The sequence below is a fragment of the Brassica napus genome, chromosome C8 (assembly GCF_020379485.1).
Source record: "Brassica napus cultivar Da-Ae chromosome C8, Da-Ae, whole genome shotgun sequence".
Classification (NCBI taxonomy): domain Eukaryota; kingdom Viridiplantae; phylum Streptophyta; class Magnoliopsida; order Brassicales; family Brassicaceae; genus Brassica; species Brassica napus.
The window spans coordinates 11,049,625-11,105,127 of NC_063451.1; the positions used below are offsets into that span (position 1 = coordinate 11,049,625).

The following is a 55,503-nucleotide window of genomic DNA, read 5'->3' on the forward strand; positions in this document are numbered from 1 at the left end:
CAAGCTCCAAAACAATGGCATGAAAAATTTGACAATGTTACGATGTCAAATGGTTTCAGCATTAATGAATGTGACAAGTGCATATACTTCAAAAGTACACCATATGGGTACATTACGCTTGGCTTGTATGTAGATGACATGCTCATTATTGGTAGCAATAAAGACATGATCAGTCAAACAAAGAACATGCTAAGTAGCAAGTTCGAAATGAAAGATATGGGACTTGCTGATGTTATCCTAGGGATTAAGATCTTTCGCAATTCCGGAGGAATCATCTTGTCTCAAACTCATTATACTGAAAAGATACTTGAGAGGTTTAAATCCTACTCAAAAGGAAAGGCAAACACTACAAGAAAAATGAGTTTTCTTAGCGGACGGAAAACGCTATCTAACGATACGATAGCGGCTTATGAAGCGCTGTATCATCGCCCGTCATAGTAGGTCAGACACATTAGATAGCGGTTTTTTGCACTACTATCGTATTGTTAGATATTATATCGTTTTTTTGTATGCGACTAAATGTTCTTTAATAGCGTATATTTTTTGTTATTATTTACAGTATTAAAAATTAAAAAAAATACAAATACAAATAAAAATATTTAAAAATTTTAATATATCGATATTACATATTTAAGGATTGGTATATTAAACTAAACTAAACTAAACCAAGCTAAACCAAATTTTGAAAAAAATAGAAACTAAACCTAAATTTCTAAACCCCATCTTCAATCATCTAGCCGCCACCTCTATCTTCTTCGTGCTTGGCTCCACCTCCACACCACGACACTAACTTCTGCCATATCCACACCACAGATTCTTCAGATCTGAAGATTCATTGTCTCCGCTGGATCCATCACCGCAAGCTCGTCCCATTCACCTCGCCGCATCTCTTCTTCCTCTTTTATCTCTGCACCACCTCCGTCACATCTTCTTCCTCCTCTTCATGACGTTGTCTCATTCTGTTATTAAGAACAATAATAAAATCAAAATCAAACAATGAGAGAGACAGAAGATGTCGATTAGAATCTCAAGCACATAAAAGATCCAAATAAATCAAAGATCAAAGAGAATAAGAAATAGATTCCGACGGTGATATGGCAGTAGCACGCGACGTTGGTGGCGCGAGATGTCGGGGATGGTGAGATAGGTCGGTGAGAATTGGTGGATGAATCAAATAAAACAAAGAGAGAGTGAAAGTGAAGATCTGTGTAAACCGTAAGGAGAAGAAAATGAGATGAACAAGAAAAATAAGAAAGACGAGGCAACCTTTAGCCAATGAAATTTCATCACCTAGTTAAGGTTTACCAACGGTTGAGATTAAGTTTTGCTTATCCCCACCAATTTTTATTAGCCAATAAGAGTTTTTCATTTTTGGTTTATCTTTTCTTTGCTATATTGTATTTTCTTGTCAATAAAGTTATAAGAAACTTAGTTTGTATTTTTATTTAATTTATGTATAGAAATTGATTTTCATATTTTATTTTATTGTTTATAATACAGTTTTATGAGTAAAAATATAAAATGAAGGTTTTAAGTGTTTTTTGTAAAAAAATATTAGAATATAGGATTAAAAGGTTTATGTATAAGAATTGAAATTAAAGTTTGAAACATAAATTTGGATTTTATGCTTAGGAAAAGATTTAATATTAGAATTTAGATTAAAAATTGTAAGAGATTCAATTTTAAGAAGTTTAAGTTTAATGTTTGGGTCTTTTAATGTTTGTGATATATAGGGTTTGAAGTGTTGAAGTGTTAGATTTTATGTTTAGAGATAAAATTTTGGATTCGAAGTTAAATAATAAAAACGATTAGAGTTTTTAAGATTTTTAGTTATAGTTTACAATATATAATTAATCTCGGTGTGTTAAAAAAAGAAGATTAATTTAGGGTATGATATATATATATATATATAAGTCAAAAGTTTAGGGTTTGAAGTTTAGATGATATTTTGAAAATAAATTTTTAATAATATTCAAATTTGAATTTAAACTTTGATTTGTGATTAAAAAAAAAATACTTGAGCTTTAGGGTTTATGTTTAAAGTTTATGGTTTAGGGTATAAAGTTTTTAAGAGTTGATAAATGAAATTTATAGAGAGAGAAAGTAAAATAAGGATGAGAAGGAAAATCAACTATTTTTCCGCTTTAATTATGCATAGCGTTTCAAGTTTGAGAGTGCTATATATACCACGTTTCTAAAAAGTGTTTTCAGAATTTAATTTGGATCAACCAAACATAGCATTTGCATTTTTACAAACGCTATTTAAAACTAAGGGGTATGTCAATTATAGCAGAAAGAAAAAAAACGCTATCCTGTATTGCTATCAAAACTCATTTTTCTTGTAGTGAAAAACTCCTGTAGACCCTAGTTTTCACTTGATGAAAAATTCGGGTGAAGCAGTGTTACAGTCAAAGTATGCTTGTGTCATCGGAAGCTTGATGTACTTGACAAATTGTACTAGACCTGATTTAGCACATGCAGTCAATGTACCGAGTCGCTACACGAGTAATCCAGGGCATAACCACTGGAATGCCATAACAAGAGTATTAGACTATGTACGTCATACTAAAATTTATGGGCTGAACAATGGTAAAGAACCAGCAGTTTTGGAAGGATACAGTGATGCCAACTGGATTTCTGACTCCAAAAACTCTAAATCCACGAGTGGATATGTCTTTACACTTGGTGGTGCCGCAGTTTCTTGGAAGTCTTCCAAACAAATTCTCTTGGCCAGATCGACCATGGAATATGAGTTCATAGCTTTAGATAAAGCTGCAGAAGAAGCAGAGTGGGTTCGAATTTTTTTGGAAGATATTCCTATGTGGGATAAACCAGTGTTGGCATTACGTATACATTGTGATAGCCAAGCAGCAATAGGCCGGGCACTGAGCAGTTGGTAAATCTCGTCATATAAGAAGACGTCATAAAACCATTAGAAACTTGATATCAACTGGTGTAATTACGATTGATTACATCAGAACAAATGAAAACCTTGCGGATCCATTTACTAAAGGTTTGTCACGAGATCAAGTTGTAAAATCATCAAGAGGAATGGGTTTAAAGCCTATGAAATAAGATGCGGTTTGGCAGTAACTCTACCTAACTGACTGGAGATCCCAAGAAATAGGTTCAAGGAGACATCTAAGTCAAACTAAATCTGCCCAAAGCACTGTAAGACTTCGGTCTATACCCAGTTCCCAGGATGATTAAACAGCTACATGTAAGGAATGCAGGATAAGCATTTGCTTTTAATGATTTGTGTCCATTGTTTTGAGATATAAATGGAGTAGTACATGATACTTCTATAAACAAAACTAATGGCAAATCACCTTATGAGTTTGAAATGGGGCCGTTTCTAGGAGAATGAAGGAAAGACTATATTCTCCAAGTTCACTCATGATTACCAGGAATGTTCACGGCCAAAATGAACACAATAGAGAAATTAGTTTTGTGAGAGAATGAAGCTGTGTTATAGCTATTGTCTAGGTTTACACCAAAGCCCGAGAGGTTCAAGACATCATGGCCACCTCCTGGCCGAGTAAATCCGATAGCTATTAACAATGACTGGTTCAAGGCTGAAAAATTGCTACCAACTCATCATGCAGTGGATTTTTCGCTCATACTCTCAAAAGTCTTTTTTTTTCTTGAGTCATGTGTATAGAGTCATTTCTATTCATGTGGGGGATTGTTGGAACTATTTTTTGACAAAATGGTGTGGACCATTATTCCGATGGGTTTTTCGACGGATACGTCTGTCGGAAGGACCGGAATTTGGGCACAATGTAATCGTCAACGTGAACACTATGAATTAGTGTATTTGTTGGTAAAAATCGAAGTTGTTTTGAATGAGAAATGGAGATCCAAAGTGAATGACATGAAAAGCTTATAAAACTATTATTTGGTTAAATATAAAGTTTAACAAATATTTCACTTTGAATATTTGGGTTTGAATTTTGATTTAATAAATTGATTAGACTTAAGGTCAATTAATTTGTTCCAAATATTTAATTAAATATAAAATATAAACTCAATTAAAGTATATAGTTGGTTTTGATTTGGTCAATACAACATTATGACTTGATACACTAACGTATTTGAATCATAGTCATGGGAATCAATTTCCTTTATTGCTATTAATGATTATGTGTACGTTAGTACTCCATAATGGTTAATGTGTTTCATCTCTCTATAAAAAGTGGAAATGAAACATTCGAGCATCTCCTTCTTTCGAGGCAGAGAAAACAAATCAGTCCCTCATATTTTTTTTTTCTTCTTTGATTTTTTGAGTACGAGAGTACACAAAACTAGTTTCGTCAGGCTTCTGATAGAGTGACGTAAATCAGAAGATTTTTTTGCAGTTGTATCCTGGGACTCATTACGTTATCGAACCGTCGCACTACGGAACATATTTTGAGTTAAGGAAATAGATAATATCCTGACTCTGCAGTTGTATCATTCTTTTCTTAATTTTTGGTATAATCTTATCAATTTTATTCTTTACAATATTCAGTTTTCCGTAGTTTATATAATACGGTCTTATCAATCTTAGCAACCTAACCATCCAGCCCACTGCTTAGCTGATTTTGCCTGACAAACCCCTCTACTGACCTCATTTCTGAATATAAATGTGTAGGCTAAATCCTCGGAGTGTCGATCAAAGAACACATGGACTCTTACTCTAGAAGGTATCTGAGTAAACAAGTAGTCTTCTGGTTTCTTTTCTCCCAATATCTCTCTTCTCTGAATAATTTTATCTCAAATCCAATGAACAATGATGTTGTCCAATGAACAATGATGTTGTTGCAGTTCATCTTATTCATCTTCTTTTCGATTTCTTTTCGTTCTTGTTTTTTTCCTTCTTTTTAGCAAAGTGTAGGCGAATAGTGGGATCATCGGTATGTACCTACCCCTCGCTTCCAACAATGTGTGTTCATTCCTTTGAATTGGAATAGTGGGGTCTTTGGTAATAGTGGGATCATTGGTATGTACCCTTTGCATCTAAGGAAATCATCTCAGTCTTTTCTTTTCCTTTATTTCTGAATGCCGAAGAGAGGAGAGAAACAAACCAAAATCACCCAGATTTTTAACTTTTAGACCTGAAAGAGGAATCCGATCCAATGTATACCAAGCCCCAGGACAAGCAAGTTGAATTGATTAAGGTTGGAAGTCAGCTTCGGTTCCTTTAGACGTTCTCAGCTAGCATAGATATTATTGGCAGGTGATCCACTTTGGCATTTCCAATCAGTACACCCTGCAGTCAATAACTTCAAAGAATGGTGCTAGAGAGTGGTTAGATAATAAGTAAAATTGAAAAAGTTCATCATCTCCTTCTTGACTCAATAAAATTCATAAAAACTTATAAAATAAATCTTCAAAACAAAACACAACATTAGTAATACCTCCCCCATACATAAACAACATTGTCTCGTTCGACACCGGAGGAACAGTGTCGTTTGACATGGGATGAACAGTGTCATTCAACACCGGTTGAACATTGTCGTTAGACACTTGGATTTCAACGCTGCTTGGAGGGTGTCGACTGCCCGCTTAGACTTATGAATCATGCGTTCTAAACTCAGTGGCTTTACGAGTAAGAGCTTTATCCTCTCGTTGCTTCGGGTACTTATATTCATGTACCTGAAACACAAGAAATTGTTTTACGCAAATAAACTATAAATAAAAACCTAAGAAAATCCTACATCTAGTCTAATGGTGATCAGAGTCCCCGGCAACGGCACCAAAATTGATATGCTCAAATTAATCTTCAAGCTACTCTCTCAAATAAGATGTTCGATGTATTACTTGAGGACCGTATCCACAGAGATTCGATATCTCACACAATAGACTTTAGCTTTAGACTATGCTAGGTAAAATAAAATATAAAATAGTAAATAATAAAGCAGTAAATCAGGAGTTTATTTGTGATGAAATGATGGTTGCTAGACTTAGGGTTTCATTCAGGTTATCAGAACTCTAATCACTCTAATCTATAGATGCTAAGGATTGATTATAGAACTTGAATTCAATAAGCAAGTAATCCAGCTCTCGCATGCAATTACAAATCAGATGCATAAGTCTTTGTTTCAGCTCTCGCATGCGAACAAGGAATGAGCATCGATCGATACTATTGACTAGGTATAGATCGACGCTTTCTCAGACAAGCATTAACGCCCTATTCGATATTGTCCAACTAAATTCCTAGACCAACCCTTGTATGCGGCTAGGTATCTAATCCAGCAGGATTTGGGTTCCGTTAATTGATTGCACTCTCGTGCCTCTCAATTGTTCTATGATTCTCGGTTCAAATAATTAGTCACACTCTTGTACTGTTCCAACTACTCTAGATCCTAGTATTGTTAGGGAATTTTTTTGTGTAGGATCTTTGTGAGTAACACGGAACGATGGACAAGATTTGTATTTGGTAAGGGTTTATGAGTAAAGAGACTGAAAGAGACGTTTTATTAGATCAAAGAGCAGGAACTATAATAGATTGGTGTATAAACCCTAGTTCTAGCAGCCTAGCTCTAGTCTCATAGCCTCGAAGTGTCAATCCCCTGTTCTAGGATTTGGGCACCCCTTATATAGTCGTCTTTAGGTCGGTCTTAGTTGGCCAATAGGGTTAAATTCTTCCATATTCGGAAATATGGAAGGATCTCCGTATCGGAAGATTTCCATTTCTCCTGGAGTAAGGAATGGTCACGAGGGTCGGACCCGGAGCGTCTCCTAGCAGGGAACCGGAGGCCGGTGTCCTACCCGGGGTCTTGGGGAATTCAACACCTTAGTATTTTTCCCCAACAGTTTGCCCATTATTTCTCGATTTCGTCATCAAACTCGGGGAATAACCTGTGCACTCAAGTCAACCGGGGTTGCTCATTCTCAGCAGGCTTCCCTTGGGCAGGACATCGCTCCAATAATCCTGCTATCCCGGGCTCCTCTCAGGCCGGAGCCGTATTCTGAACCCGGAGGAGGACCGGTTCCCATGTGGAAGGCCGGGGCCTAGCAATATCTTCTTGAGTCTCTTGGAGACGATGAAGCGCCTTGGTGATCTCTGAAGAAAAGGCCTGAGCATTTGAACGTGATGTAAGTCTGAAGCTAGCGCGAGATTTTGTTGAAGAACTTTTGGGTGCTCTGAGAGGAATTTGACAATTTGCTTGCTTATGGTTCCTAGATTAGGGACGAGAGAGTCGAGCACTGATAGCAGAAGCATGGCTTCAGTATCTGGTACCCGGGATAATTTCTATCGATTCTTTCCCGATTTCGGAGATTTTCTCCTTTAATATAGGAGATACGCCGATATTGCTTCGCTCGCCAAAAGTAAGTGATTTGAATTTTGAATCATTCTCGAGACCCGAAAATTATGAAGCATGCGGCTTCTTTGGGAAGGCGCCCAACGGCTTTTTCTTTATATGCTTTTCTTTTCTTCCTTCTTTTTCATTTTACGCTCCTCCTTTGAAGATATTTCCAATTTAGGTACCGTTTCTTCCCCCTTTACTTTCCTTGTTCTTCAAGATTTCTAGGTAGATCGAGCCTTTTAGCTTGTTAGGTTCGTGGGTCAGCTTTCTTACTATCACCGCGATCTGTTGGATAGGAGTTATCTGAACCATGTCTAAGCTCTCCGCTTCTTATGTCCCTGCGGTGGCTGATAGGGCCAGGTTGAAAAGAAAGATAAATTCTCCGGATCCGATTGCGATCTGATGGCTCTTGTACCGCTGTCTTATGTTCACACGGCTCCTCCACTAGTGTGTCCCGCTTTGTCGGTTGGTGAGGACGACCTGGTAGAATGGCTGAGGAAGTATTCCCTTCCTCCCTTCGTCTCTCTCCAGGTACCAACTTCGAAGGAATGTGCCTCTAGCTATATCTCAGGAGAGATCGTCATCTACGAGGCTTTCTTTGATGCCGGCCTCAGGGGCTGATCCATGCGCTGATCATTGGTCTGTGCGGCCTTTTTGAGATCTCGCCTTCCAAGCTGAATCCCCCGGATTAGAGAATCCTTATAGCTATCCAAAACCTAGGCGATTTGGAATATTTATCTTTTGGTATCAACGAGGTTCTGTCTGCTTATCATCTGGCTCCTCTTAATGGAGGAGAGGAGCGATTTCATCTTCGTCCTCATAGTGGTTTGCCAATTGTAAAGGAACTTCTGAAAAGCGATCGAAAAGGACCGGTTTTTAAAAAAAGATGGCAGGAGAGATATGTTTTTATGATGCTCCCCGGATCCTCTTATCGGTGGAATTTTATATGTAGGCGTAGGATGCAATCGAATCTTTTGCTAGTTGGTTATTTTTCTCAACCTTGCATCTTTTTTGCAGCTGGGACTCATCATGCCACTTCAGAAGGAGAAAGCACCGTTCTTTGGGCACGACAGCTTCCTTTTGATCGGCGCCAGGTGAACTTCTTGGTCAGTGAGACTGTACTGCGACGCCGTAGCCTTTGGAGTAAGTACCTATTAGCGTATCTGCTTTACTTTCTCTCGGATGCCTGATGATTATTTTTATGCAGGAAACATGTCAGGAAACGTCGCCGATGATCCCTTTGCAGCCTACCAGGAAGCGGCGAAGGTGATGTCTGTGAAGAACGGCTCCGGCAGTCAAACCGTATCTTGGGATGACGTGGTGGTCACCGGTAGCCATCGTGCGACAGTGGTGAAGATGGAACCGTCTTCATCACTTCAAGGAAAGAAGCCTAAAAGCGGTGGTGTGACAACTCGGTCAGTGCAACAGTCAGCCGAAATTTCTCGCTCTGCAGGGAGTTTGGCTACGGCTTTGTCTAATTTGAACCTGAAGGTTATCCCCCAGGATGGTACTGTTCTTACTATAGGGGATCCTTCAGGGGTGGTTCAAGTTCTTCAAGGAGGACTCCTTCGGGTAAGTTATCGCACGCTTGCTTTCTATTTTTCTCATGTATTTTGATGGGGATCCATATTCCGCGCAGACCGTTTCCGAACATTATCACCTTGGGGAGCGACTATCCAACGAAGGTTTGGCGGCCCTTCGAGAGGAACTCGAGGATTTGAAGCGCCAGGTGTCGGACGAGAAAAATCAACGCATGTGTTGGGGAAAAATACTCAGGTATTGAATTCCTCCAGACCCCAGGCAAGACACCGACCTTTGGGTCCCCGCTAGGAGACGCCCCGGGTCCCTGCTAGGAAGTACCTCGGGGCCGGTCGGGACCACCCCCTTCCTCTGGGAAAAGGAACATTTCCGATAAGGGGAACCTTCCATATTTCCGAATAGGGAAGAGTTTAACCTACTCCAAACAGACTAAGACCGACCTAAAACAACTATATAAGGGGAGCCTAAACCCTAAAGCAGGGGATCGACACTTCAAGACTTAGAGATTATAGCTAGGCGGCTAGAACTAAGGTTTATACACCAAATACTGTAGTTCCGGCACTATCTATTAAAACATATCTTCAAGTCTATTTTGCTCAAATACTCACGAAATCTAAGCCTTATCCATCGTTTCGTAGTACTCACAAAGATCTTACACAAAAATCCCCTAACAGCATGGCTCGGGAACTGGAGATCCGCGATTATAAGGACAAGGTGAAGGATCTGGAGAAGGTGTCTGAGGCGTCAGCTGATGTGCTGGCTACAAGTCGGAAGAGTCAAGAGCTGGAAGAAGGGATTGATATCCTCAAAGCGGCGGCAGAGACCTTCAAACTTGAGATGGTGATGGCTGTGAAAGGAGCGAGGGTCATTGCCCGCTGGGAATCGATGAGGGAGTGGCTGAAGAAACAAAATGATCAGTGGGACTTAGACAAGGCACTGGAGCAATACAAGGCTGTGATCCGAGAAGAGGCCATGAACAAAAGTGTTCCCCCTCCTACTTTCGAGGATAAGCCCGTCATTCCGCCGGTTTCCAACATGGACGTGGATTCGTCTGCCAAGCCATGAGGGTCTTCGGCTTAAATTCATGTCTCTGTGTCTTCTGGTTTTCCCGTTTTCTGAATAATGGCTCCTTGTGGCTTTTTGTTTGAACATCGGTCCTTTGTGGCCAATATTTTTTAACAATGGCCCTTCTGTGGCCTATTCTCTTTATGGGAGAATAATTTCGGGTTTACTCTGGTGTCGTATTCGCTATTCCTTCTAACATACTACACTTCTTAGCTGTTTGCTAAGCTGAGCCTATGCACCGGGATTCCTTTTTGCGAGGGTGTCTTCCGCTGCGTTGTCCATCCTTCTGTAGGTAGGTTCCTCATGATTCTTTTTAAGAGACAACAAATATTATCTTCTAAACCCATAGGTTAGGCATCGGGATCCTGAGAGGGTCGAACAAGAGTGTTGCCTTAGAGCTAGGAAATGTTGTTAGGACCCGAAGGTTGCTCTTGGGTTTTCTTGGGGGCCCCGGACCCGGAGGTTATAGCTGGAACCTGCAAGATTAACTTTGAATCTGGAGTTTTAAGCTTTCGAAATTTACAGTCTTAGAACCCGGAGGTCAGTCCCGTAACCCAGAGGTCACGTAAGGACCCGAAGGTTGTTTGGGAACCTGAAGGTTATTCTATAGATCATGAGATCGTATTAGGACCCGGAGGTCATGCGGGAACCCGAAGGTTCTTCTTTAGATCCTGAGATCTTATTTGAAGCCCGGAGATCTTATGGGAACCCGGAGGTCTTCCTTTAGATCTTGAGATCGTATTTGGAACCCGGAGGTTATATGGGAACCCGAAGGTTTTCATTTAGATCCTGAGATCGTATTTGGGCCCGAAGTTCTTGTGGGAACCCGAAATTTTTGCTTTTGCAGCGACCGTACTCCGCCTTCCTAGGCATGACTACTACCGGTACCTGTTCGGATCTCGCATTCTGCCCCTCAGAAGCAGGCCCCTATTGAGTTCCTATGTTGCATGTTGCTTCTGCAGGAAGCCACTATCAGACTTTGGGGGTGCTGGTGTGGATCTACCTGGTGTAGTGCCCAAGCGCTAAACTTTACTGCTTTCCACGTCTGGATAAGCAGGGATTTTAATGTGCTCCCTAACTTTTGTACTTTTGCTCCCTGTATTTCATAGTACTTTTGCAATTATACCATGTGTTCCCTGTATTGTGTAGCACGTAGCGTTTTTATACAGATATTTTTCACATGTGGTACTCTAGGGACCCCGATACGCTTTAGGCTATATCGGGGCTTTAGGTAGTTTTGATAGCATACTCAGGTTTGCGCAGACCCATTCCTGATTTATTTCTCATACCCATTTGTTTTTCTATGGACGTGCCACTTTTTGATAAGGGTTGGCCAGGATCAGAGGTCTCTTGGGACCTGATCCAGCTCGTATGCCCCTTTAAATATAGTGGTTTTCCTACTACTCTTATAGTCGGAAATATTTTTAATATATAAGTTTTGTCCGTAGACGCTTAGCATACATAGGAGTAGGAAACCATAGTGCTTAAATAGTATATAGTAAAGCAATAGAAATCATGATCCAAAGATTGTTTTAGAAATGATAAGCTTTGAGGTGCAGGGCGTTCCAGCAATTGGGTTGTATTTTACCTTTTCTATCTTGCAGCTTGTAGGCTCCTGCTCCCCGCACCTCGATTATCTTATAGGGTCCTTCCCACCTGGAAGGTCTTGGTTCTGACTTTCTTGTTGTAGTTCTTTGCGACATCTTGCTGGTAGGACCAGTTTCTTAGTCGAACATCTTCTCTCTTTTCGTCGAGCAGGTCGAGGCTCAATGACATCAGTTCGTCGTTCTTCTCTAGAGAGGTAGACCCTGACACAGTTGTTCTCACGTGCACCTCTGTGGGTATTATGACCTCAGTGCCGTAGACTAACGTGTAGGGAGTTTCCTGCGTCGCCGTCTTGGGAGTGGTCCGGTAGGCCCAGAGGACTCCGTGTAGTTCTTCTGCGCATTTCCCGTGAGAACCCTCCAAGCGCTTCTTCAGCATGTTAACCACGGTCTTGCTCGTGGCTTCGGCTTGTCCATTGGACTGAGGGTGTCGAGGTGTGGTGAAGGTGAGCTTTATGCCCCAGTCTTTGCAAAACTCCTTGAAGTTGTGGCTTGTGAACTGTGGTCCGTTGTCGGTGACAATCTCTCGTGGAACCCCAAAGAGGGTGATCATATTCGCCCACAGGAACTTTCAGATCTGAAGGTCAGTGATTCGGCTGAGTGCTTCTGCTTCAACCCATTTCGAGATGTAGTCGATTACTACCAGGAGGAAGACCTTCTGCTCCGGCGCTGTAAGAAATTTCCCCACTATATCCATGCCCCACTTTCTGAAGGGCCATGGTGAGCTTATGGATTTGAGGTTTTCCGAAGGGAGTTTGGAAACTTGAGCATACCTTTAACACTGATCGCAGTGTTTAGCTCTCTTGTTGGCGTCTTCGGCCATCATGGGCCACTTGTAGCCTGCCCTTCTTGCCCTTAGCACCAGACTTCTGCCGCTGGAGTGGGATCCACAGTCTCCCTCATGTAGTTCTACGAGGATCCTAGCAGCTTCTCGGGGCGTGACGCATCTCAGATACGGGCCGAAGATGGATCTTCGATATAGTTTCTCCTGGAGATGCAACACCTTGCGGCTTGCTTCTTGATCTTTCTGCTATCGTAGCGGTCTTCTAGGAGAATATCATTCTCTACGTATCGGATTAAGGGAGTCATCCAGGTTTCACCCTCTTCGATAGCGGAGATTCCTTCAGGATGCGATTCCTCCAAGGTGGCTGGCCATTGGAGCACAAGCAAGGGGATACTCATCTGGCTACTCGTTTTGAGGGCGGACCCTAGATTAGCCTGAGCATCGGCTTTTGAGTTCTGCTCCCTAGGAATCTGTGTGAGCTTGCAGCTCTTGAATTTCTAGGTGAGGAGCTGGGCGACTGCCAGGTACTGGATCTCGCTGTCGTCCTTTTCTTGATACTCTCCTTGCACCTGGTTGATTATCAGCTGGGAATCGCTGAAGACCTGGAGGTTCTCTGCACCCATCTGGTGGGTGAGTGTCAGCCCTGCAATTATGGCCTCGTACTCGCTCTCGTTGTTGGTTGTCTTGAAGTTGCACCTTACGGTTCTTCAGGCCGTGTTTCCTGTCGGCAAGGTAAGCACTATTCCTACTCCAGCTCCTCTAACATTTCTGGACCCGTCTACGTGTAGGACCCATTCTCCCTCTTCTCCTGTCTCACTCCGGAAGCATACTTCTTGCTCCAGAGACGGGAGCAGGGCAGGAGAGAATTCAGCCACAAAGTCAGCCAGGACCTGTGATTTTATAGCCGTAGCTGGTCGAAAAATTACGTTGTATTCCCCTAGTTCCACAGCCCATTTTGCTAGGCGTCCAGAGACCTCAGGCTTGTGGAGGACCAATTTTATGGGGAAGGAAGTGACGACCACGATTGGGTGAGCCTAGAAATAGGGCCGTAGCTTGCGGGCAGCGACTATCAAGGCTAAGGCCAGCTTTTCAAGATGGCTATAACGGTTTTCCGTGTCCAAGAGAGCTTTACTCACATAGTAGATTGGTAGCTGCTAGCTCCCTTCCTCACGCACTAGGACGGCGCTTACTGCATGTTCCGAGACTGCTAGGTATAGAAGTAATACTTCGCCAAGAAATGGCTTGGATAGGAGAGGAGGAGTGGTGACGTAAGCCTTGAGTTCATGAAGAGCGGATTCACATTTTTCCGCTCACTGGAAATCCTTTGGGTTCTTGAGGGTTCCGAAAAAGGTGCGAGACTTGTCGGAAAGCTTGGAGATGAACCTGCTCAAGGCTGCCATTGTTCATGTTAGCTTTTGAACCTCTTTGACATTCCTCGGGGAAGGAATCGAGTGAATGGCCCGGATTTGCTCTGGATTGGCTTCGATGCCCCGGCGGGTCACGATATATCCAAGGAATTCCCCGGAATTGACACCGAATGAGCATTTAGCTGGGTTGAGCTTCATGTTGTACTTTCAGAGAGTGGAGAAGGCTTGCTGCAGGTGTGATATGTTTTCTTCGGCCTCTAGAGGCTTGACCATCATGTCGTCGATATAGACCTCCATGGTCCGCCCAATCTGATCTGCGAACCTCATATTTACCAGCCTTTGCTAGGTCGACCCGACATTCTTTAAGCCAAAAGGCATGACTTTGTAACAATAGATCCCTCTAGACGTCATGAAGGATGTCCTTTCTTGGTCTTCTGGATGCATGAGTATCTGGTTATAGCCAGAGAACGCGTCCATGAAGCTCATTAGCTGGTGCCCGGCCGTGGCGACGACCATTTTGTCGATATGAGGCCGAGGAAAAAGGGTCCTTTGGGCAGGACTTGTTGAGATCTGTGAAGTCTATGCAGACTCGCCACTTCCCATTCTTTTTCTTGACTACGGCCATGTTGGCTGGCCACTCCGGATACTGCACCCCGCGAATGAATCATGCGTCAAGCAGACTTTTGACTTCGTCGTTGATGATTGCGTCCCTTTCAGGAGGTCTGACTGGTGGAGGGGGTCTACTTGCGGCTTGTGCATGATGATCTCTGGATCAATCCCATGCATGTATGCGTGAGACCACGCGAAGCAATCGGAGATAGACTTGACGAAGCCTATTAATATTCTTCTTAATCCCTCGGTTAGCTTGTGATAGACTATGGATTTGACCCATTTTCATCCATAGTTTATAGGTGTTTTTACTAATATTTATATTATTATAGAGTCTATTTATTATATTTATAAGATCAGGAATGTTTTGGAGATAAGTGATGATTTTGGAGCATTTTGGAGATATTTGGAGCAAGCACCTGAGATGACCATCGAGATCGATAATCGGTCGATATTGGAGAGCTAGAATCGATCGATACACAAGTCATGGTGTCGATCGATAGCAAAGCGTGCAGAAAGCCCGTTTGGTCACAGCCGACTTGAAGCCCAAGATTTCACTATTTTACAAGTTGCCCCTGACGTGTTTTACCCTAATTATATAAGCTTTGCCGCCATGTTAGAGGCAGCGTGTGCTTTCTTTGTGTTTCACTGTTTTATTGATTGATAGGAGAGAAGATCCAAAGATATAATTTGTGATTGGAACTCCATTGATATCTATTTTATCTATTCTATGAAGTTTTTATACCTAACTGTTGTTATGAATTGCTTAGCCATGTCTGAGTAGTTCTCTTGTTAGATTTTAAGGTTTAAATAGGTTAGGAGGGATTATCCCCAACTATAGATTGCTGAGTTGTGATAATCATCATTAATGCATGTTTCTAGATTAGCTATCTAGAACCTGCCCTTGGATAGATTGATAAAAGCCATAGCTTTATTCTCATCCTGAAAACATTCTAATAGAGCTATGTTTCTTGCTATGAGCAAGGCGAGAGCTGATCTAGTGAGCTTAGTAAGCATTCATTCAACCTGCGAATAAAGCTTGACTAGAGCGCGTCGATCGATATCATACTTGAATAATCGATCGACGGTGCAAAAGGTGTATCGATCGATACGCCCATTGGAATATCGATAGACACTTTTTATAGATCAATATAATGAGAGTTGAGATCATAGATCTAGTTAATAGTCAACAAGTCAATGCTCGCAAAGGCCGAAAGACTTGTTGATCAAATAGTTGAGCTTTACATTACCATGCATGCAACTCACTAGACATCTATAGGATTATAATTCCAACTTTCCTGAATAAAAACCCTAAGTCTAGTTATTTCCTTTTTAAGCACCAAAACCCCTAAACTTGCTATTGAACAAATACTTGTTCAATATAAAACTGCAATTTACTTTTAAAACTCTTAAAACATCCTTGCTTAACAAATCATATTAGAATCCCTAGGTTCCCTAGCTCCATGTGAATTTGATCCCTAAGTACTACAACTCGACCTCTTATTTGAGAGAGTATAAATCACTTCTTAGGGTAATTTGAGTGGTATCAGGTTGGAGCCGACCTTGAGGTGGCGGCTCCGGTCCCCTTCGACCAACGGCACACGTCGTCCATCTCTTCGACCTCTGGTTCTTTTGTGTGTCGAGCCGGTGGTTTGTTATGTAATTGCTATAAGACCTTGGTCTTTCCCTTCAGAGTTGTCTTGTAGCAGGAGCGGGAGTTCTCTTGATCTCCTCTGATTGCTCTTATGCCCCAGGGTGTAAGGAATTTCACCATTGGTAAAGAGTCGAAGGGACGGCTCCCATGTCGTGAATCCAGGGCCGTCCCAGGATTATTTTGTAAGATGATTGGCAGTCAAGGACGAGGAACTTGGTTGACATATTGATCCCTTCAGCATACACTGGGAGAACGACTTCTCCAGCGGTCTGTTAGACTTCTCCGTTGAATCCTATGAGTGGGGTTATTCTCCGTGTCAGGGCGCTTTCTTCCAACCCTATATCCTGATATGCGGTTTGGAAGATGATATTGCTGGAGCTCCCATTGTCCACCAATATCCATTTTACCAGGGAATTTGCTACAGTGAGCGATATGACCAGGGCGTCGTGCTGTGGGGCTAGGAACTTCTCTTGCTCCTTGGCTGTGAAGCTTACTTAGTCTGTACCCAGGAGCAAGTGTTTTGGTTTGGCTGCCTCTAGGTAGTGATCTTCTTCGCGGCCGCGTGGCTTACGCCACTAATTTTCGAGCCTCCAGATATGACATGGATTACTCGGTCATGTCGAGGTGGCGAGGCAGGAACAACTTTAACGGGCTTTCCGGGTGTCTCTTTGTTTAGGTGGCCTTTGGCCTTCTCGGAAAGGAACTCCCGGAGGTATCCTTTCTTAAGTAGTTCGGTGACCTCAATCCTTAGTGCGACGCAGTCCTCCGTTTTATGACCGTGGTCGCGGTGAAAGTCGCACCAAAGGCCAGGATTCCGGAAGGAATCTGGTGCTTTCATCTTCTGAGGCCACTTGACCTGTTGGTCCATCTGCCTTAGAACATTGACCAGCTCCGGCTTTGAGATAGAGAGGTGAGAGATGTCTGGCCACGTGGACACTGCCATCCCTTCTGCCTTCTCGAGTGGTTGGTTCTGGTACCTGCCCTGGTTCCTGTTCCTGGGATCCTTTATCGATCTTGGAGAGGGTCTCTCGTCTCGATCGTTTCGGTCTGGCCTGACCACCTTTTGGTCCTGCTTCAGCTGCGCCTTAGCGCGACTTGCAATGTCTTCTTCTTATTTAACTTGTGCCCAGGCCCGAGACAGCACGTCTTCCATGGTCTTGCACTGGTATTTGGTAAGTTCCTTGTAGAGGTCCCCGTCGGGGAATATGCCTCTCTTGAAGGCAGAGATCGCAGTACGGACATTACACTCGGGAATCGCAACCTTTTTTTACTGAAGCGGGCTATATAGCCTCGCAAGGGTTCAGCCCGATGCTTAAGGATCTCATACAGGCCATCTGAAGTTTTATCCATATTTCTTCTGCAAGCGAACTGCTCCAGGAACTTGTCGCTAAGGATCGCAAAAGAGGATATGGACCTGGAAGGTAGGTTGATGTACCATTGCAGGACGGGTCCAATAAGGGTTGAACAAAATCCCTTGCACATAGTAGCTTCGCGTGACTCCTTTATGAGTGCTACAGCGAGCATCCTCTGCTTGTACTGAGCGATATGGTCATCTGGATTGTCGCTACCGTCATACCTCATTATGTTGAGAAAGGAGAATTTCCTCGGCATCTCAATTATTTCCTCGGCATCTCAATTAGAATGATCTCGTTCGTGAAAGGAGTACCGGCGTATGAGTCGGGGTCGCTTTTCCGGATTGGGGGAGCTACCCTTGGGAGCCTTTCCACCATAAATTGCATGGCGTCGAACCTCTTGGAGAACATCTGCTCCAGGTAGGCGTTTACAGAAGACCTCGTCGCCATTCCTCCCTTGGTACTTCCTTATCGGGTTCCGGCTCGGACTCGCTGTCTTCTACGTCGTAGGTCTGCGTACCTTTAGCCTTGTTGCTTGTCATATTGAAGGCTTGATTTTTGTCTAGGAGGACAAGATTCTCCGATTCTAGCTGGTGGAGTTTCTCGGCGCTTTGCTCCAGCTGCTTGGAATGTTCGTATAGATTCACTTTCAAGCTTCGGACTTCTGAGGAGAGCTCGGGGTTCTTCATAATTTCTTCTCGAGCCCTGTGCAGCTCGGTTACTTGACTTTGTAGACCGTCGAGTTGCCTTTGGAGTTCGGCTTCTCTTTGGGTAGCTTCGGGTAGCTCGTTTTGCTCATCCACCGCCATCGTCAAGTAGTGTAGATTACTCCCCTCCTTCTAGCGCCAAACTGTTAGGGGACTTTTTTGTGTAGAATCTTTGTGAGTACCACAGAACGATGGACAAGCTTTGTATTTGGAATGGGTTTATGAGTAAAGAGACTGAAAGAGACATTTTATTAGATCAAAGAGCAGGAACTACAATAGATTGGTGTACAAACCTTAGTTCTAGCCGCCTAGCTCTAGTCTCTTAGTCTCGAAGGGTCAATCCCTTGTTCTAGGGTTTGAGCTTTCCTTATATAGTCATCTTTAGGTCGTTCTTAGTCGGCCAATAGGGTTAAACTCTTCTATATTTGGAAATATGGAAGGATCCCCGTATCGGAAGATTTTCATTTCTCCCGGAGGAAGTAATGGTGGCGAGGATCGGACCCGGAGCGTCTCCTAGCGGGGATCCGGAGGCCGGTGTCCTGCCCGGGGTCTGGGGGAATTCAACACCTGAGTATTTTTCCCCAACAAGTATTACAAGCTACCATGGTGTATAGATCTATAGATAACTTAACAATCCTATAATTAAGAAGTTCATTCAAAACCCTAGAAAATCTCTAAAACTAGCACGTGAATCTACTCAGACATGATAGTTGTCACAGAAATCAAAAGCTGAATAGATATAATGAAAATCAATAAAGAACCAAAGCCAATGGAGTTCCAAGAAAACTCTGAAGGAGTTTCTCTCTTCTCTCATAACTTAAAACTAAGAAAAATAAATAATATAACGTGTAGCCGTCAACAATGGCTTAGAGAACCCGTAAATAGGATTTTGAGTCGTCTAGGGGTATTCTGGTAACTTGTGGTAACTTCTGGGTTTAAGTCAGTCATGAAATAGGAACGGCCCGTCTTCTGGGATCACCGTCAATCGACAGCAACGCTTTGTCGTCGATCGACAGAAAGGCTGTGTCGTCGATCGACATTCTTTCGTCTCTCCGACAGCTTCTTATCGCGAGGCAGACTGACAATTCTTCAGTAACACGGGTATAACGTCTGCTACAGAAAGCTGACTGACCTCAAACCGGTGGCTTTGGAAAGCTAACTCAAAGCTCTAACTTGTGTCAGAATATGCGCTCAATCGAAGTGTGTGAGTGCCTCCATCCATAGATAAACATCTTATGCATCTGTGCAGTTTTGCACCTCATAAAGCTCCAAAATCACCAAAGTTTTCAAAAACGTACCTGAACCAGAAAACATGTTGGGGTCAAAATCGGTTACGACGGAATCAATGTCTAAAAGTTGCGTTTCCGTACAAAATCTTTTTCTCGACACACTCTCGACAAAAGTTCCTGAGCAAAACACTCTCACGGAACCAAACAAGCAGTCCAACTCGTTTGTTGGGACCTTCTGAGGTGCATAACATCACATACGCGTCAGATTTTTAGCTATGGATGAACACCTTCCCATGGTTTGATTGCGCCCATCTTTTGACACAAGATAGAGCTTTGAGTTAGCTTTCCAATGCCACCCATCTGAGGTCAATCAGCATCATGTAGCAGAAGTTGCGCCCGTTTTATTAAAGAGTGACCAATCACACTGTCCAACTCGCCGATTTGGCGAGTTGAACCGACCGAAGACGTCCAACTCGCCAAATGGGCGAGTTGGACCGACCGAAGACATTGAACTCGCCCATTTGCCCAGTTGAACCGAACATACTCCCTTCATCCCATTCTCGTAACTCCCTCTTATGTCATCGGATCGAACTGGCTCTTGTATCGTCTCGATCGGAGTCACCATCGGAACTATACAACTGGGAAACCGCAAAGAACTCGTTCTCTCAAAGGAAATTTGGATTTCTCGTATAAAATGGTAACGGTAAACTAAACACCTCGAACTGCCTACGCTATACGAGAAGTTCGGATGTTCTTCGGAAACGACGTCGTTCCGAAAAGGTTCTTTCCATAAAACCCACTGTGATCTTATGCGAAATCGAGCCCAAATCGTTATGACGGTTTACTCTTTTTTTGCAGGAGAAGATAAATTTCAAGTTCGGAGGATAAATTTGAAGTTTCCGAAGATAAACATGAAGATCGAGGAAAAATTGAATATTTCCGCGAAGCGATAAACTCGGGCGATGGCAGAAATGGAAAAAGTAAACCGCCTCTTGGAGAATATATAAGGATGACGAAGTTGGAGGCACAAGGAGACAATTCTTTTTACTCTTAGAACTCTCTGCAGTGAGAAACTTTAAGCATTATTCTCGACATGTTTTGTTTCTATGACTGGCACCCGATTACCAGACGTACTCACGCAGGCAGTTCGATCTCTTGGTTCAATCTTTCAATCGAACTACGTTTGGCTTGATCCTCGAAAGGGGTACGTAGGCAGCCTTGCATAAGGTTCAGTCCGAAATCAAATCAAAACCTTTTTTGTGTCTTTTTCGTCTTTTGTTATCGAGCTGCGACTCAACTAGCTTTAAGGTTTTAGGTTGCTAGAACTATGTAACTCGCTGACAGCTCTTGCGGCCAAAGCTTTTATCATCTTTTGTAATGATCGCAACGCTCTTACGCGGATTCGAAATAAGATCGATTTTTTCTAAACTAGTTTATTGTCTTTACATATTTTCTGCATGTATTTGGTTTCTTGCCGTTGGCTCTCGAAGAGAATCCGGGACCTCTAGGAAAGTTTGGGTTTCTTGACTTTCCTAATTTAAATGGAAATCAACGGTGTGAATTTTGGTTCCCACAGTTTGGCGCTAGAAGGAGGGGTACGAATTACTCTAACTCATAGCCGCAAAACGCTTGATCCAAACGATGTCTGGAAATACGAAGGACAAAATCTTAGTTCGCAACAACGCTGGTAAAACAACTCCAGCAGCGACTGCTCCTATGGCCAACGCTTACGCAAACGCCGTAGTGCTCGAAAAAATTGAAAACCTAGTCTCTACTTGTCGTCACGGGAAGAGAACCAAAACAAGTTCACGATTTCTCCATCTAAACAGAAAGGGCAACGATAAAATCTATCAAACCCCGCAAAACTTATCTTATTACTGAGTTGGAGAAATCTCAACGCATAAGAGTTTGAGCAAAAGACGTTTTCCGAGAACTTTTCGGAAAAATACAATTTTGTTCTCTTCAAGACCTCGGGAAAACCTTAGGTTACTCGCGGAAAAAGGAAGCACAGCAAATCAGGTTCATAACTCACCGCTGAACGTTTTCCAAAATAACTTCCGTAAAAGCCTTCTGAGATCGCTTCGACTTCCCGAAGTTGCCGAGAAAATCTAGGTTACTCGCGGAAATAAAAGAACGGAAAATCGAGTTGCTGATTTCCCACTGTTGTGTTTCATTCGAAAATTTTTCGAAGAAACGAAGTTTATCCCTACTGAATCACTCGAAACCAAAACGGCTGACGAAGACTAAACTATGCAAAACAAGAGATCATATTCCTCACTGCTAAACGTCTTATGAAACCTAATGTTTTGTAAAAAATCAAGCTTTGATTTTATAGTAACATATTCAACGAATTCTCGATACTTGCCTACCAAGCTTATTTCGGAAAAACTACTCAATACTCTCTCGGATCGATCCTAGGGAAATGAGGATGTTTCCAATGAAGTTTGACCGCAATAATAACTCATCACAGCAAAAGTTTCTGATACTTGAACCCAGAAACTAAAGTTTCTGATACTTGAACCCAGAAACGAAACTTTCGGAAGAGCTGCAAAACATGACTCTTCTACAGCTGAACTCGAAAACATGTTTATGAAACAGCTTTCTTAAAACTAACTCATGACATTTTGCAGAATAACTTTCATAAAAAGCTCGACAACATTTTTCGAAACAGCTTTCGTAAAATCAAACTCGACAATGTTTTATGGAACATCATTCGCAAAAGTGAAACAAGTCAATATGTTATGATACGACTTTCGTAAAATAAAATTGACAGCATTTACGAAACGACCGGATCAACGTACCAACAAAACTCAAGTTGGACCGACCAAGCCGTCCAACTCGCCAAATGGGCGAGTTGGACAGACCTCAAGGGCTCCTCCTTTCCGTTCTCTTTTGAATTCCGATCATAACCCTTTTCGTTTCGTCTCAACCAGAGTTTCCGTTGAGATTTTACGATAAAAACAAGTTGGAGGACTTGCTAGTTGATCCAACTCTCCGAACAGTCGTCTTACTCACCCATTTGGCGAGTTGGCCAGTTGGACCAGCCCCGAAAGGCTCCTTCTTTGCGTTCTTTTTCGAATCCCAATCGAAACGCTTTTCGTTTCGTCTCAATCGGAGTTTCCGGTTAGAATTTACGATAAAAATAAGTTTGAGGACTTGCTAGTTGATCCAAATCTCCAAACGAGTTGTCTAACTCGCCCATTTGGCGAGTTGGACAGTTGGACCAGCCCCGAAAGGCTCCTTCTTGCGTTTTTTTTCGAATCCCGATCGAAGCGTTTTTCGTTTCGTCTCAATCAGAGTTTCCGTTGAGATTTTACGACGAAAACAAGTAAGACTCGTCTAAACTCCTTGGCTTGCTCCTGCTCGCCTCTTGGGCATCCTACTCACCCTTATCTCCATCTTTGTGTTCTCCTTCGAATCTCAATCAAAATGTATTTTGTTTCGTCTTGATTGGAGTTACCATTGGAACTTTACGATAAAAACCGCAAAGATTTGTTTTCTCGTATGAATTCAAATTGATCGTATAAAACAACAACGGTTAACTTAACACCTTAGCTGTCTCAACTATATGAGTAATTTGAACCTTTTTTACAAAAATTGACGATAAAAGTCGAGTTCAAAAGATTATTGTCAACTTTCAAAGGATAAACACCAATATCGAAAAGGGCGTACATACACGAGAAGAGGAAGGGAAAATGAGCAAGCAAAACGGAGAAGAGGTAAACCCAAATCTTCGAGAGAACTAAGGTATGTCTGACATGGTATCTTTTGAAATCAGACTTGGAATTTTTGTAGGAAAGTACTAAGAAATAAAAACGCTTTTGAGACTGCCATAGAATTTTAGGGAACTTTAAACCTACGTGGATAGTCTAGCGAACTAAGCCTTAGGCGATTTTTCCTGTCTCGGTATATTGTTCCATGACTGTTCAGGCAGATCTTGCAAACCGATCTAAACTCTCTAAAAATCGAGAAACGATCACCACACATATTCAGATCACTTCCTAGAAAAAGAAAGAACTAGAAACACGAACAATCGTCTTAAAACTGATTCCTTTGTAGCGATTTTCCTAAAACCGACATATTCCAAGTCTTCAACCTGAAAACAACCAAATCACAGTCCCAGCGTCGTATTTAAATCGACCAAGATTGTCGATCATTCCAATCCTCGGAAGAAAAAACGTACACAACCCTTCAAAATATCGGTTCAACCGTTTTCTTTCGCAAAAAAAGAGGGAGCAGGTACGTATACTATACTCGTATACTCCCATACTTCAAAAACTTTTTGCCTCGGCATCGAGAAAGCGCTTTTGACAAAGCAAACTCTCGCAGCAACAGGCATAAAAACACTTAGGCAAAGCGATGCCTCATTTAAAATCATCCCAAAAAGGCAAACGACAATCCAAGATTCGTCTAAACACTAGTAACGTATCCAAACCATCACGAACATAATATCTCCGCTTGTTGACTAGATCTACCGCCGGTTGACCAATTCGTTATGATCGAGAGACGAATATGTCATGAGAATTCTCTCAAAAGCCTACAAAAACGTTCTGCGACTAGAACGTAGCAAAATAAACTTCAGCAACACTCCTTGAATAAATCTAAGTAAATTTCACCAAAGATCGAAATCAAAGCAGAAACGTTTTTCGTAAAATCTACAGAAACAACACTACTTTGACATGTGTATACATATCTCTGATTTACAACCTTCGTCACCCATTACTTACACAAAAAATCACTCGTACAATCAGATCAAGAGTCATACGAGGAAACTTTCAAAAGTAAACATAACAGGTTTTACGAAGAAGTATTTTTCGTATAGCAAATACAAAGCTCCCTGCGGCTCGCTGGCTTCTGCCTTTCGTTCTCCTCGGATACATCCGAGCAGGCAATCATGCCGCAACTGACTCCGTACTGGTAATGTATCAAACCTCTTAGGCTTCGTCTTCCTCAGACAAAAAACGAATCAATTTTCATAAGACTATAGGTAACATTATACGAAACATTCATCGTATAACTGACAACAACAGTCTTGGCTGTGAACATCCACAGACAAACTAAAAATGTTTCTCCGACGAAGGGTTAAGACTAAACCCTTGCAATATCGTGAAACATCTTCAAGCCCGCGAACATTTCAAGCACGAAACGCGGCATACGAAAGAAAAATCAATCTTCATCATTGCGAGACGTTGCAGACGCCTGAAGAACCATTTTTCGACAAAATAATCTTCCTCGATAAAGGCACCTTCTTGGAAGACCAAACAGTCATACATACTAACATCTTCTCAAACACGTATTCTTCGCGAAGACTCAAAAATGGTAATATCCGCCGATAAGTTTGTTGCTGATCACAACAAACTCTTGACTTCCTAAACAGACTAAGCCATCTCATAGAGATAGCTCTCGTACACCCAACACAAGGGTAATAGCACTATATAAAATAATCCAAAATTTTGGTCAGCACTTTCGAAGACTTAAAAATTGTCCTCGAAGAGATGCTCGATTTCTACCATACAAGTCACGTAAGCCGAGAACATATCGCGGACTTTAAAGCGGGACAGAATCAGGTCGAAAACGATACAGGAAACGTAAGTCGAAGTAATCATCGCACCCCCTAAAGCCGTGATTAGACCTAGGTCTTACCCTAAAACCAGCAAACTGGTCTTCAACATCTCAAGGCATGATATCAAAGATACGAGATCCTAAAACATGTCTCTTCGTCGATATTTGCGCGTTTATGAGACTTCTCGAACACAAGTCTTCAGACGTTCTCATCTTATGCAACGACAAGTATCACGATCCACATCGTCAAAGAAAATGTTTGATTTAGTACTTGAGCTGAAGCTCTCTCATCGTCGAAGGCCTCTCTGTTTTAAGTAAGATGCAAATATTTGTAATTTTTGACCTTGCATCCAGCTTCCTTGAAGTCAAGAAATTATTGACCAGATCTAGAAGGTCCCTCTTTATTATAGGCCAATAGTGTTAGAAAAACGATGATGTCATTATATTTGGTCCATGAGCTTTCTCTAGATACATCCACTACAAAAAATGTATTGAATTAAATCACTTAAATTGTATCACAAAACTAAGTGATTCTATTTTAAATTAGTTATATACAAATGATACAAATATATATGATTTAGCATCAATTATAAGAAGTGATGTTATTATTTATTTATATAGCATCATTTCCATAAAGTGGTCTAATTTTTATTAGTTTGAATCATTTAAACATAATTGATACTATTATATATATTTATATCAGTTACACAACTGACGCATTAGTTTTTTTTAATTAACATCACTTACAAAATTGATACAAAATGTTACATCAATAAAAAAAATTGATACTAATAAAAAGTATGTAATTATATTTTATTTTAACATCAACTTAATAAACTGACCTAATAAGATGTTATGAAACAAACTCTGCGAAAACCCTAGAAGGCGATCAGAAAGGCGACATAGCATGGCGGCTCCTCAGATCAAGATCTTCATTGAGATTTTGATCTTCCCCTGATCTATATGCTCCTTGGCGCTAGATAACCTGTCACTCTCCCTCCGTTGCTCTTTGGTTTTGGTTCGTTCCCCCATCGTCAAACTCGTTGTCTTCTACCCCAAGTCACCGGTTTCTATCATCTCTGTCTACGAAACCCTTTTGTTTATGATCTAGCCTTCCAAGTGTTTAGAAAAGCCATATCATTGTATGAGTTCTTCAGATCGTTTCAGATCTACTCCTATGGTAGATCTCAGAGGGAAAGGAATTCTCTATGAAGAAGATGATGAACCAATTCAATTGTTTGACGAAGATGATGCGCACACAATACGAGAGTACCGTATGTCTCTCATTGGAAAGGTTCTTAACCTTAAGAAGCAAAATATGGAGAAGCTAATCCAGTATATGCCAACTCAATAGAAGATGCAAGATCGAATCACGGCGAACGATCTTGGTAATGGAAAATTTCTATTCAACTTTGCATCCGAGCCCGGTGCTATTGTTACACCATCACGCATCGCTCCTGATGATACGAACGTTACGGTTCGCGGACATGAAATTGCACGATCAATGACATTCTCCCCTACGGAGAAGGCAATGCAACAATCCCCCAAAGGTGATGATCTGGTTATAGATGCACTAAAGGATATGGACATTGCGGGTATTGCCGAGAAAGATCAACAAGATATGACGATGGATTGTGATGAAGATGACTTATTGGGAGCGGAACTTGAGATGATGGAAGATGTGGAATGCGCTCCAGAATCATCATCACGCTCAGCTGCTAGGATGGATCGCCCAAGAGCTCGGTCCTCAAGGAGTCGTTCAAGAAGTAGAGTTCCTTTGGGCTTGCAAAGCACAAAGGCAAGGCTATTGAGCAAGGGTTCTCCAATGAAAAGGCAACAATCTTCGTCAAGGTTTTCTTCTTATGAGAGAACCGAACATAATAAGAATCGTCGTAGCGAATCGAAAAAATCAAAAGCTAGTTCTAATTTGGAAAATGATTTGGAGGGGTCCAAAAAAACCCCAAAAAATTATCCATGAAGACAATCAGTTGGAACTGTCGAGGGATAGGGAACGACCTCACAGTTCGACGCCTTACGGAGATGTGTCAGAAGCATCGCCCAGGACTTGTGTTCCTTTCTGAGACGAAGAACAGAAGGCTGCTGTTGCAAAACATTCAGGCCGACTTAGGATTTGATCATTTGTTTACTGTTGAGCCACTTAGACTCAGCGGAGGTTTAGCTTTATTTTTTATGGATGAATTTCAAGTTAATGTTTTATTTTCAAATAATCGTATGATTGACATTGAGGCAGTCATAAATGGAATAAAAGTTTATATGACATTTGTTTATGGGGATCCTGTACTAGAAAGACGAGATCAAGTTTGGGAGCGTCTTACGCGTTTCTCAACAACAAGAAATGGACCTTGGTTCATGATTGGAGATTTTAATGAAATAACATGTCACAATGAGAAAGAAGGAAGAAGACGACGCCCTGATAGTTCATTTCTCCCTTTCAAGCAGATGCTTCATGATTGTGGGATGCTAGAGTTTCCTTTCACAGGGGACATGCTCTCCTGGGTAGGGAAGAGAGCAGGAGGATCAACTGTTTGATGTCACTTAGACAGGGCAGTAGGAAATGCAGACTGGAATGAGAAGTTTCTCCACTCGACTGTGAAGTATATGAGTTTATGGGGATCGGACCATCGTCCGATTCTGACAGACATTCTCATAAAGCCAATGAGAAGATCAAAAAATTTCAAGTTTGATAAAAGATGGCTGGATAATGAGGAGCTAAGGCAAATTATCCTTGAGGGATGGAAATCTCCTAATCTTCCTCCCAATTCAACGATTATGGAACATATTACCAGTTGCAGAAAAGCCTTGAGTGAATGGCGGAAGCAACATAATGTCAACTCAGCGAAATTAGTGGAGGAGCTTAAAGAAAAAGTGGAGGGCTTATATGCAGATGATAATGCCACAACTGAGGAAATTGCAGCAGCTTTGAAGGAACTCTTTGATGCTCTTAAAGCTAAAGAAATATTCTGGAAACAGAAAAGCCGGGTGTTCTGGCTGAGAGAAGGAGATAGAGACACAAAAAAAATTTCATGCCTTGACAAAGCAAAGAAGATCAAGAAATAAGATCACACAGCTCTCAGATGAGAATGGAAATATTGTTGAGGATGAAGAAGGGCTAGTAGCTATTGCTACTAGCTACTTTAGACAGATCTTTGAATCATCAAATCCAGAGGACATTGAAGAGGCTCTAGCTCAAGTTCCTACCACGATCACTGGTACAATGAATGACAATCTTACCTCCCCGGTAACTGAATGGGAGGTCAAATTAGCGCTTTTGCTATGCATCCAGAAAAGGCCCCTAGGCCAGATGGGATGACTGCGCTTTTCTATCAAAAATTTTGGGATATAGTAAAGGAAGATTTAACTCTTATGGTTAATAAATTCCTTTTTGAGGGGACAATGGCGAGTGGACTGAATGATACAAATATATGCCTCATCCCGAAAACAACAAAGCCTAATGCAATGGCTCAGTTCAGACCCATTAGCTTGTGCAACGTCAGCTACAAGATAATCTCTAAGGTCTTATGCCAGAGATTAAAGAAAGTGTTACCAGGCCTGATATCAGAAACCCAGTCAGCCTTTGTTGCTGGGAGACAGATCTCAGACAACATTATGATCGCACAAGAGATGCTGGGAGACAGATCTCAGACAACATTATGATCTGAGAACTAAACCAAGTGGGCGCAGTAAAAGGATGGCCATCAAGACTGACATGAGCAAAGCATATGATAGGATGGAATGGTCTTTTATTGAAGCTGTCATGCACAAGATGGGTTTCTCAGAAATTTGGATCGCCTGGATAATGCGAAGCATTACGTCGGTGAAATATAAGGTCCTCATGAATGGAGAGCTAAGAGGAAATATTGTTCCAGGTAGAGGTCTACGTCAATGAGATCCTTTGTCTCCTTTCATTTTTATTCTATGCACGGAAGCGCTCGCTAGCCTTTTCAATCATGCAGAGAGCCAAGGGAAGATAACGGGGATGCGTGTTACACGCGCGTGTTCATCGGTATCTCACCTTCTTTTTGCTGATGATAGCCTTTTCTTTTGTAAGGCGGAGCCCCGTGAATGTGAAGAAGTAATGAAAGTAGTCAGGAAGTATGGTAAAGCTTCAGGCCAATGTATCAACTTTGATAAATCGTCCTTACTCTTTGGTAAGCGGATTAATGCAATAAGTAGACAAGAGATTAAAGATGTGCTGGGAATTCAAAACGAAGGTGGAATGGGTACTTATCTAGGGATCCCGGAAGACATAAGTGGCTCTAAGTGCAAACTTTTTGCGTTTCTAAAGGATAAGCTGATGCATAGAGTGAATGGATGGACAGGTAGATGGCTCTCAAAAGGAGGAAATGAAGTGTTGATTAAATCCATTCTGCTAGCTCTTCCGACATACGTAATGTCTACTTTCCTGCTCCCTTTGGAGATATGTGAAAACCTTGCAAGTGCCATTGCTAAATTCTGGTGGAGTTCAAATCCACCAAAAAGAGGAATACACTGGGCGAAATGGGAGAAAATCTGTTTACCAAGGAGAGGGTGGGATGGGTTTTCGTATGATCCATGAGTTCAATTTGGCATTATTGGCAAAACAATTATGGAGACTAGTTCAATTTCCAGACTCTTTGGTGGCCCGGGTTTTAAGGGGAAGATACTATAGGATGAGTTCACCACTTAGAGTAATCTCTGCTAGTAGCCCATCGTACGTGTGGTCTAGCATTAGTGTTGCGCGAAAGTTGCTTTTAACGGGAATCAGACAGAAAATACATTCAGGTTATGAAGTCAAGGTGTGGGAGGATCCATGGATTCCAACGACCCCTGCGAGACCAGCTCTCCCTATAGCGCCGGTAATGCATCCTAATATGAGAGTTAGTGACTTCATTAATCCAAAAACGAAGGAGTGGGATGTTGGTCTTTTGGAGAATTATGTCAATCCGGAAGACATACCACTTATAAAGAGTTTGGCCACAAGTTCAGCACATTGTCGCGATACATTCTGTTGGAATTACACAAGGAATGGCCAATACACGGTTAAATCTGGATATTGGGTGGCTCATAATGTGTTAAAGACAGAGGGGGAGAAGGAAGTCCTAGAACCGAGTATCACAAAACTTCAAGCCTTCGCTTGGAAGATAAAAGCACCTTCGAAGATATGTCATCTTATATGGCAGCTGTTAACTGGCCATGTGGCAGTAACGAGAAATTTAGCAAGACGCAATATGAGATGTGTTAACTACTGCCCAAGATGTGGAGAGCTAGAAGAATCTGTAACCCATGCTATATTCGAGTGTCCGCCAGCTCTACAAGTCTGGACCTTATCATCAACTCTGTCAAGCCCATGTTTATTTCCACTACCAAGCATTTACGCAAATATGGATTACCTATTCTGGAGGAAAAACAGTATTATCGAGCCGGAACAGGACAAGGATCCTTATCCCTGGATAATTTGGTACATTTGGAAGGCTAGGAATGACAAACTTTTCAGGGGGATCGACAGAGATCCTTTGGAGCTAGTTAGACATGCAGAGAGTGAATGTCAAGCCTGGTTTAATGCGAATGAAGTGGTACAATCTGTGGTACAAGAAGTCATTCCTGACGAGCCCCAAGTCATAAGCTTGGGTAATATTTGCTTGCTAGATGGATCTTGGACAGCCTCGGCTCAGTATAGTGGATGTGGATGGGTCTGGCGGGACAGTGGCGGAAACATTCAATTGTTGGGGACAAAAAATTTCAATCGACGTGAATCAGCTTTGCATTCGGAAGTAGAAGCTTTGCGATGGGCAATGGAGAACATGCTTCAACACTCAACTTGCCAGAACTTTGGGACAGACTGCAAGGAGCTGATAGCAATGATAAAGAATCCTCATGCTTGGCCTAGCTTTGCGACAGAATTGGAAAGGATAGAGACGCTGCTGATTTGCTTTCCGGATTTCAACATCATTCATGTTCCACGAGCGCGCAATCAGTTTTCAGATTTTTTAGCTAAGACTGCTAGATCCTTCCATAGGAAGATACATTTTATTGGTTGTTCTATTCCGGTCTAGTTACCCAGTCCACCTCAAGCTTGAGTAATAGAATGGCCGCTTGACGTCAAAAAAAAAAAAAAAAAACTGACCTAATTTTGTTTTCTTAATTTGCATCATTTAAAACATTTGTTCCTATATAAAACTTATTAATTTAGTCTAATTTTTTTTAAAAGCCAAATATTACGATTTTGTTAAGATTTTGTTGCTTTAGTTTCATTTTGTGGCACTAATTTAATTGAATTTTGTTCTTAGCAGTTTTTATCCAAAAGCATATTCTTTGCTTAAGATCTAGATCCCCACTTCGTCTCCTTTTATTTTCTATTCAAACTCCCACTTCGTCTCTTCAACTAGACTTCTTTTAGGAGTTTACTTGTTATTAAAAACCGATAAATCAACAAACCATCAAACTTTTTTTCTTACGTGAGTAATCGTCCCATTGGCACACCATTGGTGGCATGGACCATTTTGTTTCTTATATGATGACGACGATTCTGTTTCCAACGAATTCGATGGCAATATTTTAAAAGGTATTATTTTTCTTTTTCTTTCTCTTCTCTTCTGATTCTTTTTATTTGTATTCATTCTCTTCTGGCCTTTTATGTTTCCAGAGAAATTGACTTCAACAGAAGCATAAGGCCTTTGGAGGAGGAAATTACTTCTGGTCAGGTGTTGATGTATTCTCCAGGAAAAATGGCTAATCAAGAGCGTCCATAAATATATGAGTCAAAGAGAAGATGAAATTATACAAGAAGAAAAGAAAGAAGAATCTCGAGTGAAGAGTTTTCATGGCTTGTTTTACAATCTTTTTCTTTCTTTCAGTTCATTTTTTCTTGAGACTTATCTGTATATATTTTAATGTATATATTTTAATGTTTTTTGTCCTTTATATTTGTATTTTCAATAAAAAAATTATGAATACAAAAATATTTTATATACATCATACTTTATTGACTTAATTGACATTAGTAAATTACAAAAAAAAAATATTAGCGTTAGTAATAGTTAGTAATTTAAAAGTGACAATAATATTCCAAATTAAATTTCATAATTATTAAATTACTTTTAAATTGAAATCAATTTTATTTTATTTATTAATAAATAAATAATTTAAATCATTTATTTTAACTGTTACTAACATTAACATCATTTTAAATTAATTGATGTATGTATTAATATCATTTTTTGCAATTGATACATATTAACATCATTTACAATAACTAATGTAAATAAAATAAATTTTTTATATCAGTTGTTAATAAAATGATGTAAATTATTTGCATCACCACTTCCAGAGTCATTTAATTAAATGATGCAAAACTTTTTTACATCATTAATAAGTAATACAAATATACAAAATAAGTGATGTTAAACAAGTGTTACACAAGGATATGACCAATATACGGTTAAATCTGGATTTTGAGTGGCTCAGAATGTATTAAAGCCAACGGTAGAGAAGGAAGTTGTAGAGCCAAGCATGTAGCATCCCCGATCCTAGATAGGATCGTTCGGACGAGCCATGGTGCGAGGAGACGCACCAGTCAGGTTATCAGACCTAAGGACAAGCGTATCATGGCTCAATGACAAGGTTAAGGGCATCAGGAAGCTGAGACTTAACCAGGATGAAGTAAAGGGAAGCTTAAGAGAGCTGGGCGAGTGAACCGGTAGCTGGACAAGGCCGAGAGCAAGCTCAACCAGCTGAGGATAGTGTGGAGTTAGCTCACTCAGTCTTGGGTAGCTCACTGGAGCTGATAGACTAGCTCACTCAGCTGGGAACAGTTGGTGGCCAGTTCAACTCAACTCGGTGGAGATTTATGGTCCGGGCCGGTATGGTCGGGTCATGGGCGGTTATGGGCTGGTGGGATCTTGACATGAACCACCACGGGTCCGTGGGTCTTTGCCTCAGACAAGGGACTCAGGATGATGTTCTGGGCCTGGTTTTCGGACAGCCCAAAGGAGAGGAAGAGCAGTTGGGCAGTTATTTCCGAAAAGGTGCAAAAGGGGCAGTTTGGTGCCCTTTCTCTTTAACTGCTTGTGCCGGTTTCTCCAGGGCAGTTGGGGCTCGGTATCTCTATAAATAAAGAGTCCCTGTCACAGAAAATGGCACGAAATTCCTTAGGCAAAGCTCTGCCAAAATCTTACCAGAAAGATAAAGAGAGAGAGACCGGCGGTTAAGAGAAGAGAACCGTGTGGAGTGGTGTTGTCTTGCCGGCGTGTTCTGATTGTGGGAAGACCAGGCCGTGGAGATGGATACTAGACAGAAAGACAAGGAGAAAGAGAAGGAGAAGGACGTGCCTCCAGGGGAAAGAACTCCTAAGGTTAGTGGTGTAGATTGGAAGAGACGGCCCCGGGCCTGCTGATGATCTGTATGGACTTGTGGTCGGATTGCTTGGAAAATACATCCATTCTCTTTACTTCTTCTGAATCTTCTTTTCTATTATGTCCTGTGATGTTATTGGATTGATGGAGACAGGGAACGCTGAACCCAGGCCTTGGCCAGTTCAGAGACTAAGCCTTAGGCCTTGGCCGGGCTGTTCTATGGTCGGATCTCATATCTCGGGTTGGATCTGTTGAGATCTGATTATGGGGATCTATTAGTTGGGAATTATCATGAATTTTCATGGTTTTTATTTTGTTTTTGGGAATTTATTTGAGTAAGTCCATTTTGGACAGATCCTAGTTCTTAGGGTCGAACCATGCGATCTTAGACTTGATGTTTAGGTTATCGGCATGTTGTGTTTATCTTGTGGTTTGTGTGGTTTCAGGATTGGACCTGGACCGTGGTAAAGGAAAGATGCCGTGAGGATTCAAGCCAAGGGAAGATGTGTGGTGAATGGGTCATTGTAGATAAATGTGAAGTATTGATAGCCTATTGTGCAAACTGTGAACTTATGATAGACTAAGTGTGTAAACCTATTAGTATGAATCTATGGATGATGTATGGATCTCATTTATTATATATACAATCCGATTTGCCTTATGTTCACTTGATAAGATTGTTTGTTCATGAACCTCACTTGAAATGGAATTGAACTTAGTATTTAAAAGACCTTAAAACCGGAATCAGACATTTAAATGTTGGATTGTAAGGTCGCGGATCAGTTTGGGCTTAGAGCCGGGATCGGGCCTTACAAGTTGGTATCATAGCATGCTTGATTCTAGGATTTGTTGGGTTATGTGTTCACCACACTTCTGGCTTGGGTCTCACGGTAAGATTGGGTAGTAAATGATGTTTTACTAAACCATGTGTGTTGATTGAGGTGTAAACAAGTTCATGGGACTAACTGGTTTGTGCTTTCAACTCCTAAGGGGACTAAGAGGACAAAGTCACGGAAGGGCAAGGAAGCGGCTGGTGCTTCTGTACCGGTTGTTGGAGATGGGACCAATCTCACCCAAGTGTTGCCAACCTTAACGGGGCTGGTTAACAATGAGACCGGGGAGCCCTTGAAGCCGATCCTGCCTACTGAGGTTCAGGTAGATAACCTGGGCGAGCAACAGGAGTTGGGACGTGAAGAGGAAGGTGAATCCTCCCATGCAGGAGACCAGACGGGTCGTGGAACAGGTGCAGTAGAGTTGGCCGAGCCGTCCATGCGCGAGGTGTTAGACGTGGTTAAGGCCATGGGCACTCAGATGTTGGCTTTCACTCGAGCATTCACCCCCTTGGTGAATTCTTCTGTGGGCCAGGTCACACCAGCTCAGGCCACGGCTCAGGCAACTCAGAGAGCAGCTCAAATAGCTGGGACAGCAGCAGATGTAGCGCAAGCAGCTGCACGGGTAGCTCGAACAGCTGCTAGGACAGTTGAGGATCAAGCTACAGTCGAGGCTGATGTAATGGAGATCGACCCACCAGCTCGTCCAGCTAGGAGAGTGGATTATTTGAGCTTGTTAGCTCACATCTCCAAGCTAGGTACGAAGCAGTTTGCTGGTAGTGCTGATCCTATTGAGGCAGACGAGTGGAGGAGCAGGTTATCTCGGAACTTCAGCTCAACTCGTTGCCCAGAGGAGTACAAGAAGGACATTGCAGTTCACTTCCTGGAAGGTGATGCACACAACTGGTGGTTAGCTCTGGACAAACGCACCAATGGAAGTATTGAGCGTTTTTTAGATTTTGAGGTGGAGTTCAACCACAAGTACTTTCCAGCTGAAGCATGGGATCGTCTGGAGTCTCAGTTCCTGGACTTGACTCAGGGACGCATGTCAGTACGTGAGTACGAGGAGAAGTTCAACAGGCTCAGGCGTTACGTAGGTAAGGAGCTGGAAGAAGAGACGGTGCAGATACGTAGGTTTGTCCGAGGCCTAAGGGTCGAACTGCGAACCTACTGCTCAGTTGGTCATTTCCAGACAGTGTCTGAACTCGTGGAGAGGAGGATGGCTATGGTTGAGACTAACCTGGCCGAAGAGGCTAAGCTGAAATCCAGGAGCCATGCGTCTTCTAGTGGTTCCGGGAGTGACCGGAAGAGGAAAAGGGACACGGCCGAGGAGAGTAGAACCTCAAGTGGTAGGTCTGAATGTCCTAAGTGTGGGAGACGTCATGGAGTCGAGTGCTGGAAGGCTATGGGAGCTTGTACTCGTTGTGGCAAGATGGATCACTCAGCTCGGGACTGTCCAGGGCCGGAACAAGGCCGCAGACAGGGCTCAAGTGGGGGTGATTCCAGGGGATGTCACCATTGTGGAAAGGCAGGACATTTCAAACGAGAATGTCCCAAACTCCATGCAGAACAGGAGAAGGGCCGCGGTGAGGCAAGCAAGCCAAGCCAGAGCCGGGGCCAGACCTCTACGCCAAGGGTTTACGAGCTGTCCAAGAACGGGGACGAGACTAAACCGTTCAAGTCGATCACTGGTAATGATTCTAGGCTTATACTTTTTCAATTCAGTAGAATTGCATGGTACGGAACCTAGAACGGATTAGATACTTAGATTGAGTCTTTGTAGGGACCCTAAGTATTGGTGGTGTGGAAACACACGTACTTTTCGACACTGGAGCTACACACAGTTTTGTGAGTCCAGGGTTAATCGGAAAGGGTTTGTTCCAGATTGGGACAGGGGGTGATGGATGCATAGTATATGCAGCCGGTGGCCAAGTGATGCATTCATTGGGACTGGTTAAGGACATCCCAGTGATGATCCAGGACAGGGTAATGCCTGTGGATCTGGTTGTAGTCCCCCTTAAGAATCACGAGGTGATATTGGGTATGGACTGGCTTGGAAAGAATCAGGCCACCTTAGATTGCCACTGGGGTAGGGTGCAGTTTGAGAGTGGGTGTGGACCCCCGATCAGGTTCCAGGGTATTAAGCCGGCCTCAGGTTGCTTAGTGGTATCAGCAATCCAAGCAGAACAGATGCTTGAGAAGGGTTGTGAGGCTTACTTGGCCACAATCACCACTAAGGAGGTCGTGGGGAGTGGTGACCCAGATGGGATACCGATGGTCAGTGAGTTCAAGGATGTGTTTTGGACGCTACAGGGTATTCCCCCTGATAGGGCAGATCCGTTCATAATAGAACTGGAACCAGGGACGGCCCCAATGTCTAAAAGTCCCTATCGAATGGCTCCTACCGAGATGGCCGAGCTAAAGAAACAACTTGAAGAGTTGTTGGACAAAGGGTTTATACGCCCGAGTGTCTCGCCTTGGGGAGCACCAGTCCTGTTTGTAAAGAAAAAGGATGGTAGCTTCAGGCTGTGTATTGATTACAGAGGGTTGAATAGGGTGACCGTGAAGAACAAGTACCCATTACCCAGGATTGATGAGTTTTTGGATCAGCTTAAGGGAGCCAAGTGGTTTTCCAAGATTGATTTGGCCTCAGGGTATCATCAAATCCCAATAGAGCCCAATGATATCAGGAAGATGGCATTCCGGACCAGGTATGGCCACTATGAGTTTGTGGTTATGCCATTTGGTCTGACCAATGCTCCAGCTGCGTTCATGAAGATGATGAATGGTATCTTCCGAGATTTTTTGGATGAATTTGTAATCATCTTTATAGATGACATACTTGTATATTCCAGAAGCAAGGAAGATCATGAGAGGCATCTGAGGGCAGTATTGGAACGGCTAAGAGAACAGCAGCTCTTTGCTAAGTTAAGCAAGTGTAGTTTTTGGCAGAGGAGCATTGGGTTCGTTGGACACATTGTCTCAGACCAAGGAGTGTCTCTAGATCCGGAAAACATCCAGTCTATCCGGGCTTGGCCGCAACCTAAGAATGCTACGGAGGTCAAAAGCTTTCTAGGGTTGGTCGGCTACTACAGAAAGTTTTTCAAAGGGTTTGCGAGTTTGGCTCAACCCATGACTCAACTCACAGGCAAGGACATGAAGTTTGTCTGGACAGGGGAGTGTGAGAAGTGTTTCACGGCCCTGAAGGACATGTTGACGAGTGCGCCAGTCGTGGTACTGCCTGAGGCGGATCAGCCTTATGTAGTGTATACGGACGCGTCCATCACAGGGTTGGGATGCGTTCTGACTCAACATGGGAAGGTGATTGCCTATGCTTCAAGACAACTGAGAAAGCATGAAGGGAATTATCCAACCCATGATTTGGAGATTGCGGTCGTGGTATTTGCATTGAAAATCTGGAGATCATATCTATATGGTGCTAAAGTGCAGATCCTTACCGACCATAAGAGCCTCAAGTACGTATTCACTCAACCAGAATTGAATTTGAGGCAGAGGCGATGGATGGAGTTCGTGGCCGACTATGATTTGGACATTGCTTACCATCCTGGTAAAGCAAACTTGGTAGCAGATGCTTTGAGCCGTAGGAGGGCCGAGGTATCAGCTGAGAAGGAAGCGGATGTGCTGGAAGGGATGGTCCGGTCTTTGCATCTGAACAGTTTGGCCAGCGAGGACGAGCCTTTGGGTTTAGAGGCAGTAAACCAGGCTGATCTCCTTACCAGGATCAGGCAAGCACAAGGCTTGGACGAGAACCTACAAAAGGTTGCTCGGAACGAACTGGCTGAGTACCAGATCACATCAGATGGAACCATTCTGGTACGAGGGCGAGTCAGTGTACCCAATGATAAGAATCTGAAAGAAGAGATTATGAGGGACGCTCATAAATCCAAGTTCTCAATACATCCTGGTGCAACAAAGATGTATCAAGATCTTAAGAGGTATTATCATTGGATACAAATGAAGGTAGACATAGCTGAGTGGGTGGCCAAGTGTGCTACTTGCCAGTTAGTCAAGGCGGAGCATCAGGTTCCGAGTGGGTTGTTACAAAGCTTACCCATTCCGGAATGGAAGTGGGATCACATCACTATGGATTTTGTGACCGGCTTCCCCACAACCAGGAAAAGGAATGATGTGGTTTGGGTGGTAGTAGATAGACTCACCAAATCAGCACACTTCCTGCCCTTGAAGAAATCAGATGGGGTCGACCAGATCGTGGTCAACTATATGGACGAGATCATGTGGCTACATGGTGTTCCATCTAGCATCGTGTCTGATAGGGACCCGAGGTTTACTTCACGTTTCTGGAAGGCTTTTTAAAAGGCCTTAGGAACGAGAGTGAACATGAGCACGGCGTACCATCCCCAGATGGATGGGCAATCAGAAAGCACAATCAGAACACTGGAGGATATGCTAAGGGCATGTGTCCTGGATTGGGTCGACTCATGGGAAAGGCATCTGCCATTGGTGGAGTTTGCATACAACAACAGCTTTCATCGTAGTATTGGCATGTCCCCCCTATGAAGCCTTATATAGGCGGCCATGCAGGACACCATTATGCTAGACCTAAGTGGGGGAGTGCAGCATGATAGGGCCGAATATAGTTGAGGAAACAACTGAGAAGATCAAGTTCATTTAGGACAAGATGAGAATAGCACAAGACCGGCAGAAGCATTATGCTGACAAACGTCGGAAAGAACTTGAATTCAAAGTTGGTGATATGGTGTACCTGAAGATGATAACCTTCAAGGGAAGGGTGAGAATCTCAGGCAGGAGGAAGTTATATCTGAGATACTTGGGTCCATTCCGGATTGTTGAGAGAGTGTAGATAGTGGCGTACAAGTTGGATTTGCCTTCCAAGATGGATGCATTTCACAATGTGTTTCATGTCTCTCAACTAAGGAAATGTCTGTCGGATTAGGATGTCTTCATTCCAGAGATTCCTTCTGATCTAGGGACAAACCTCACCTTAGAAACAAGGCCGGCTCGGATCATGGACAGAATGGAGAAGGCAACCAGGAACAAAACAACCCAAATGCTCAAGGTGATTTGGGAGTGCAATGGGCGAGAAGAAATAACTTGGGAGAGAGAGGCAAGAATGAAAGCTGAGTTTCCTGAGTGGATGAAACAATTCGAAGAAGAAGTACTTGGTGCGGATTCGAGGACAAATCCATATCAAGTGGGAGAGACTTGTAGCATCCCCGATCCTAGATAGGATCGTTGGGACGAGCCACGGTGCGAGGAGACGCACCAGTCAGGTCATCAGACCTAAGGACAAGCGTATCATGGCTCAATGACAAGGTTAAGGTCATCAGGAAGCTGAGACTTAACCAGGATGAAGTAAAGGGAAGCTTAAGAGAGCTGGGCGAGTGAACCGGTAGCTGGACAAGGCCGAGAGCAAGCTCAACCAGCTGAGGATAGTGTGGAGTTTGCTCACTCAGTCTTGGGTAGCTCACTGGAGCTGATAGACTAGCTCACTCAGCTGGGAACAGTTGGTGGCCAGTTCAACTCAGCTCGGTGGAGTGTTATGGTCCGGGCCGGTGTGGTCGGGTCATGGGCGGTTATGGGCTGGTGGGATCTTGACATGAACCACCACGGGGCCGTGGGTCTTTGCCTCAGAAAAGGGACTCAGGATGATGTTCTGGGCCTGGTTTTTGGACAGCCCAAAGGAGAGGAAGAGCAGTTGGGCAGTTATTTCCGAAAAGGTGCAAAAGGGGCAGTTTGGTGCCCTTTCTCTTTAACTGCTTGTGCCGGTTTCTCCAGGGCAGTTGGGGCTCGGTATCTCTATAAATAAAGAGTCCCTGGCACAGAAAATGGCACGAAATTCCTTAGGCAAAGCTCTGCCAAAATCTTACCAGAAAGATAAAGAGAGAGAGACCGGCGGTTAAGAGAAGAGAACAGTGTGGAGTGGTGTTGTCTTGCCGGCGTGTTCTGATCGTGGGAAGACCAGGCCGTGGAGATGTATACCAGACAGAAAGACAAGGAGAAAGAGAAGGAGAAGGACGTGCCTCCAGGGGAAAGAACTCCTAAGGTTAGTGGTGTAGATTACAAGAGACGGCCCCAGGCCTGCGGATGATCCGTATGGACTTGTGGTCGGATTGCTTAGCAGATACATCCATTCTCATTACTTCTTCTGAATCTTCTTTTCTATTATGTCGTGTGATGTTAATGGATTGATGGAGACAGGGAACGTTGAACCCAGGCCTTGGCCGGTTCAGAGACTAAGCCTTAGGCCTTAGCCGGGCTGTTCTATGGTCGGATCTCATATCTCGGGTTGGATCTGTTGAGATCTGATTATGGGGATCTTTTAGTTGGGAATTATCATGAATTTTCATGGTTTTTATTTAGTTTTTGGGAATTTATTTGAGTAAGTCCATTTTGGACAGATCCTAGTTCTTAGGGCTGAACCATGCGATCTTAGACTTGATGTTTAGGTTATCGGCCTGTTGTGTTTATCTTGTGGTTTGTTTGGTTTCAGGATCGGACCTGGACCGTGGTAAAGGAAAGATTCCGTGAGGATTCAAGCCAAGGGAAGATGTGTGGTGAATGGGTCATTGTAGATAGATGTGAAGTATTGATAGCCTATTGTGCAAACTGTGAACTTATGATAGACTAAGTGTGTAAACCTATTAGTATGAATCTATGGATGATGTATGGATCTCATTTATTATATATACAATCCGATTTGCCTTATGTTCACTTGATAAGATTGTTTGTTCATGAACCTCACTTGAAATGGAATTGAACTTAGTATTTAAAAGACCTTAAAACCGGAATCAGACATTCAAATGTTGGATGGTAAGGTCGCGGATCAGTTTGGGCTTAGAGCCGGGATCGGGCCTTACAAAGCATCACTAAGCTCCAAGCCTTTGCTTGGCAGTTAAAGGCACCGAAGAAGATATGTCATCTTATATGGCAACTGTTAACTGGTCATGTGGCAGTAATGAGGAACTTAACAAGATGCAATATGAGGTGTGACAACTACTGTCCAATATGTGGAGAACTATAGGAAACTGTAACCCATGCCTTTTTTGAATGTCCGCCAGCTCTCCAAGTTTGGTCATTATCATCGACTCCAACAAGCCCAGATATATTTCCAGTATCAAGCGTCTACACAAATATGGACTATCTGTTTTGGAGGAAGAATAGCATTATCGAGCCAGAACAAGACAGAGATCCTTATCCCTGGATAATATGGTATATTAGGAAGGCTAGGAATGACAAACTTTTTAGGGGTATAGATAGAGATCCTTTGGAGCTAGTTCGATATGCAGAAAGTGAATGCCAAGCCTGGTTTGATGCTAACGAAGTGGTACAACCAGTGGTACAAGATAATAATCCTGAGGTATCCCAAGTCATAAGCTTGGGTAATATTTGCTTGTTAGATGGATCCTGGACATCTTCTGCTCACTTTAGTGGATGCGGATGGGTATGGATGGACAGTGCTAGGAACGTTCAACTTATGGGAACAAGGAATTTCACTCGACGCAAATCAGCCTTGCATTCGGATGTAGAAGCACTGCGATGGGCGATGGAGAATATGCTTCAACACTCAACATGTCAGAGCTTCGGGACAGACTGCAAGGAGCTGATTACAATGATAAAGGACCCTCAGGCTTGGCCAAGCTTTGCGACGGAACTGGAGAGGATAGAGACGTTACAGATATGCTTCACGGACTTAAACATCATTCATGTTCTACGGGCGCGTAACAAGATTTCAGATTTTTAGCTAAGACTGCTAGATCATTCCATAGGGAGTTACTTGTTTTTTTGTAGTGATCATAAACAAAGCTTGTTTTACCTCATCCTCTGTCGCAATCCGTATTAACCTCTGATTCATCTGATGAATAATATTTGGTGTGATCTCATTCAAAAAAAATTCAAATTTTGAGGGAGAAATAGTATTGAATAGATCATCAGAATAATCCACTGCAACATTTTCTACTTTTTGCTCTGTTATCCATTGTCCAACATTATTATATAAATCCACAATCCTATTCTACACACGACATTGTTACGTTAAGACATAATAAAATTTGGTGTTAAGATCCATGATGAATACCACATAATTCGGTTGTTCTGTTGTCAATACTCCTTTTTATCCTTGTACGCTTCCTCGTGTTTCCTAGAAACTTCCATAATTTCCTCATGTGTTCTACTAATATATGTTTGTACTTGTTTCAAAGCTTGTTGAAGCTCGCTAATTTTCTCCTTGTCATATAGTGGATTATTCATGTGCCATCTAGTCATGTCATCACGACAATTATTTATTTTCAACGAAATCCCTAGAACTACCTTCAAAAATCCCATTGGTTGAGTCATCCCAGCCCCTGTCAATAATCCATTAACGCTTTCTGTCCAATCCACTTTTTTATCAAACTTAAACTGTCCTCTCCATCGGGACACTTTTATTTAATGTAGTGACATTTATTTTATTTATAAATTCAATATTTTATAAATTATTCAAAAGTAAATAAAAATTATGTATAAATTTTTAAATTAGTGTAAATGTTAATATCAAAATAGTAATAAATTTGATGCCAAAACTAATAGTAATAAATTTTCCTTTTAATTATCTGATTTATTTGATATCATATCAGACATGTTTTTTTACCTGGACCGGAGGATCCGACCGGAATTTTTTTGGTTCGGATAGGAATCGAACCGATCTTTTTACCCTATTGGGTCTTGTTATGGAGGACCTGCCGGTCTTGGACCTTGCCCAAATCCGAGACCCAAAAACATACCTAAAATATCCGAAATTTTTGGTATATCTTAGGTATGTATGGGTGTTTCAGTATATTTGGTATTATGGGTATTTTTTAAGTTTTGGATTTGGGTTTTTGGGTTTGTTTTTGTGTTTCAGATAAAATTTAGATTTTCAAAAATATAATTCGGATAATCGGATAAAAATTTTGGTATTTTTCATATCTTCGGATCAGATTTTAGGTAAAATATATGTTTCGAGTATTTAAACATTTTCAGGTATTTTATGTGTTTGAGTATTTTTTGGGCTAGACCAAACAACACCCGAACCAAATTCGAACAGAAAAATTCTAGCTATTCTATTGGGTCTAACCATCTTAGGCCTGAACCGATTCAGACCTGACAAGACTTGAACCGAACCATAACCGACAAATTTAATTATCTTATTGGGTCTTAATATCTAAAATCCGAAAGATCCGGACCTGACAAACTTGGCCCGAGGACCCAAATGCACAGGCCTACAGGCCTAGTATAATCAATAATATTAAACGGTAACCAAATTAAAATGCTTTTCATATTAAATGTATAAATTTTTAATTTCAAATAAAATACTTTAAAATAAAATTAAAAAATTAGCATAAATTAACTAAAATAAAAATTAACATATATAAATAAAAAAAGGATAAATTTACATAATTTTTATAAATAAATATAAAATAAAAATATGATTAGTCAATTATAAATAACTAATATGTTAAATTACCAAAACTAAGAAAATAATAATGAGAATATTGGCCCAATATACCAACATGGGTCGAAAATTTGGAAAGTATTCAAATCATAAAAGAACCCACCAACACTGTTTATATTTGTGTGCCTTCGGACGTTTTTGCCCCTATGGGAGTACACGTAAGACAGAAGGAACGGAGCAGATGGCTTTTGTCCGAAGTACAGATTGAATCGGCTGATATCTACAAGTACAAGTTTAGGTTCCTGTTGCAGGGTAGGTCTCCAGCTATCTCGTCCCCAGCCACTCCTTTTGTTAGAGAGGCGTGTAAGGTACAAATCGATATCTTCAGAGAATCGGTGAAAAGATCTGGTCATAACAGAGAATGTAGGTTCGTAAATGTTATCTTCCAATGTTTAGGGTTTCCGATTTTCTATTCAAAGGATGCCTGCAATGTCATAAATGGCAACCTGATTGGGTAGAGAGAGAACGGAGACTGTTAAAGAGAGGAACTATAAGTTGGAGAACTCCTTTTACAGTAGCCGTTAACCCTTCGATTAAGGTTTGCTCTTTATCTTTTGTCTTTTGTCATTAATGGTGATTTGTATCTAATAACGTTTTGAGTTATATACTGCCCGTTTCCGTTAGTGTTTTGTATCTGGTACTGTTTTGAGTTATATACTGCAACCGTTTCCGTTAATGGCAATGACATTGTATGATTTTCAGGTAACTAGATTGGCATGGGGCAGCTTGTTAATCTGGTCGTTGGCGTCTGGGAGCAAGTTAGTAGTGGTGGATGGCTGTTCTTAGAAGATCCAACAGAACGGAAATATGCTGTCATGGTTCATGAGAACCAGACATATGCATCGTTGATGGATCTTGTACAGACATATTTGTATCTCTATTTGTAATCACTATATTGGTACTTGTACTCTCATTCACAATGTGTGTTTTGAACACCTAAATATACCGCAGCTTCCAAGATGGGACCCATTTTAGAAGGGTTGCGCATCATGAAACATTATTGAGAACATTGTTCACTGGCTTGTTTCATTACGCAAGCTCTATATTTATATGTATGGACCACATTGAGAGCTATAAAAGTTGTTTAGTAAAACTCACCGGAATTTCGAGAATTTTATTGATTATGAGAATGTTTAGCACAACTCATTGTAATGTAAAAATCTAAGCAGAGGTAAGATATGTAAGCAAATGTACAGATTGAGTAACGAAAGAGAAGAGAGGGTATTTAACATCTGGACTCAACCGGTGTTATTACATATGGCAATGTGAGACAATGTTTGAATAAGCACATGCTCCTCCTTATCTGCTAATCTGTTTGTTAACAACCACGTAACTTTGTACCGGGCATCGTGTGCAAAGTAGAGAATAAAAACTTATGTGCTGAATCACTACTGTATATATCATTTGGAATATATGGATGTAATTGCATATGTAATTGTGTAACTGTTAATCTGTTTGTTAACAGCTACCCCACTTTTTAGCGGGTATCGTATGGAATGTTTATGATAATAATGCATCTTACTGAGTAATAAACTTGATACATCATGAATTATTTGGTAGCAGTTAACAACATGCATAATGAAGAACTAGTTCCACACTGAAAAGAAAGAGAAATGTTTTACACGACATGTAGGCCCGTCGATCGAGATAGATGGTACTCAAACAACATAATACTTGGTTGATGTCACGGTAGACAAGTACAGCCAAATGTTTGGCAGCTACCGACAGAGTAGCAGCGTTGACCTCTTTGCATCCCTCCATTCCATTCGCTGCATGGGCTGTAGGTGTAGAACTGTCATGAGAGCTGACTCCGGAAGGTTGGTGTTCTGCAGAATGCTCTTATCCCTTATGAGACAAAGGGTTTCCGTGCGCCGTCTTGTTCTCCCGTCCATTTCCGGAGAATCGGCCTTGTTCTCCCGCTCTTTTTCTCTTTCGTTTCTTTTTCTTTTGGTTTCTTCTCTGCTCTCATACGGGCCAGGTCAGCTGCAGTGAGACCTCCAACAAACATTGATTTCTTGAATGTGAAGCCTTTCCTTTAATAGACATACAAGTTCATCAGAAGTCTCGTCTTCAATATGGTCATCCCAAATAAGATCCTCAGGGGAGTGTGACGTATCCCCGGTCATTGATATGACCTCAATCTGCGAACCAAAACAAACATAATGATATCAAATTCTAATGTAATCGTTATCGGTTATTACCAGCGTTATCGGTTATTTCCAGCGTTAACGGTCACCAAGCATGATAGCTCACATTTTACGGACAAGACATCTAACCAACCAAATAGTGCTAGCATATATAGATAGTAAAAGCTAAGTTATAGAATAGTTGTGCAGGTCAGGCTATATATATATGCTACTGAAAATTAAAACAATCAGTGGCCGATTAATGTCTAATCCAAACATTAACCGTAATTGCTAGTGTTATCAGTTACACTGATATCTTGGCAAGATCCTCGAACTCAAGAATGTGATCTAGAAGTTCAAAAGCTCATTCATTTACAAAAGCTAGCTAATCAATTGCTGCCAGATTCTTTTGTTGACCCGAAAAGTGTGACTAAGTCATACATACCAGCTGCTAATGCACCAATAAGAATTGATATTCAAGAGGGACACAATCAAGTTGCTACAGAGTCTAGACAACGTGTGAAACGTGGTAGACCAATAGGTTCCAAAGATAAGAACCCTCAGAAAACAAAGAAAGGTGCAGAAAATGAAACTGAGGTTCATAAGACACCAGACATGGCCGCGGCCGATCCAGCCCGTGATGTGGCCGCGTCCAACCCTACGGCTTTAGACATGGCCGGACCTGATGCCACTGATGTGGCCGGCCCTGATGTACCAAACAATGATTCTTGGGACGCCAAGATTCATGGTACTGATGGTGCAGATAATAATGAGATCTCAATAAACTATGTCTTGTCTGGAAAACAATGGAACAGAAAACATGTCGACATGGATGATATATTTGCTTATGAAGTAGCACTTGAACTTATGGATAACGAGGATTATGAACCCACGTCTATATACGAATGCATGCAACGACCAGATTGGCTTAAATGGAAAGAAGCCATAAACGTGGAGTTAGAATCATTGAGAAAAAGAGGTGTATTTGGCCAAATAATCTGGACACCTCATGATATCAAACCAGTGGGATACAAATTGGTTTTTGTGAGAAAGAGAAATGAGAATGGTGAAGTCGTGAGGTATAAAGCCCGACTTGTTGCACAAAGATTCTCACAGAGACCAGGAATAGACTATGAGGAGACATATTCCCCTGTGGTGAATGCTACGACCTTCAGATTTTTAATAAGTCTGGCCGTGAGAGAAGGTCTAGATTTACGGTTAATGGATGTTGTAACCGCATACCTATATGGTCCACTGGATAATGAAATCTATATGAAAGTCCCAGAAGGTATCGAATTGAAAAACAAAGAGAGTTCTCGAGAACAACATTGTATTAAGTTGAATAAATCTCTTTATGGACTGAAACAATCCGGACGGATGTGGTACAATAGACTAAGTGAGTACCTAGTGAAAGAGGGATATAGAAATGACCCTATCAGTCCATTGTATTTTCATTAAGAAATTCGAAAATAAAGGATTCGTGATCATAGCAGTGTATGTTGACGATCTGAATATCCTAGGAACCTCTGGAAAGATTTCCTAAACGGTTGAATACCTTAAGAAAGAATTTGAGATGAAAGATCTCGGGAAAACGAAATTCTGTTTGAAATTATAGCTTGAGTACATAAATGATGGTATCCTTGTGCATCAAATGACTTATACAGAAAAGGTACTCAAGAGGTTTAATATGGCCGATTGCCATCCTCTGACCAGTCTCATGGTCGTGAGATCTCTCGGTCTGGACACTGATCCATTTCGTCCCAAAATGGACGATGAAGATGTCCTAGGTCCCGAAATGTCATATCTCAGTGCCATAGGAGCTTTAATGTACTTGGCAACTCACACAAGGCCTGATATAGCCTTTGCCGTAAACCTACAATCTAGGTTTAGCTCATGTCCGACCCAAAGGCACTGGAACGGGATAAAACATGTTCTTCGTTATCTGTAAGGAACGAAAGACTTGGGTCTATATTATACTAACCATAACAAAGATGGTTTAGTTGGCTTTGCTGATGCAGGATATCTATCAGATCCACATCAAGCTCGATCACAGACAGGATATGTCTTTACACATGGAGGTACGGCCATATCATGGCCTTCCATGAAACAAACCATCGCGGCCACATCGTCTAATCACTTGGAAATATTGGCCATTCATGAGGCCAGCCGCGAGGTCGCCTGGTTGAGGTCGATGACCCACATGTCCGAGCTGATTGCGGGATGTCTGAGGAAAAAGAGCCAACCGTGATGTATGAGGACAATGCTGCATGCATTGCTCAGCTCAAGGACGGCTACATCAAAGGAGACAGGACGAAGCACATATTACCTAAGTTCTTTTTCACGCACGAGCTTCAGAAACCCGGCGAAGTCCTGGTCGTCCAAGTAAGGTCCAGTGACAATTTAGCTGACCTATTCACTAAGTCACTCCCGACTTGCACGTTCAGGAAACTCACGCATCAGATTGGGATGCGTAGGCTGAAAGACCTCCACTGAGGTTCACATCAGGGGTTGTACTCTTTTTCCTTCATCATGGTTTTGTCCCACTGGGTTTTCCTGATAAGGTTTTAATGAAGCAACATTAAGCGTATTACAATCCCTGTATGGTTATGGCATCCAAGAGGGAGTGTTATAAATCAATTGATGGATGTCCATAACCGGCCCGGTCCATAACCGGCCCGGTCCATAACCGACCCATACGCTTAGAGAGAGAGACGGCCCAACCCTAGAGAGAGAGGCGGCCGCGAGACTTAGAGAGAGAGAGAGGCGGCTACATGGTTTAGGAGAAAAGGAAACTCAATTTTCTTTTCCATGTATGATTAGGATTTCTCTTTCCTTTTATCTGTCTTGTAATCCCCTATATAAAGGGAACACTTTATGATTAATACAACACAGAAACTTACAGTTCTAAATCCTAAGTTTCACAACAAGAATATTATTTTAGTGTAGAATTTGATGTTATAGTTGAAGATGAAAACTAAAGTTAAAACGAGAACAACAAATTTGGTGTTATGGTTTTGGGTCATGTTCGAAACTACGCTAGGCGCTAGTCGGACGGCAACCCCGGGCCTAGCGCCTAACGAAAAAATCGGGGATTACGCGGGGATTAATCGGAGCCTAGTTTTATAATTTTTATATAGTTTTTATAGATATATATTAGATATTTTACGCATAACCATGGGATTCTTAATTGCCCAGCGGTTAGCAGGCTTTATCCATGTCCAATACACTCGGGTTCGAGACAGGGAATGATTTTTTTAGTTGTTTTTAATTTTAAAACATAATGAGGGTATAATAGATATTTCGTATTCATCTTCTTCCTCATATGTCTCCGACCCAAACCCTAACAATGGCTACCACTTTTTTTTCCGTTATTTCCATTGTTTTCTTCCGTTTTCCTTTGTATATATAGGTACAATTGATAGATCTACTAAAGAACCTTTGATTTTTAAGTTTAAATGAACAAAATCTGGAGTTTTTATGATCCCCGAGTTTTTGTCTGATTAAGACCAAATCGCGGCGGCCGGAGGCCGACGAACGATTTTTTTCCGGCGACTAAGCGGTCTTGGGCGCCGGGTTTTTGAACAGAGGTTTTGGGGCATATACAAAAAGCTTTCGAGTGTTCACAAATCCTATTGATAACACCCCAAATCATGGAATATTCTACTAATCTGATTTCAGAAGAATCTCAACATAAACATGAACAAGGATTAAAAGATGGTATCTACGGTTATACTGAGAAATCAGAATACTTTTAGCAACGTATGCAGGATTCCACTACGCCTGATGATCTTAAAACCTAATATATACCAAAAATTATGAGTATCATTTACGTTAGAACTTATACAACGACCTCAAAGGCACTACAAGCTTCACATGTGATGTACAATGCCTTCAAATTATAGAGACTCTGAACACTGAACTTTGGTTTCAATCTGCATCCTCTCTCAAAATGTTCAGCGTGCACTTCCGCTAACCGTTCTTGCAGAATGTTCAGATTAACCTGATGGAAAAGAATGGAATCAGATAACAAAACGCAAGGGCAAGTTCAGTGGGTGACTCAGATTAGAGAATAGAATCTGCACCTCTTCGCCTTTGATCAGCTGCATTTCACAGATGCTGCAATAGATATGTCGCTGATTCTCCATAACCTCGCCTTGCTTGCAGATCGGACACCATATCTGGTTTGGCTCCTGACAAACACATCACACCAGTGTAACTGCCTTGTCAAGATTTGGAAAGACAAGGATCCTCGGTGAAAGGAAACCTACCTGTTCAGTGTTTAAAAGCATATTCTGAGAAACTAAGGTGGCCAAGTACTCATCTTCCTCGTCATCCCATGTTTCAGCCTGAGCATATGATCCTGGAAGAAGAAGCAAGTAGCCACAACAATGCATCAAAATCCAACTCCTCCAAATCGGAAGGAGAGAGAGTAAATGGTTTACCATTTATGGTAGTCTCTGAAATCAAATCATTGTAAAACAAATGTTGCATTTCTAGCAATATCTCTTCACTATCACCTTCATAAGCATCTTCTGGGCCTCCATATTCCCACAATATATCGTGGGAATCCTCAATCTTTTTTAATTCATCAGAAACAATGTCCTGGAAAGCAGAATTGATAATCTCCTGAAACACAAAAGAACGTTAAAGTCACTGACAAAGAAAGTTTCTTTCAAAACGGAAGAAGAGAAACAAACCTTCTGATCTGAAGATTCACAATCAGAGTGCCTCAATTTCCACAGCAGACGTGTCCTTTCTTCTCTAACTCTTCTGAAGCAACTTTCTCTGAGCTACATTTCATAAATTTTACATTAAAACAAAAACGCCCAGAAACTAGTAAAAACACAAACCAAGCGCTTGTGGTCGAGTGGCGCGAGGCGAATTCGTTGGTCCTAAAGGCCGCGGGTTCGATCCTCCCCTCAGATATGCCCAAGTGTTTGGCCAGACAATTGGGTATCTAATTCCCATAGTAACAAATGGGCTGCCTCGCGCCGAGGGGTTAGTCCCTGGGGTTGAGATCGCTCCAGGTTAATCAAAAAAAAAAAAAAAAAACTAGTAAAAACATTCTTTTAATCGAATACAAACGAAGCAAAAATTGAAAACTAACGAAAGCCCAATTCAGAACAACTACTAATAGAAATTGAAAATAAACTTCAACAGAGAGATTCAGGTATAATAAAACAGAAATTGAATGGGACAATTGAGAAAGAACCTTTTGCTTGCGGATAGAGTAATGGAAATCGGGTTGGGACTTTATAGAAGCTCGTCTCGGAATTGTCGAAGCTGTTGTTGTCAATTTCTCATCCATCGAAGAAGAGGAAGCCGATGAACAAAAGCAAGAATTTAGGTTTTCTTCTGTCTCGCGAACTCCGGTTCAAGTGTTTAATAACGGGCCGAATGATCTCACAAGAAACCCTAACCAGTTTTACATCAAAACGTCGTCGTGTTATGAACCACGATCTTTTTATTTTATTTTTGTTCAAACCGAGATAAGATCTTTCTTTTAAGGGGCTTATTTATAGAATAACAAAAAAAAAGGGTAATTAGATTTTTAAAAGAAACTTGAGCCCAATTTTTTTTAAAGTTATTAAGTGAACAAAAAAAAAAAGAATCCGGGAAGATGATTAATAAAACCCAAAACCCTATGCTTAAACCTACGCTCATAAGGCTTAGTAAATTATATTAATATTTTTTTTGTTATTGAGCCCAATTTTTTTTTAAAGTTATTAAGTGAACAAAAAAAAAAGAGAATCCGGGAAGATGATTAAAAAAACCCAAAACCCTATGCTTAAACCTACGCTGATAAGGCAGATAGTATTGTCAGTTGTCGAATCGTCTATGTAACATTTTTTATAATTGTAATATCATAATAAATCAGCAATCAGCAATTAAAAAAAACCTTACTCTTCACATGATTACATAGTTGGTCAACAATAAACAAATAGAAAGTTGGAAACTAGTCAATATGAACAAATGTGAAGACAAAATTTAAATAGGAAGTTCGGAAGTATAAAAGCTAAATTTGAAAAATGTACGAGTAAATGTTTATGCGGTTGATTATTTGACCTCCCATCTACCTAAATCGTTTTTCGCCCACGGCTCCCCGGAGAGTGAAGTCATGGCTAAGATGAGAAAGCTCGATGGTGGTGTCCATAGTGATTCTAGGGTTGAGAAAAGAGGAAGTGGGTCCCATCCGAAAAAGAGAAGAAGGGAAGAAAGATCGTGTGGCTCATATTAAAGGAGAGGTGAGATGATTTAATGGTTGAGAATGCAGTTTCGTTAAGGGTAGTATAGTCATTTATACTAAATAAAATAACAAGTAGTTGTGCCAGTTTTCTAGTTGTACCTCATGTACATAGTTGTACTAGTTTTTGAGTTGTACCGGTTTGTGCATAGTTATACTTTTGCAGCTAAATAAAAAAATATTAGTTGTACCACATAATAAATACAATTACATCAGTTGTACCACTTATTTATGTTTACATGTCTTTTTCCGGTTACAATGAAATCATCAATTTCGTAACCATACATTTTCAAAAAATTAAGTGGACAAACAAGTTAACAAACTTTAAAAGTCTAAGGTAGATCATGTAAATTTGTGGAGATTTGTAATAATTTTCAAAAAAAAGTTTCAAAACTTCAAATAAATTAAGAGAAACTTTATGAGTACATACCAACTGAAATATTTGATTGTTTTTTTCTCATATAGAATACTAATTTAGTTTTGTCAATTTATTTATTTTTTTTGATCAAATAGTTTTGTCAATTTCTTAAATGTGAAAGTTGTACCAGTTATACCAGTAATACTCATCTAATATATAATAAAAAATATATCAATTGTTTATATGTCTAGGTTTAGGGATTGTACCTATATTTTCACTTCATAGCTCTGTAAAAATATGTTCGATGTTTGTTTATAATGATAATATGACTAATGTAGTTAATAAACCTCAAATAAGAAATGAAATTTTGTCATCATATACCAATTAGAATATTTGTTTTTTTTATTGGGCTTTTTGCAAAAGTGACCCACAACTTAAAGTCAACCACAAAACTAACCTATGATTTTTTTGGAATTCTCATTTTCCCTATTCACCCCACAAGTTCAAATTATTCACAAAAAATGCCCTTAAATTTTTTTTTCTTTTCGAAATGGGCTTTTTACTCTCTCAACCTCATCATCTTCAAGTACTTACAAGATTGACATTGCCATCAATACACCAACCACCATGAACAACCAATTTGAAGCTCTTAATGCACCTAAAATCGATTTACACTTCCTCTTTTCTCAATTCTTATGAACTAAAACAACATATCTTTACTTTCTCTTCATATTCATCCCAAAAAACCCAAGATTTTGATTATAAAATTTTTATGGTTCATAAAGGCATTGAAGGTCACGATTCTTGGTGGGTCACTTTCGTTTGAGCTTTTGTGTGCTTGGAGAAGAATTCTGTGTGCTAAGGAAGTTATCTCACTAATTTAAGGTACGAAATCGAGTTTTTATCCAGATCTGTTCGCGAAGAAGACTTCTGGGTAAGTCTTCTTCGCGTCGACGACTTCCTTAGAAGTCATCTGGTCAAAGGAGAGGTTAATTTTGCAATTGACTTTTAAATATGTTTCTAGAGACGACTTATATTGAAGTTGTCCATCTTTGTTTGTTTGAAAAAAAATCTCGAGAAACCCAGAAACGACTTCCGTGGAAGTCACGGAAGTCGTCTGGGATAAACAGGTTAGTTTTGCAATTGACCGAATTGTGTCAGAAATTTGACATTCCCTGGACGACTTATTTTGAAGTCGTCTAGTAGAAAATCAAAAATTCAATATTTTATTATAACGAGACGACTTCCATGTAAGTCGTCTCAGGTTAGTTTTGCAATTGGAAAATAAAACTTAAATATTTAATTTACTCTAGACGACTTACACGGAAGTCGTCCGTCAGACGACTTACATAGAAGTCGTCGAGGATTTTATTCCGGGATTCTGGTCAAACCCTTGTTATCTTGGACGACTTCCATGTAAGTCGTCTGGCGGACGACTTCCGTGTAAATCGTCTAGAAGACTTAAATATTTAAGTTTTATTTTCCAATTGCAAAACTAACCTGAGACGACTTCCGTGGAAGTCGTCTCGTTATAATAAAATATTAAATTTTTTATTTTCTACTGGACGACTTCCAAATAAGTCGTCCAGGAAAAGTCAAATTTTTGACACGATCCGGTCAATTGCAAAACTAACATGTTTATCCCAGACGACTTCCACAGAAGTCGTCTCTGGGTTTCTCGAGATTTTTTTTTAAACAAAAGTATGCCAATACTTACAAAGGAAGACTTCCAAAGAAGTCTGCTGTAGAGACAACTTCCATAGAAGTCGTCCTTTGTAAAATTTTAAATGCAAAAATGACCTAGATTGACGACTTCTACGAAAGTCTACTAGACGACTTCTGAGGATGTCGTCTGCGTCAATGTTTAATAAACTTGCATTTTCTCTAAAACTATAAAGAATTTTTAACATTTTCTTGTTAATTCATGTTTATTAATGAATATTTGGGCTACTGAATTAAATTTATAACTTAATTGGTGATATTTATTAGGTTACCAACATTCATGTTAATTAAAGTTTATAGCTAATGTGCTTTTAACTCATACATGTTCTATGTTTGCTAATGTGTTTTGTTTTGCTTTTTTCAGATGGATCGTCAGTTACATGCAGTGTATGGAGAATGGTTGTTGAAAGATGGCTGTTGGAATTTTGTGGTTGATAAGTTCAAAGGAGCGAGACTGTTCTTTTTGAGTGAAGGTTCGACACATGGTGAACTTGTTGCAATGGCTCAAGAAGATTATAACCTGGACAAACAGAGTCTGTGCAGTTAGCGTACTCATTACCAGAGGCAATGATGCAACAGATGGCTCCAGACACCCCTCCTATTCATGTTACAAGTGATAGACAAGTTCGGAACTTGCTCGAAATAGCTAAAACGCATGAAGTACGTCTTTGTGTATCAAGCCTTAGCAAGATGAGAGCTGTTTCAGAGGAAGGGGAAGAGGATGATGAATGGGATGAAGCTTATGAAGGGAATAAAGGTGATGAAGGGCATGAAGATGGTGACGATATGGCTGAAGATGAAAATCATGATGGGGAGGAGGATGATGGGGACGAGGATGCTGATATCCCTGTTGTTGCTGAAGCGATTGATGATGCTGAGGATTACAGTGAGTATAGGAAGGTTAAAGATGAGGATGAAGATAAGGAAGAAGATGATGATATGTGTTTTGAAGATTTCAAAGGGACATATTGTAGTGAAGGAGGAAGATCGTATGGTAGCAGGATCAATGTCAACTAGATGTTTGCTAGTAAGGATGCATTGGTTTCAGAGTTACGGTTGACAGCGGTAAGGCGTAAGTTCTCCTTCAGAATATACAAGTCAACGAAAACTCTCCTTGTGGCAACATGTCGGGTTAATGGTTGTGGATGGAAGATCAGAGCGAGTGTGAAACATGGGACAAACACTTTTTGGGTAACCAAATATGTTGAAACTCATACATGTTCTGTGGGAGACAGAATCGCCCAGCAGAAACACTATACTCCGAAGTATGTTGGTAGGCTTTTCATAGATCGTGTTGGAATCATTGATGGGTTGAATCTGCAGCATATCAAAGATGCAACTAAGAACATGTTTGGCATGACACTTGATTACACCACTTCATACAGAGTATTGTTATATGCGCAAAATTTGTGAGAAGATCAGCGGAAGATGGGTATGAGCGACTGCCTTCATATTTGGAGAAAATCTCCTTAGCAAATCCTGGTTCTATCACTGGTCTAGAACTTGATTCTCTGAATAGATTTAAGTATCTATTTCTCTCCTTTGGAGCTTCAATCCGAGGTTTTCAGTATCAGAGACGGGTCATTGTGGTGGATGGGACTCACCTAAGTGGGAAGTATGAAGGTGTTATGTTAGT

The 55,503-nt window shown here is 41.3% G+C and overlaps 2 protein-coding genes and 2 long non-coding RNA genes across 4 annotated transcripts; 2 read left to right on the plus strand and 2 right to left on the minus strand.

The window, feature by feature from the left end:
- Positions 1-584: 584 nt before the first annotated feature.
- On the minus strand, positions 585-1,767 carry LOC125591452. The gene is made up of 2 exons (XR_007327467.1): positions 1,089-1,767; positions 585-959 (listed from the first exon to the last, which is right to left on the minus strand). It is a non-coding gene; the product is annotated as an uncharacterized LOC125591452 (long non-coding RNA).
- A 29,162-nt stretch (positions 1,768-30,929) lies between these two features.
- LOC125591453 lies at positions 30,930-31,734 on the plus strand. The gene is made up of 2 exons (XR_007327468.1): positions 30,930-31,326; positions 31,408-31,734. It is a non-coding gene; the product is annotated as an uncharacterized LOC125591453 (long non-coding RNA).
- A 1,308-nt stretch (positions 31,735-33,042) lies between these two features.
- On the plus strand, positions 33,043-38,280 carry LOC106349895. Its single transcript, XM_048766726.1, has 5 exons — positions 33,043-33,114; positions 33,562-33,633; positions 34,106-35,636; positions 35,804-36,284; positions 36,471-38,280. The coding sequence occupies exons 1-5, from the start codon at positions 33,043-33,045 to the stop codon at positions 38,278-38,280; spliced, it is 3,966 nt and encodes a 1,321-aa protein (XP_048622683.1).
- Positions 38,281-49,191: 10,911 nt separating this feature from the next.
- Positions 49,192-50,957, minus strand: LOC106389892. The gene is made up of 6 exons (XM_013830240.3): positions 50,756-50,957; positions 50,241-50,333; positions 49,986-50,169; positions 49,812-49,903; positions 49,626-49,733; positions 49,192-49,543 (listed from the first exon to the last, which is right to left on the minus strand). Exons 1-6 carry the CDS (start codon positions 50,849-50,851, stop codon positions 49,382-49,384), a joined length of 735 nt encoding a protein of 244 aa, XP_013685694.1. The 5' UTR covers positions 50,852-50,957; the 3' UTR covers positions 49,192-49,381.
- Positions 50,958-55,503: the final 4,546 nt, after the last annotated feature.

Bases quoted from the DNA above. Each gene is read 5' to 3' on its own strand.
- LOC106349895 (XM_048766726.1), top strand. From the start codon at position 33,043: ATGGATACTAGACAGAAAGACAAGGAGAAAGAGAAGGAGAAGGACGTG. The intron at 35,637-35,803 runs GTAATGATTCTA...TTGTGAGTCCAG, and splicing joins ACCGTTCAAGTCGATCACTG to GGTTAATCGGAAAGGGTTTG. The intron at 36,285-36,470 runs GTTCATAATAGA...TGGTAGCTTCAG, and splicing joins CCCCCTGATAGGGCAGATCC to GCTGTGTATTGATTACAGAG.
- LOC106389892 (XM_013830240.3), bottom strand. From the start codon at position 50,851: ATGGATGAGAAATTGACAACAACAGCTTCGACAATTCCGAGACGAGCT. The intron at 50,334-50,755 runs GTTCTTTCTCAA...TATGAAATGTAG, and splicing joins ACTCTATCCGCAAGCAAAAG to CTCAGAGAAAGTTGCTTCAG. The intron at 50,170-50,240 runs GTTTGTTTCTCT...TTTGTGTTTCAG, and splicing joins GTGAATCTTCAGATCAGAAG to GAGATTATCAATTCTGCTTT.